At 42.2% G+C, this 72,089-nt stretch overlaps 3 protein-coding genes across 3 annotated transcripts; all 3 read right to left on the reverse strand.

The window, feature by feature from the left end:
• Nucleotides 1–6,759: 6,759 nt before the first annotated feature.
• Nucleotides 6,760–7,545, reverse strand: LOC103113663 (ferritin heavy chain-like). The gene has a single exon (XM_060183399.1). The coding sequence runs from the start codon at nt 7,414–7,416 to the stop codon at nt 6,883–6,885; it is 534 nt and encodes a 177-aa protein (XP_060039382.1). The 5' UTR covers nt 7,417–7,545; the 3' UTR covers nt 6,760–6,882.
• Nucleotides 7,546–27,456: 19,911 nt separating this feature from the next.
• Nucleotides 27,457–27,996, reverse strand: LOC103113662 (ferritin heavy chain-like). Its single transcript, XM_060182675.1, has one exon. The coding sequence runs from the start codon at nt 27,994–27,996 to the stop codon at nt 27,457–27,459; it is 540 nt and encodes a 179-aa protein (XP_060038658.1).
• A 5,688-nt stretch (nt 27,997–33,684) lies between these two features.
• Nucleotides 33,685–34,233, reverse strand: LOC103113661 (ferritin heavy chain-like). Its single transcript, XM_060182677.1, has one exon. The coding sequence runs from the start codon at nt 34,231–34,233 to the stop codon at nt 33,685–33,687; it is 549 nt and encodes a 182-aa protein (XP_060038660.1).
• Between the last annotated feature and the right edge of the window lie 37,856 nt (nt 34,234–72,089).

A 72,089-nucleotide genomic window follows, 5' to 3' on the forward strand; every position in this document is an offset into this window, starting at 1 on the left:
AACCACACAATTTATAGGATTTCAGAATACACTCAGGGAGGGGGGAACACATCACCTTATCAACCTATATCTAATAATATGCTATAGAAAATGCAGAATCCAATCATTTCAAACCAGGCAGAAAGCGGGGTCCATTCAAAGCAAAGCACGGGCTAATTTTAAACATTGCAAAATCACACAACCAATAAAACTTAGCCAGATTATGGTCACCACATCCCCCTGTCACCCCCTGTGAGTAATAGTCTCTAGGCCTGGTCCTGCAACTCTTCTTACAGACTTTGGGTAACTCTTAGCTTCCCCTGTTGCTCCTATAATTCTAACCTTTTCCTTCCCAATAGGTCCAATTGGTTGCTGAAGTACTGAATGAGTGGCCCCGGTATCTACTAGAAAGTCAATTAAATTTCTCCCTACCGAGAGTTTTTTTTTTAATTTATTTTATTTATTCCCTTTTGTTGCCCTTGTTGTTTTATTGTTGTAGTTATTATTGTTGTTGTTGTTGTTGGATAGGACAGAGAGAAATGGAGAGAGGAGGGGAAGACAGAGAGGAGGAGAGAAAGATAGACACCTGCAGACCTGCTTCACCGCCTGTGAAGCAACTCACCTGCAGGTGGGGAGCCGGGGTTTGAACCGGGATCCTTATGCCGGTCCTTGTGCTTTGCGCCACCTGCGCTTAGCTGCGCTACAGCCCGACTCCCCCTACCGAGAGTTTTACCCTAGGCTCCCTGGCGTTGGAGGACCCTTGACGTCTTCAGTCCAGTTTCACTAGCAAGGGAGTTTTTTCTTTTTTCTTTTTTTTTGTCTTGAGTTTTGGGCAATCTTTTTTCTAATGTCTTTTTTTTTTTTTTTTTTTTGCAGAAATGGCATTTACTCCTTCTTGGAGGGCAGCTTCGACCCTTAGCCAGTTCTCTGTTTCTCCTGGGTCCCCTTCTCTCGTCTCTCCAGCCTCTTTCTCGGGCCAGGAGTACTTTGGTCATCTTCTTATTTAGCTCTAAGGTGGCTGTAGTCAGGTCCTCCCTATTCTCAAAAACTTTCTGGGCTACTGCCAACAATTCAGAGAGAGACTTCTCCTGAAAACCCTCTAGCTTCTGTAACTTCTTGATATCTGGGGCTGACTGGGCCACGAACTGGAGGGCAACTGCCGGCCCATTTTCGGGGGCCTTGGGGTCTATTGGCGTCCAGGTTCTATACACCTGGCATAACCTCTCTAAAAAGGCAATTGGACTCTCGTACGCACCCTGCTTACACTCGGTCACCTTAGACAAATTGGTGGGCTTCTGGGCCGCAGCTTGGATACCCCTTAATAGAGTCTGGCGGTAACTGGTGAGGGCATCATGTCCGGCGCTTGTGTTGGGGTCCCACCTCGGCCGGGACTGAGGGAACACCTCTTCAATCAGACCCTGGTCCACAGCCAGCTCCCCTCACTGATCCTGAACCTGCTTCTTTCCCTCTGCCTTAATTCTCTCCCTCTCCTCCAGAGTGAACAATGTATTCAGCAACTGCTGACAATCATCCCAAGTGGGTTGATGAGTATAAAAAAACTGACTCGAGTAGGGTAGCCACCCCCTCTGGGTCAACAGAAAAAGGGGGGGTTCTGATTCTTCCAATTATACTAATCAGACGTGCTAAAGGGGACGTACGTCCTCAAAGGCCGCCCCCCCTGTATCCACTTTCCCCAACTCTTGCAGGGGGAAGGTTCCAGCGGATATGGGCTCTGGTCCGAATGTTGTCCCTGCTCTAGTGTGGGGTGGACTCAAAACCTCTGGGCGGGGCCCAATGGTGGAGGTGGAGTCCAGCACCTGGGGAATTCTCTCTGGGGTTGGGACTCTTGGAACCACTGAGTAAACCTGATAGGTAGGGGGGTATCCACTCCTAGACCTCCTCACCCTCGGGGGAGACTCAGGGGCCTCAGGGAAAACCAGAGTGGTGGGCGTCACAGGAAGCTGACCTCTGGGTTTCCCCTCAGTCACAAACATTCCAGACGCACCCCTGTCCTTCCCCTTCTGCTTCCGGCTTTCCTTGCACTCTTGCAAGTACTTGGGCCAGTCTTGGGCAATATCTAACCAGATCTCGATGTAGGGCATCTGGTCTGGATGCCCAGGGTTCTCAAAGATAACATTGTGCACCGCTGAGCATGTTCCCAGGTCGAGGCTCCCTGCCCTAGGCCAACCCCGAAGGTTGGCCACTCCCTCTCACACAGCTTCTTCAGTGTGAAAACGTCCACCTGGGCTCTGAACCCAGCGGCTCTCTTTGAGAAATCTGAAAAATTCTTGGTTACACATTCAAGAGGGGTGAGTGGATAGTCTTTGGACGGGTTCTGACCCATCTCGTCAAAATGAAACAAAAGAAAAAACAGTATAACAATGATTCCAGAAATCACCCCTAGGGTCCCTTTTACCCGTGTGCTCACACCCTTCTCTTCCTCCTATACCCCTCCTATCAGCCCAAAAGGTGTCCACTTGGGCTTTCCCCCTTGCTGGGGAGGGGGGCACAGAGCCTCATTTAAAGAGAACTCCAGGTTGCTGTGCTTGAGTACACAGACACAGATTAAGACAAAGACAACACTGGAAAAAAGGAACTGCTCCCTGGGGGGGGGGGGGAACAGGCAATCAACTGTACTCACAGGTCTGGGCCCCTCACGGAGCCTTAAGGAGTCTTAGCTTAGGAGTAGCCGTATGAACCCCGGCCTCAGTCTCAATGAATTGAGAATCTCCACTGAGCTGAGACGACTCCATGGACATGCAGGTTAGAGCCCAATCAAGCCCCATAGTCAATTGACCGTGAGGCACACAACACACACATGAGCATTCGCAACAGACCGTTCATTCAGTCAAGAGTGGGTGATTACCTGACCGGCCACCGCTACTAGGACATCACAAGCCAGGCCTTCGGGAATCACCGGAAAGTAGCTCCGGCTGGACTCCGTCAGGAATCCCCGTCTGAGGAGATCTCGCTGGGGCCTCCAAATGTTAGTGAGCAAAAATCAAACCACCATCCACTGCAAGAAAGCAAAGATGTTTATTCACGAATTCGAATCCGGGTCGAGAGGTGACTGACAGCAGTCCACCAGGCTTGACCCTGAACAAGGCTCAAACCACACAATTTATAGGATTTCAGAATACACTCAGGGAGGGGGGAACACATCACCTTATCAACCTATATCTAATAATATGCTATAGAAAATGCGGAATCCAATCATTTCAAACCAGGCAGAAAGCAGGGTCCATTCAAAGCAAAGCGCGGGCTAATTTTAAACATTGCAAAATCACACAACCAATAAAACTTAGCCAGATTATGGTCACCACATCCCCCTGTCACCCCTTGTCATCGGCTGTAACCTTCTGGTAAACAGTTTCCTTGTGCAAAGGTCCTGATAAGCCTCGCCTGCATGCAGGGTCTTGGTAAACAGCTTGTGGTTTACTGATTAAGTCCTGTGGTCAGGGGGAAAGGGCAAGGAATTTTCCATCGCACACTATAAGAAAATAAACTAAAAAAGAGCTTCTAAAACTATTGCATAAAAAGAACTTTAAAAACTACTACCTCTAACAGTATCTAAGTTAGAAGAAGATAAAATCCAGAAACCAATTCATTTTACTATAGCAACAAAAAAACAGTAAAATATCTAGGAATAAACCTAACCAAAGAAGTGAAAGACTTGTATACTGGAAATTATGAGTCACTACTCAAGGAAATTGAAAAAGACACAAAGAAGTGGAAAGATATTCCATGTTCATGGGTTGGAAGAATTAATATCAAAATGAATATACTATCCAGAGCCATCTACAGATTTAATGCTATCCACATCAAGATCCCAACCACATTTTTAGGAGAATAGAACAAATGCTACAAATGTTTATCTGGAACCAGAAAATACCTAGAATTGCCAAAAGAATCTTGAGAAGAAAGAACAGAACTGGAGGCATCACACTCCCGGATCTCAAATTGTATTATAGGGCCATTGTCATCATAACTGCTTGGTACTGGAACATGAATAGACACACTGACCAATGGAATAGAATGGAGAACCCAGAAGTAAGCCCCCACACTTATGGACATCTAATCTTTGACAAAGGTGCCCAGACTATTAAATGGGGAAAGCAGAGCCTCTTCTACAAATGGTGTTGGAAAAAATGGGTTGAAACATGCAGAAGAATGAAACTGAACTATGATACTTCACCAAACACAAAAGTAAATTCCAAGTAGATCAAGGACTTGGATGTTAGACCAGAAACTATCAGATACTTAGAGGAAAATATTGGCAGAACTCTTTTCCACATAAATTTTAAAGGTATTTTCAACGAAAAGAATCCAATTATGAAGAAGACTAAGGAAAATATAAACCTATGGGACTACATCAAATTAAAAAGCACAGCAAAAGAAACCACTACCCAAACCAAGAAACCCCTCACAGAATGGGAGAAGATCTTTACATGCCATACATCAGACAAGAGTTTAATAACCAAAATATATAAAGAGTTTGCCAAACTCAACCACAAGAAAACAAATGACCCCCTCCAAAATGGGGTGAGGACATGGACAGAGCACAGAAGAGATCCAAAAGGCCAAGGAACACATGAAAAAAAATGCTCCAACTCTTTGTTAGAGAAATGCAAAAAAAAAAAAAAAAGACAACAATGAGAGACCACTTCACTCCTGTGAGAATGTCATACATCAGAAAACGTAACAGCAACAAATGCTGGAGAGGTTGTGGGGTCAAAGGAACCCTCCTGCACTGCTGGTGGGAATGTAAATTGGTCCACCCTCTATAGAGAAGAGTCTGGAGAACTCTCAGAAGGCTAGAAATGGATCTACCCTATGATCCTGCAATTCGTCTCCTGGGGATAGATCCTAAGGAACCCAACACACCCATCCAAAAAGATCTGTGTACACATATGTTCTTAGAAGCACAATTTGTAATAGCCCAAACCTGGAAGCAATCCAGGTGTCCAACACAGATGAGTGGCTGAGCAAGTTGTGGTATATATACACAATGGAATACTACTCAGCTATTTAAAATGATGACTTCACTGTTTTCAGCCCATCTTGGATGGAGCTTGAAAAAATCATGTTAAGTGAAATAAGTCAGAAACAGAAGGATGAATATGGGATGATCTCACTCTCAGGCAGAAAGTGAAAAACAAGATCAGAAGAGAAAACACAAGTAGAACCTGGACTGGAGTTGGCATATTGCACCAAAGTAAAAAGACTCTGGGGTGGGTGGAGGGGAGAATACAGGTCCAAAAAGGTTGACACAGGACCTAGTGGGGGTTGTATTGTTATAAGGAAAACTGGGAAATGTTATGCATGTACAAACTATTGTAAAACATTAGTTCCCCAATAAAGAAATTAAAAAATATATATATTTAAAAAGAAAAAAAAAGAATTTGTGGTATCAAACTTTCTCTCTACAACAGGAAAGAAGGATATCTAGTCAATTTAGAGTTATAAACACCCATAAGTAGGTGGTCGTCCTGTGCTTCCTCATGTGTAAAACAGTTAATCGATGTGTCTGTGTCTGTATAATCTGAGTGTTAGAGAGAGCAGATAACCTCGAGCAGATAGGGAAAGAATTAATGAAAAGACCAAGTTTGACTAAGAAAAATAGTAGGGGGGCACTGCATTTTCTGAAAACGAAATTCAAATGGTCATAATCCTCAATTTTAAGAATTATTAACTTAATATTCAGGGAGATTCATCATGCTTTATATTGGATAATACATATTTGACCTTGGTCTGACTGTATATTTTTCAGCCTTTATATTGAAGAGATTTGGGGCAGGGACACCATGCTAGTAACAATGAAAGAAATAACTATATCTGGGTATTTTGTAAGGATAAAATGCATATCCAGTATGGTGACTTAAGAAGTACTTCCCTTGTCTATGAGAAAGTCAGCCTGGGACTCACCATTATCACTGTTGCCAGGGTTAATTTACCAAAGAACTCCATAAAACTGGATTCTGAAGTCTTCATCTTTCCAGCCAGAATCAACAAACAATATCTGCATCTATCTATACTTTTACTATTCACCAGGACCCCAGGCCACCCCTACCCCACCTCGACATTTTTTATAAGGGGAAGATTAACTTGATGTTTTCCAGGGACCCCCTTCCTCCATCCCATAGAGATCCCAAAGTTAATGTGAATGGAGCATAGATTGGTGGAGAGATTTCTGATACTTGTTTAAAATAAAAGGTAAGAGCCAGTAAAATAGCTCACTTGGATAGTGTGCTCTCCTACCATGTGCATAACCCAGGTTTGAGCCTGAGCCCCACCACATTGAAGGGAGCTTTAGTGCTATAGCCCCACCCCCACATGCCTGCCTCTTTTTTTGTTATTAGCAAAGTTGCAGACAAATATATTTATATTTGTATAATATATTATTGTATATAAATATAAATATACAACTCAATTTGTAGAATTGAAAAAAACTACATGGTTGTACAAAAAAGCAGCTTAACTGTTATAAGTTTTTAAAAAATTTTTTTAAAAATTTATTTATAAGATGGAAACACTGACAAAACCATAGGATAATAGGGGTACAATTCCATACAATTCCCACCACCAGATCTCCGTATACCATCCCCTCCCCTGATAGCTTTCCTATTCTTTATCCCTCTGGGAGTATGGACCTAGGGTCATTGTGGGGTGCAGAAGGTGGAAGCTCTGGCTTCTGTAATTGCTTCCTCTGCCTCTTTTATCTGAAAATATAATATATAGTGAAAGTTACAGACACAAACTAGAAACTCTTATTTGCTTAAGGACCCAGTGATTTTATTGATAGAAATACCAATGGATGATAAAAGTTGGAGTAATGTTTTCCAAGGGTGATATAATAATGTGGTAGCCCATAGCGATGGGAAAAGCAGTCCAAGCTCAGTTCTATTAGTCATCCAGGGTAAGGTATTGAAAGAAGTACTCAGACAGGTCCTGTTCTAGAGCCCGGAACCTTCTCTGGCAGGTGGAAGGGTCACCCGACTGTTGGGGGGACTTGACTTCATCATGCAGATAGTGACTTTCCAGGAAGTCGCACAGTTGGATATCATTTGTGTTGGTGGCCAGTTGGTGCAGATTGGATAGGTTCTGGTTCACATGCTTCTCTAGGCCAAGAGCAAAATCCACGGCCTTTGGTCCACTCTCCCAGTCCTCACACACTTGGATCTCAAGGAGATTTGTGTGTGCTCCGCGCTGTTTTTGTAACTGAATTAGATTCTCAGCATTTGCTCTCTCTTCGCTGGACAGGCGCAGGAAGAACCGGGCTAAGTTTTTCATAGCCACATCATCACGTGTGAAATAGTAACTCATAGACAGATAGGTATAGGAGGCATAGAGCTCCAAGTTTATCTGCATGTTAATCGCGGACTCACAGTTCAGATAAAGGCTCTGGCGCACTCGTGGTGATGATAGCTGAGCTGCCATGCTGCCGGGAGAGAGCCAAGGGAAAAGGCCAAGGTGGTGCTGAAGGAAATGAATAACTCAAGAGCTAGGCCCAAGGCAGAAGTGTGTGGAGGCTTGTGGAAGATGGCAGCTTTATGATGAGAGCGGAAGTGTGGGTTGTTAGGTGGAGACGGTTCTGTTTGAGAATGGAATGCGAGAGCGTCATGCTATTTAGTTGGGGGAGGGGGTGCAAGGCGCGTGCACGTTCCATGAGAGCCTGCGTGTGGTAAGTGACTCACTGAGCACCTGCATCTAAGTTTTAATTTGTAATACTTATATTTTCCAAGGGCTTTCCCTTGTTCTTTAACTCCTTTTCGTGGAACTATATCCTCATTTATTTATTTAGATTCAGAAATTTATTTAAAGACCTGTAGTTCATAAATGGTAGAACTGGAATTTATATAAAATCCATTTAGAATAAACAAAAGTTTCTTTTAGGACTTAAAAAAGCTAAATACGGGACCAAGTGGTGGCCCACCTGGTTGAGTGTACCGTCACAATGTGCAAGGAAGGACTCAGGTTCAGACCCCTTCATGAGTGATGAGGAAGTGCAGCAGGTCTCTCTCTCTCTCTCTCTCTCTCTCTGTCTCTCTCTCTCTCTCTGAATTTATTATCTTTATTTAGTTATTGAACCGAGACAAACAGAAATAGAGAGGCAAGGAGAAAGCAGAAAGGGAGAGAAATACAGAGACACCGAGACACCTCCAGCAACTACTTCACCACTTGCAAAGCTTTTCCCGTCTACAGGTGTCCTCTCTCTCTCTTAATACTCATAGTATTTTGATTTTTAAATATGTTTTATTTGTTAATAATTTGTTACAAGACTATAAGATTGCAGTGTATAGTCCCACATCACATTCACCACCAAAGTTCAGTATCCCTGCTCTCGCACTGCCCAAAGATAACCACCATAGTTATCACAAGTTTTATAAACAGTTTGCTTGCTTCTGTTTTGTTTGGATTTTTTTCTTATTTTTAGCAGATTCCATATATGAGTGAAAGCATCTGGTAATTGTCTTTCATCTCTTATTTTGCCAAGCATAATCACCGCCAATTCCATTTTGTCCTAAAGGACACAATACCATCTTTTTTGACTGCAAAGTAGTATTACATGAAGTATATATCCCAAAACTTCTCTAACCAAATATCTGTTGATGGGCATTTAGGCTACTTCCACTTTTTGGCTATCCCTGAGTATAGCCTTTCAGTCCCAGGAATCTCTCCCTTACCCATATTCTGTCCACAAGCTACATGCATCTGTATTCACCAGTGTCTTGGTGAGTTTCTGAAGAGATCCTGGTTGTATTTTGTTGAGTTTTCAGGTGATTTTTGTTGCTTTTTCTAGCAACTGGAGAAAGCCAGTGACTCTTCTGCTACTCCATAGTCACACCTCCAGAAGTCCTTTTATATCATTTTAAACATCCACTATCTTCCTTAAAATTCTAATATGAACTTGTGCATTCACGAGATAATCTAACTTCTCTAAAACTTATTAGTATTTCTAGACTGTAGTTCATCTACACATTTTTTTTCAAATTGTCTGAAATTTGTGTGTGGTTTATGTATGTATGTATGTATTTATTTATTTATTTATCTCCAGGATTATTGCTGGGGCTCAGTGCCTGCACCAATCCACTGCTCCTGGAGGCTATTTTTCCCTTTTGTTTCCCTTGTTGTTTTATCGTTGTTGTGGTTATTATTATTGTTTTTTAATATTTTATTTATTTATGAGAAATATAGGAGAGAAAGAACTGGATGATACTCTGGTACATGTGCTGCCGAGGATTGAACTCAGGACCTCATGCTTGTGAGTCGAATGCTTTATCCACTGTGCCACCTCCCAGACCACATGGTTATTATTATTGTTATTGATGTCATTGTTGTTGGGTAGGACAGAGAGAAATGGAGAGAGGAGAGGAAGACAACGGGGAAGAGAAAGATAGAGACCTGCAGACCTGCTTCATTACTTGTGAAGCTACGCCCCCCTGCAGGTGGGGAGCTGGCGGCTCGAACCAGGATCCTTACACCAGTCCTTGTGCTTTGCACCATGTGCACTTAAGCCGCTGCGCTACCGACCAACCCCCCAAATTGTTTGAAATGTCAAAAATATTTTTCAGTTTATTGTGGAAAAAAAATAATGTCTTCATGGACCCACGCAGTTCAAATCCATTATTGTTCAAGGGGATGCATTGGATCGACCTTCTCGTGGTGCATCCCATGAGTACCCATTCATTGGGGAAACTGAAGATCCTTCCTAGCCGACTGAATCCCCATGGATCCCAGTCACTTTCAAAGCCAGCAACAAGCAGCTCCTGACAGCTTTCAACCTGACCTGTTGACTGGCTACGGAAGAAGGGCAAACGCTAGAAGAATTGTTCAAGGGTCAACTGTATTTTGTTTCTCTTGTACTGTGCAAATCTGCATTTGTCTCAGTTCTGCTCTGATTTGGGTTCCCTTCCAGTAGTTCACTGTCTTTGCAGCAGATTTTGACACTTTGCACTAGGTCAGAACAAGAGAGCAGCTAATAGCAGACGGTTCTTTAATCTCATAGTGGACCCAGGACCATTTATAATGTTTTGGTTTCATTGACTATTCCTGAAGTTTCATTGAGTGTGCTTGTATTTCTTTTGTAGTGTTTAAAATTTTCTGGTTTTATTAATCTGAATGCATCACCTTCAATGCATTTCTTTCTTTCTTTTTTTTTTTTTTTTTTTTGACACCTGGGTTATCACTGGGGTGTGGTGCCTGTACAACTCCACTGCTTAGCAGACTTTTTTTTTCATAGAGAGTGAGAGACAGAGAGCAATAGAGAAAGAGAGAGGGGCCAGTTGGTGGTGAATCTGCTTGAGCGCACCTGCTACAATATGCAGTGAGCCAGGTTCAAGCCCCCATCCCCACCTGCACAGGGAAAGCTTTGTGAGAGGTGAAGCAGTGCCTCGGGTGTCTGTCTCTTTACCTCTCTATCCCCTTTACCTCTCTATCCCCTCCTTCCCTCCTGATTTCTGGCTGTCTCTATCCAATAAATAAAGGTAATTAAAAAAAAATAAAAGAGAAAGAGAGAGAGAGACACCATAATACTGCTCCACTCCTCATGAAGCTTCCCCACGGCAGGCACTCTCATGTGGTGACTAAGGGCTTGAACCTGTGCCCTCAGTGCACTGGTTGTGCACTCTACCCAGTGAGTTACAACTCTACCCCTTCCAAACATTTCTTACAATCATTGTTTTGCTAAGTATATCATTTCTTGTGTGTGTGTGTGGTGTGTGTGTAATTATATTTGTGTCTAGCCCACCCTGATATGATTCAGTTATCATTTGTTCCTTTTTTTAAAAAAAGAAATACAGAGACCTATTAAAATAGTGACTGAATTCACATGGTTCAAATGTGGTAGAGCATACACTTTATAGTCCAGGAGCGCCTAGGCTCAAGCCCCTGGCCCCCACGAAGCAGTGCTGAAGTCTCAGTTTCTCTCTCTCTCTCTCCCTCCTTCTCTCCCTCCCTCCCTCCCACCTTCTTTCTTTCTCCTCTGTTTCCCCTACCCCTCTCAATTTCTCTGTCTCTATCCAAAATAAATAAATATTACTAACAGGGAAATTTTACATTTGCTAATTGAAGTGGCATTGCATTATAAAAGTTTCAAATGTGCATAATTATAAATCAACATCTGTATGTACTGCTTGAAGTTCACCAATAAAATCTAATCCTATCCCTCAATGAACATATGAGCTCTTTTACCTGACTTATGCTCCCCCAAACCACTCTCCTTCTGGTGAGTGCATATTTGGTCTTGTAGTGTAAACTTTTGCTTCATTTAATCATTCTTTTTGTTTTTCTGTGTACCACATATGATTGTGATCATTCAGTTATCTGTTCTCCTCCTGGCTGACTTTACTAAACCTAATACCCTCTAGATCCCTCCATTCTGTTGCAGATGGCAGAACTGCATCTTTTTAATAGGAAGGTGCTAGTCCATCGTGTATATATGCCACATCATTTATATCCGGCCACCTCTCAGTGGGCACTTAGACTGCTTCTGACTTTTGGCTATTATAAATAATGCTACAGTAAACACAGGCACATTTCTGTATTTGCATTAGTCTCTTAACATGATTTGAGTAAATGCACAGAAGTAAAGTATCAAGATCATGTAGAATTTCTATTTGTAGGTTTTTTGAGGAACATTTATACTGTTTTTTATAATTACAGACTTAATATACATTCCCACAAACAGTATGTAAAGCTTCCCTTCTCTCCAGCAGTTGCTTCTTGTCATTTGTAGAATACCCGCCCTTCCTGATGTGAAATATCTCATTGTATCTTAATTTGAATTTCTATAAATATTAGTAGATATAACGAGCATCTTTTCCTGTGCTTGCAGAACATCTGTAAATCTTTCAAGAAATGTCTACTCAGATGTTCTGCCCATTTTTTAAAAATGCATTTATTTATTTATTTTTAATTTTTTATTTATAAAAAGGAAACAGTGTGTGATCCAGGAGGTGGCACAATGGATAAAGCACTGAACTCTCAAGCATGAGGTCCCAAGTTCAACCCCTGGCAGCACATGTACCAGTGTGATGTCTGGTTATTTCTCTCTCTTCTCCTATCATTCTCATTAATAAATAAAATATTGAATAAAAAAGGAAACAGTAGCCCGGGAGGTGGTGCAGTGGATAAAGTATTGGATTCTCAACCATGAGGTTCTGAGGTCTCGAGTTCAATCCCCGGCAGCACATGTACCAGAGTGATATCAAGTTCTTTCTCTCTCCTCCTATCTTTCTCATAAATAAATAAATTCTTAAAACGGAAACACTGACAAAAACCATAAAATAAGGGGGGTACAACTCCACACAATTACCACCACTAGAACTCCGTATCCCATCTCCTTCCCTGATAGCTTTCCTATTCTTTATCCCTCTGGGAGTATGGAAGCAGAGTCATTATTGGGATGCAGAAGGTGGAAGGTCTGGCTTCTGTAATTGCTTCCCTGCTGAACATGGGTATTGATAGATCAATCCATATTCCCTGCCCATTTTTTAATGGGGTTGTGGTTTATAAGTTGAGCCTTATGAGTTCTTTGTATATTTTTAATTTATTTGCCCCTTGCCAGATACATGATGTGCCAATATCCCCCATCTTGCAGGATTTAATTATTTTTGTTCTTTAAAATTAATTTATCATTTTTATTGGGGGATTCTTGGTTTACAGGAAACAATAAATTCACTTGTTGATACTTGTGTAAAATTTTTCAGTTTGTTACAACACACTCTAAACCCTGCCTAGGTCCTCTTCCACCATCATACACCAGGACAGTTTCCCTCGATGACGTACAAACCTTTTCAGTTTAATATAGTCCCTTTTGTCGGTTTTTGCCTTTGTTTTCCTTGCTCTTAAAGTCAAGTCCCCAAAGATATCTTTAATGATAGTAGCACGGAATATACCACCTGTGTTTTCTTCTAGGTGCTTTTTCCATTTTTATTTTAATTTGACAGAACAGAGAGCAATTGAGAGTGGAGAGGGAGTCAGAGAAGGAAAAAGCACTGCTTCACTGCTCCTGAAGCTTCCCCCGCCACTTCATGTAGAGAGAAGGTGTTTTTGCAAGTGAGCATATCTATAAACAAACAAAATACCAGCAAACCAAATTCAGCAACATGTGTAAATGGTTGTATATGATGATGAAGTGCGATTTTATCCTAGGAATACAAGATTGGTTCAACATATGAAAAGCAATTAGTGATACACAATGTTAATGAAGGACAAATACAACATTTCAATAGATGCAGCAAAAGAATTTGATAGTATCTACCACCTCTTATGATACTAGTCAAACAAATAGAAGGAAACATTCTAATCCTGATAAAGACATATACAAAAAAAATACAACTCATATTGTACTTAAAAGTAAAAACCTAACTCTGTCTTTTAAGAGCAGGAATGAGTAGTTGGGGGTCAGGCAGTAGCGCACCTGGTTAAGTGCACATTTTACAGTGTACAAGGACCCAGGTTCAGGCCCTTGGTTCCCACCTTCAGGAAAACTAAAGTCAGCCATTAATTAAAAAATAGGAGAAAAAATGAGTCAAGAATAGCTGGTCTCATCACATCTTTTTCAGCATTGTACTGTAAAGTGTCCAAGTAAACTAAGCAAGAAAAAGAAATACATTCTAGAAGAGAAGGAAAAAGTAAAACTTTATCTGCAAATGACATAATCTTTTATTAGAAATCCCCAATGATTTCTTCCCCCAAAAGAAATTAATAGATCATTCCAGAAAAAGCAATACACAGGAAGTAGTTGTGTAAACACCATAACAAACTATCTGAAAATGAAATTTAAAAAAGCTGTTCCAGGGGCCAGGCAGTGGTGCACCTGGTTAAGTGCACATATTACAGTGCACAGGGATCTGGGTTCAAGCTCTTGGTCTCCACCTGCAGGGGAAAGCTTCATGAGTGGTGAAGCAGGACTGCATGTGTCTCTCTGTCTCTTTCTTTATATCTTCCCACTCCCCTCTCAATTTCTTTCTGTCTCTATTCAATGATAATGATAAATAAAGTATTTTAAAGTTAAAAAATGAAAAAGCTATTCTATTGATAAGAGCATAAAAAATAATACTTAGAAATAGGGGTTGGGCACTGATACACCTGGTTGAGTTCACAAGTTACCATGCACGAGGACCTAGGTTTAAGCCCTGGTTTCCCATCTGCAGGGGGAAACTTCACTAGCAGTGGAGCAGTGTGACAGATATCTCTCTTTTCCTCTCCCTTCCCTCTCAATTTCTTTATGTCCTATCAAATAAACAAAAAGAGAAAGAGACGGAAAGAAAGAATGAGAAGATGGAAGAAAGGAAGGAATGAAGAAAGGGAGAAAGAGAAATAGCTATTCGGAATTCTTTGCGCAGCCATTGTGTCCCAGAGATAGCCCTGGTGGCAATAAAAAATAAGGAAACAAAAATCTTAGACATAAACCTGACAATGGAAGCGCAAGATTGTACACAGAGAACTGTAAAACATTGTTAAAAAGTTTAATGAAGACCTACAGAAATAGAAGGAAACACCCTTCAATTTATTGTTCCTGGGTCAGAAGGCTTACTATTAGCATGATACAGCCCCCAAGCAATCTGCAGCTTCAGTTCATTGCTGGAAGCTTCTTCACAGACTGGGTGCCGGTAGCCAACCCCCTCCCGTCTCCCATCCTCCCGTATCTCCAAACTCAGTGGCCAGTCACCTAACTCAAGTTGGACGTGCTAAGATCGACCCAGTCTGGAAAAGAGAAATTTCCCACGAGTGGTCATCCCACTTCCGGTTATCTTGTCCATCTCCAAAACTCTCTCCCTTTACACTGTCTGAACTGGAAGACGCTTTGAAGAGGGTTAAACCGGGAACAGCTGCTGGCTATGATAACATCACCCCAGAAGTCATTCTTAACCTGGGTCCCGCGGCAAAGAAGTGGCTCGCTTCATTCCTGTCCCACATCTTGGAATCTGAGTCTATGCCCAAAGTTTGGCGTCGTGCGAAGATTATAGCAGTTTTGAAACCAAAGAAAGACCCAACACTGGCCGCCAGCTATAGACCAATTTCTCTCCTCTCCGTGTGTTACAAACTCCTTGAGAGGCTGCTTCTGTCACGTATTTCTCATCTTACAGAGAAATTCCTATCACCCGCCCAGGCTGGTTTCCGCCCAGGAAGATCTACCTGCGAACAAGCCCTGGTCCTCTCAACTTACATTGAAAATGGATTCCAGAAGAATTTAAAGACGGGTGCTGTCTTTGTTGATCTCACAGCAGCCTATGACACGGTCTGGCACCGCGGTCTCCTGGTCAAGATCTCAAGATGCCTGCCTCCATGTGTGGCCAACACTATATCGTTTCTTCTCCAAAACAGAAGATTCCGGGTACATCTGGGTGACAAGTCTAGCAGATGGAGACCTGTCTCAAGTGGCCTCCCCCAGGGCTCTGTTCTGGCTCCTACACTATTTAATATTTACATCAATGACCTCTCAGAAACTTCTTCAAGGAAGTTCATCTACGCCGATGACATCTGCTGTGCAACTCAGGCATCCAAGTTCGACATCCTCAAGGAAACACTCACGAAAGACATGTCTCTGATATCTGATTACTGTAAAAAATGGCGACTAATTCCTAGCACTGCTAAAATGGTATCATCTGTTTTCCATCTTCACCATGCCTCGGCCTTGCGTGAGCTTAATGTGCAGCTTGGCGATACGAGAATCCGGCATGAAGCCCAGCCAGTCTATCTTGGCGTTACTCTCGATCGCACTCTGTCATTTCACAAACATCTCATAAAAACTGCAGCAAAGGTGGGCACGAGGAATCACATCATTGCAAGACTGGCCAGCTCCTCATGGGGCGCGAGCGCTTCCACACTACGATCATCCTCTCTGGCATTATGCTATTCCACTGCAGAATACTGTGCCCCAGTATGGTTCCGTAGCCCCCATGTCCACTTGGTCGATTCCAAATTATATTCCTCCATGAGGATAATTTCTGGAACCATCCGTTCCACCCCAGTTCCATGGCTGCCAGTTCTTAGCAACATCGCCCTGCCAGATATTCGTCGGGATGCGGCATCATCTAAGTTCATTTCCCACATCTACGCTCGACCGGACCTGCCAATATACGCGGATATCTTCGTCCACCCTGTCCAACGCTTGACGTCTCGTCACCCAATCTGGTCCCCTATGCCTACACTGAACTTCTCTGTTCCAGTCTCTTGGAAACAGAGCTGGCAGTCAGCTGAGGTAAAGAACAGACACCTCATCACAGACCCCTGCGAGCGTCAACCCGGCTTTGACCTAGCACGTTATGATTGGGCCCTCCTCAATCGCTATCGAACAGGCCATGGCCGGTGCGCCGCTATGTTCCATCGCTGGGGAGCCAGAGACGACCCAAACTGCCCCTGCGGCTACAGACAGACTATGACCCACATAGTCAACGACTGCCACCTCTCCAGATTCAAAGGAGGTCTCGAAACTTTACATCTGGCTCAACCTGATGCTGTTGACTGGCTACGGAAGAAGGGCAAACGCTAGAAGAAGAAGAAGTTCATCGCTATAAAAGCCCTGATTGTTGTTCTTACATATTTTTCAGTAATCGATAAACCAAGCATAACATTCATATGGATAAGAAAGACAAAGTCATGGGATTCACATTTCCTATTTTCAAAGCTTACTGCAAAGCCACATTAATAAAGACTGGTACTGCCCAAGGACAGAGATAAAAACCAATGCAGTAAGACTGAGCATCCATAACTAGTCCCATAGACTTATGGTACATTGATTTTTTTCAAGAATTCCAAGGCTATTTGATTATTATCTTTATTTAATAGAGACAACCAGATATTGAGAGGGAAGGGGGAGATAGAGAGAAAGATAGAAAGACACCTGCAGATTTGCTTTACTACTTGTGAAGCTTCCCCTCTGCAGGTGGGGACTGGGGGCTTGAACCTGGGTCCCTGCACATTGTAACATGTGCACTAAACCAGGTGCACCATTGCCCAGCCCCTCAATTTTTTTTAAGCGTGTTAGGATAAATGGGTAGCTACGTTCTAAAGAGTGAATTTGCTTTCTTACACCTTACCATATACAAGAAATCAACTTATAGAAGGATCATAGACCTAAATGTAAGAGATTTCTTACATGGGATAACAAAATAACTAATATATATATATATGTATATATGTATATATATATGCATATCAAAATGAAAGCAACATAGTTTGTACAAAATTGAAAACTTTTTTCTTCAAAGAAGGATGCACAGATTTGGAGAAAATTTTTACAGATGATATATCTCATAAGAGACATATAAATCACCTCAGAATATGGAAATGAATATATACTACAACCCACAATCCCTCTCCTATGAATCTATCCAAAGAAAACAACCACATCTATCCAAAGATATCATACACTTTGTAATAGCCTAAGCACAGAAGCAACCAAGGGGCCAATGATGGATAAATGGTTAAGAAAGTGGTGGTGCATATACACAATGAAATACAACTAAACTACTAAAAATGAAGAAATCATCTCTTTTGCCTCATTTTGGGTGGAACTTGAAGGAATCGTGTTAAAGGAGAACACCCCAGGGAAAGCATGAATGCCAGATGGCCTCACATACAGGTGGAACTTAAGAAACAAAGAGGGAAAGGCAAAACACAGGGTGAAACTTGGCCCAGGTGTGGTCTGTTGCAGAAGGACCAAGGATGTTGGGGAAGGGGATATGTGGAGAGGGTTGAGTGGGTGTTGGGAACATTAATGCCTGATGGTGGAGGAGGACCTAAGGTGGTGGTGGGAGTAGTATGCAGACACCTACACAGAAGGATGAGAAATTATACTCATGACAACAACTGTCTTGTAAATCATTACTTCCCTAATAAAACAATCAAAGAGGTTGGCTGGGAAGTGGTGCACTTGATTGGGCAAACATGCTATAATGTGCAAGGACCTAGGTCCAAGCCCCAAGTCCCCACCTGCATTGGGCAGCTTCACGCATGGTAAAGCAGGTCTCAGTTTCTCCCTGGACTATCAAAGAAAAATAAAATAAAGCAAGAAAAAAAACAATAGAAGAGATTTTTAAGAAAGATTTTATTTATTTACTAGCAAGAAAAATAGGAGAAAGAACCAGACATCATGTACATGTGCTGTCTGGGACTGAACTCAGGACCTCATGTTTGAGAGCCTAATGCTTTACCCACTGCAACACCTCCTGGACCACAAGAAAGGAGACCTTTGTCACATATATAAAGAACACTTAAAACTAAAGAATAAAAATTAAATAATCCAGGACTGTGTGTTTGCGAACCTGGTAGAGTACACAAGTTGCCCCAAATTGTCCCTGGCTCCCACCTCCGGGAGGATGCTTCACAAGTAGTGGAGCAGTGCTACAGGTGTACTTCTTCCTGTCTTCCTCTAACTCTCTCTGTCTCAGTCTCCCACCCTTTATAAAAGGAAGAGGAAGAGGAAGAAGAAGAGGAAGAGGAGAAGGAGGTAAAAGGAAAGAAAAAATGGCTTTCATGAGCTGGAGCAGTGGGGTCATCTTGCAGGCACAGGATTCCCATAACCCTGGTGGAAAAAAAAATAAAATAAAAGTCAAAAGGTATTGCTCTCAGGATTGGGTAATAGTGAAGGAGACATATTTGCATATTCATGATGGCTTCTTGTCTCCCACCCGGGAGTGTAAATAAGATGAAGAAAGCATTAACAAAAGAGGGACTTTACTACCCTTAAGAGAAAAGGGAATTAGTGGAGTTGATTTTATCAACAAACACTCATTAATTTCTGTATGTGAAGTTCTATTCTAAGTAAAACACAAAGGAAAGAGACCTTGAGAAATAAAGTCCTGGCCTATAAAACTCTGTCTTTAAGATAGGCTATATATGAGGAAAGCTATCAAGGGAGGGGATGGGATACAGAGTTCTGGTGGTGGGATTGTGTGGAGTTATACCCCTCTTATCCTACGGTTTTGTCAGTGTTTCCTTTTTATAAATAAAATAAAATGAAATATTGAAGTTTAAAAAATGCATTATGTTCCTATACAAGTACAAATATGTAGCAAGTATTTGGAAGGATGGATATTTTAGAAGTGTTTAATCTGTGTTGAAAAAAAAGCTAGAATAAAAATATTGCACATTAAATGTCAGGTGCAGGCAAAAAACTAGTTGGGTCATGGGCCCCTTGGAATATACCTAAAATAGACCTACTAGCTTTTTCCAAAATGGAGACCCCAAATCTCCATCCGCAGTATTCTTGCCTTTAGGTTCATGATTAGTCAACAATTTGCTTTGCTTTTTATCTTAACTCTTTTTCAGTTACCAGGTTCCAGATGATACCATGATGCCAACCAGACTTCCTTGGGCAGGCACCCCCACCATGTGTCCTGGAGCCCCACCTTCCCAGATCCCTGCTGCACTAGGGAAAGAGAGAGACAGGCTGGGAGTATGGACCGACCTGCCAGTGCCCATGTTCAGCGGGGAAGCAATTATAGAAGCCAGATCTTCCACCTTCTGCACCCCATAATGACCCTGGGTCAGTGCTCCCAGAGGGTTAAAGAATAAGAAAGCTATCAGGGGAGGGGAGGGGAGTGGATATGGAGTTCCAGTGGTGGGAATTGTGTGGAATTGTACCCCTCTTATTCTATGGTCTTGTTAGTGTTTCCATTTTATAAATAAAAACTTGTGTGGGTAGATAGCATAATGGTTATGCAAACAAACTCCTGTAACTGAGGCACCAAAGTCCTAAGTTTAATCCTCTGCACCACCATAAGCCAGAGCTGAGCAGTGCTCTGGTTAAAAAAATAATAAAAAATAAAATAAAATAAAAACTTTATAAAACGATAGGCTATATATGACTTTCAGGACACAACTGTTAAAGTTACATCTGTGTTGTTTTTTGCCTTTATCCTGCTGTACTCTTCATCTTTGAACAATAGCTCTTGGTTGCCACTAGATGGAAGTCTAACAACACTCACCATCCAAATGAAAATCACATGATTTGTTCAAAGTAGATTGGTCACAAGAACAACAGTTGTCACTGATTTATAAGGTCTGAATTGCCACTTCTCTTTGTTGGATGATGACTCAATGTGATTAATATATTGATATTTCTGTCAGTAATTTCAATCATCTAAGCCACAGGTCGGTTTAAGCTTCACACCAGTTTGGAAGCCCAACCTCGAGTGAGATTGTGCTCTTATTCATCTTCTCTCCACCATTCTATGAGCTCTGTGGTTCCTTCTGTTTCCATCTGGTAGAATGTGTTGTTTGTATAATTTCCCCCACCTGCCCTCTCCCTATCATGACTTCACCATAGAGGTAAATACTTCTTGTCCCCTAATATTGAATGTCCTATGTTATTACTTTGGTTAGTGGAGTGTGAGAAGGCATAAGGCTTGCCAGCTTTGACCAAAAAGCTGTAATTGTGCTTATGTGGTTGGACTTGGCCTTTTAAATTTGCTGCATCCACCTTCTGAAAAACATGTCTTGAGCTTGTAGCCAAATGAGGAGGTATGTAGAGATGACATGAAGCCAATCATCTAAACTCAACTGACAGCTGAGCCTAACAAATCCCAGCTGATTCCTATAAGCCATTCTATTGACATGTGAACGAGAGTTCAAAGTTGTTGGTTAGGGGACAAGTGTATACCTGGTTGAAGCACATGTTACAATGCACAAGAACTCGAGGTTTAAGCCCCTAGTCCCCATCTGCAGGGGGAAAGCTCTGCTAGTGTTGAAGTAGTGTTGTAGGTGTCTTTCTGTTTCTCTCCCTCTCTCTTTTAAATCTCTCCTTTTAAAATTTTTTATTATCTTTATTTATTTACTGGATAGAGACCATCAGAAATCAAGTGGAAGGGAGAGACAGAGAGGGAAAGAGACAGAAAGACACCTGCAATCCTGCTACACCACTCACAAAGCTTTCCCCTTGCAGGTGGGGACCGGGGACTTGAACCTGGGTCCTTGCACATTGCAACACAAGCACTCAACCAGATGCGCCACCACCTGGCCCCCTTAAATCCTTTTAAAATATTTTATTTAGTTATTTTTAATGAAAGAGACACATAGATAAAAATACATACAGAGAGCTACCAGAGTAGCTGCTCAGCTCTGGCTTATGGTGGGGCTGGGGATTGAACCTGGGACTTTGGAGCTCCAGGCATGAAAGTCTTTTGCATATCCATTATGCTGTCTCCTTAATCCTGTCTCTTGTCCTCTCTATCACCCTATTTCTTCTCAATTTTTGGCTGTCTCTATACAATAAATAAAGATTAAAAAAAGAAAGAGAAGGAGGAGAGGGAGAAAGAAGAAGAAAAGAAAGAAGAGGGAGGAGGAGGAGGAAGAGAAGGAGAAGAAGTTGTTGTTGCTGGTTAGACAGCTTTACTGAAAGTTTACCTAAGACAACTTCCAATGTACAAGAACTTGATACCTAATGCTTTTTACTAAGGTGGTTCCTCTGAGGGGAATAATAGAAAACAGAATTTAGTTACTCTCATCTGTAAATAGATAATAACTATTAACTGTTTTAAATCTGTGTCTGGTAAAGCCCATTTTCATGATCTAATTCAACTAAGTAAATGATTTTTATCAAAGTGGAACAGTTTACCTTTATGTATCTTCCAAGACTTAGCCACTCTGAAACTCAGTCATCTGCAAGGAGTTACATGACCCTGTACCAAACATGCAAGAAAAAAGACCCTCCTCACAGGAAAACATGCTCAAGAAAAAAAAAATTTAAAAATTTAAAAAAAAGACCCTCCTAAGTACAAGTTATTTGGCTTTAATTTTTTACAGACTTTTAAAATTTTTTAAAAATATTTATGTATTTATTGGCCAGATACAGAAAGAAATCAAGAGGGAGATATACAAAGGGTGAGAAAGAGAAGATAGCAACCTTGATTTACCACTCTTGAAGCCTCCCCTCTGCAGGTGGTTATCAGGGGCTTGAACCTGGGTCCTTGTGCATCTCAACCAGGCATGCCACCATAGAGCCCTCAGGGTATGTTAAATTAATTTATTTTATAAAGCGAGTGTTAAGAAGTCTTATGGCCCTGCAGATAAATCTGTGATTGCTGCTGGGAAATCAACATTTCACCCACCTCACCCACCCCCTTTGAAACAGAGATAAGAAGGAAGGAAAGTATTATGAAAGGAAACTTCTGAATATGTGGACAGACATTTTCAAGACACACCTGCTCATCTTACTCAATTGGCTTAAGACTGATTTTCAGGGAGGTTTTGGACAGCCTTAAGAGCCAGAGGCAGACCAGTGAAATAACTCACTTGGATTGTGTGCTGTCCAATCATATGTGTTGGTATGCATGAGACCCCTTCTGTTTCATTTGGTTTAAATCCCCCCTGCTTAACACTATTTTATTTACATAACCACTGTTAACAAGTTCCACCCTCCCTCCAGGGCATATGTGGTTCAGTGATAGGATTCTTGCCTAATCTGCCCCCTCTTTGTCACACTCTGATTTTCACCAGTCACTTTTCTCTCCACCCTCTCTATGTCACATCCTGTTTCCACCCTACTTGACAAGTATATATAAAGACAGCATTGTGAGTTTTAGAGTACTTTACCTTGAGTTTAGCTTAGCTCATCTTAGATTGTGCTGCGTCCTGCATGAATAAAGAGATACTGCCTACAGCTCAACTATGAGTCCCTGGTCTTCTGTTACCTGCCTGTGAAGCCAGCCCGGCGAAAACAACATAACCCATCGAAAACGACATGCGCAACTCCCAGATAAGTGAAGACTTTGCCTACCTATGCACTATGGTCTTCTCTTCTACTTACGAAGAGGTTTGCCAAAGCCTCTACTGTTTCATTATGAGACAGTTTCTCTGTCTCTGGAACATTTTACTCTGGGCCACATTTCGGTTCCCTGACCGGGAACTTTGGTTTCTTATGACCGGGATCATAGAGCTTGGGAGATGCACGGAGATTTCTCCTTGGACTTTCTGGATTCCCTCTCCCATGTTTTCTGAGGAAAAGGACTACATTTTGCTCCGGGCCACAATTTGGTTCTTTATGACTGTAATCATAGACCTTGGGATATGCATGGGGATTTCCACTGGGACTTTCTGGACTTCTTCTCGAATGTTCCCCATGGAGAAGGACTACTCTAATTTGAAGAACATTCTCGAGTACCCTGGCAGTTCCCAAGTATGGAGACATGTGGTTAGTTCTACTCTCCTGATTGGATTCTTTCTTCAATGGGAAGACGCTTTTAAAAATGGGTGCCTGAAGCAATCCAGCAGGAACAGTCAGAAACACCCTAAATGGAATTTCGAGGACCTTTTTGGACTAGGTCGCCCTCCGGGGATTCTTAATCCTACATGGTGAGATCTTGATAATCTGGTTCAAGTTGCGTTTCATAAGAGAATGATTTGAATGACTGAATTTTTGTTTGACATTGACTTAAAAAAAAAAATGCTGGACGCAGCCATGATTTCTAGAGACATCCAGAAACAATCCAAAAATTGTTTTTTCCCTCCTATGATTTCTCTTTTATGTCTTGACATGAATCTGAAACGTTTAATCCTGAAAACTGTATGAGTTATGGGTGGGGCAGATAGTGCAATGATTATGTTAATTATTCTCATGCCTAAGGCTTTTAACCGTGGTTCTTCTGTTTACCTTTCCACATTTTATTGAGTTTAAACTGTTTAAACAACCTTAAAATCATACTAGAAAGGACTTCCAATTATAATAGAGTTATCAATTATAGTAAACTTCTAATCTGCTACAAGTTTTGTTCAACAAGTAAGTGAATTTCTGCTGTCAAAGTCTTCACATGAAAAAGCATCTACTCAAATGGAATTCCTGGAAATCCATTTGGATCCGGTTCTCTGACATCGCCCCCGGAAACCAATGATGAGACCTGGCACGACCTGAAGAAACAGATTCACAGACTCCAAAGATCACTCTCTACAGAAAAGCAGAATTCAGGTGGCCGACATTCCCCATCGAGACAGACGTACAGCATTTCATCCTCTGACATTTTCTTCTGTGGTCAGCTACTTTGGACTGACACCTCCATCGGACTTACTGGTACACGCTGCTGTGTTTCTCAAAGACTAACTTCAGCCAATTGCCTTGAGACTTTATAGACCATGTTCCCTCGCCTGCAGGCTCTGTCCCAGAGGCAGAAAACTCCCCCTCCTTATTAGGTTATGCCCACAGAGGCATGAAGCGCCCCAAGAGGCAAGAGATGCCCACAGAGGCAGGAAACGCCCTTTGAGGCAAGAGATGCCCCCAGAGGCATGAAGCGTTTCCAGAGGCAAGAAATGCCCTTTTGCCTGCTAGGCCTTGCCCTTTGAGGCAAGAAAAGCTCCCCTTGGCATCACACTGGTTATTGCTGTTCGCCTATTTTGTTTTCCATGTCTTATGCCAGTTCTTTTGAAAATGCCTGTACGATATACGTTTCTGTTCACCCCACAATGGCCATTAGTTAAAAAGAAAGGGGGAATTGTTGGTATGCATGAGACCCCTTCTGTTTCATTTGGTTTAAATCCCCCCTGCTTAACACTATTTTATTTACATAACCACTGTTAACAAGTTCCACCCTCCCTCCAGGGCATATGTGGTTCAGTGATAGGATTCTTGCCTAATCTGCCCCCTCTTTGTCACACTCTGATTTTCACCAGTCACTTTTCTCTCCACCCTCTCTATGTCACATCCTGTTTCCACCCTACTTGACAAGTATATATAAAGACAGCATTGTGAGTTTTAGAGTACTTTACCTTGAGTTTAGCTTAGCTCGTCTTAGATTGTGCTGCGTCCTGCATGAATAAAGAGATACTGCCTACAGCTCAACTATGAGTCCCTGGTCTTCTGTTACCTGCCTGTGAAGCCAGCCCGGCGAAAACAACCTAACCCGTCGAAAACGACAATATGCATGGCCCTGGTTTGAGCCTGACCCCCACCAGACTGAAGGAAGCTTTGGTGGTATAGTCTCTCTCTCTGCCTCTCTCTCTCTTTAAAAAATTATTAGTTATTTAATATTGCTTTACAAAATTATAAGATTCTAGGGGTATAAATTTATATCTTTCCCACCACCAGAGTTCTGTGTCCCCATTCCCTCCTTTGGAAACTGAAATATTTCTCCCAAGATCACATGTATGGGTCGACTATTATTTCTATAACTATTTCTATAACTGGTATATTTATATATATTTGCTCATTTTTCTATGGTTTTGCCTTCTCTTCCTTTCTAAGTCATACCTACTACTTCTGAGTGTCCCTTCCCCCCCCCCTTTCTTCTCTTTCAGCGTCCTGATAGAATTGGAGGTCAGAGCCCCGGTCATCTTCCTGTAACATATACCCCTCTGGGAGTATGGACCAAGTTCTTTATGGTTCAGTATGGTTCCGTAGCCCCCATGTCCACTTGGTCGATTCCAAATTATATTCCTCCATGAGGATAATTTCTGGAACCATCCGTTCCACCCCGGTTCCATGGCTGCCAGTTCTTAGCAACATCGCCCTGCCAGATATTCGTCAGGATGCGGCATCATCTAAGTTCATTTCCCACGTCTACGCTCGACCGGACCTGCCAATATACGCGGATATCTTCGCCCACCCTGTCCAACGCTTGACGTCTCGTCACCCAATCTGGTCCCCTACGCCTACACTGAACTTCTCTGTTCCAGACTCTTGGAAACAGAGTTGGCAGTCAGCTGAGGTAAAGAACAAACACCTCATCACAGACCCCTGCAAGCGTCAACCCGGCTTTGACCTGGCACGTTATGACTGGGCCCTCCTCAATCGCTATCGAACAGGCCATGGCCGGTGCGCCGCTATGTTCCATCGCTGGGGAGCCAGAGACGACCCGAACTGCCCCTGCGGCTACAGACAGACTATGACCCACATAGTCAACGACTGCCACCTCTCCAGATTCAAAGGAGGTCTCGAAACTTTACATCAGGCTCAACCTGATGCTGTTGACTGGCTACAGAAGAAGGGCAAATGCTACAAGAAGAAGAAGTGGGGTAGGGCTCTGGAGAGGTGAGGTTTCAGTACACATAGGTAAGGTCATCTGACCAGGGATTTCAGGATGAAATCATAGTAGTATCTGCAACTTGGTAGCTGAAATGCAGTAAAATATGAAGCAGAACAAAATATTTAATGAACAGGAACCATAAAGTAGGGTTGGAGCAGATGTGAATAGGGACTTTAGGGTGGATAGAAGCTAGAAAGTCTATTTTTAGGTATGTTCGTAGGGGCCCACAACTGTGGTAATTTTTGATGGACCTTGATAGATAACCTGCAGATGGATTAAAAAATAGTATTAGGTTTAAGGGGTCTGGTCTCAAGTTAGGGAGGAAATACACCTAGGATTTTAGTTGGGTCTAAGCTAACTTTGAGTTTTACTGCCTTTACTTGTTTGGTGATCTAATCAAGGCTTTCATAGAGACAAAAATTGTCCTTTAGTTGATAAATATTTTTTTCAGTTGGCAAAAATGTATGCAGTTTCTTCTAAATATTATCAGAGGTTGATAATAATGTTGATTGTCTCAAAAGAGCTTAAAAGATGTCTCTTACTTTCTTTTGTGTAATTAATTTAATAATAAAGTGATGGAGGGAAGTGATGCAGGGGTTAGAAGAGGAGGGTGTATAAGCACATTTTAAAATTATAATATTTATTTATGTTCCCTTTTGTTGCCCTTGTTGTTTTATTGTTGTTGTAGTTATCGTTGTTATTGATGTCGCTGTTGGATAGAGCAGAGAGAAATGGAGAGAAGAGGGGAAGACACAGGGGGAGAGAAAGATAGACACCTGCAGACGTGCTTCACCGCCTGTGAAGTGACTCCCCTGAAGGTGGGGAGCCAGAGCTCAAACTGGGATCCTTGATGCTGGTTCTTGTGCTTCAATCCACGTGCGCTTAACCCACCGAGCTACCACGTGACTCCCTCTAAGCATAGTTTTTTTACTATTTTATTACTAATTTATATACTTTATTTTATTACTATTACTTTATTAATATTTGATTAGAAAATCTATGGTACCTTCTTTAGACCTTTCTACTAGATTGCTGAGCTAGTTTTAAATCTAACCACAAGGACTATTAAGCACTTTTATTTTTGCATTACAAGTTGCCCCTAATTTATAGAATATATGTATACATATACCCAATCCTCCTCGGTGCTAGCCTATATCTAGGATCTGTAACTTTGCTAGAGAAAGCTCCATCTGAAATGGAACAAGGTAATCCCATGTGTTAGGAAAGGTCTCACCAGATTATTGGGGTTGGAATGTTGACATCTCAGGCTTGGGCTCTCTAGATACAATCCAAAGCAAAAAGGCACTGGTGGCATAACTGCCTCTTTTATCTGAAAATGTAATAAATAAACAGTGAAAGTTATAAACACAAACTAGAGGCCTTTATTTGCTTAAGAACACAGTAATTTTATTGATAGAAATGCCATGGATGAAAAAGGCTGGAATAATGTTGTCCAAGGTGATATAATAATGTGGTAGCCCATAACTATAAGGAAAGCAGTCCAGGCTCTGTTCTGTTAGTCATCCAGGTTAAGATTGTGAAAGAAGTATTCTGCCAGGTCGTCTTCTGGGGCCCTCAAATTTCTCTGGTTAATGAGAGAGTCACCCAACTGTTGGGTGGACTTGACTTGATCATGCAGATAGTGGCTTTCCAGGAAGTCACACAGTAAGGCATCATTCATGTTGGTGGCCAGTTGATGCAGATTGGATAGGTTCTGGTTAACATGCTTCTCTAGGCTAAGAGCGAAATTTATGGCTTTTGGTGCACTCTCCCAGTCTTCACACACTTGGATGTCAGGGCAGTTGATGTGCACTCCGTGCTGGTTCTTCAACTGAATCAACTTCTCAGCATGTGATCTCTGCTCTCTGGACAGGCGCAGGAAGAACTGGGCAAAGTCTCTCATGGCCACATCATCGCGATTGAAATAGTAACTCATGGACAGATAGACACAGGAGGCGTAACACTCTAAGTTGATCTGCATGTTAATGGCAGACTCGCTGTGGGGCGCTCGTGGTGGTGGCAGTGGTGGTGGCGGCGGTGGCGGCTGGGCTGCCATGGCTGCCTGAAGCAATCCAAGGGTAAGGCTGAGGTGGTGCTGAAGGAAGGGAGCAAATAGAAAGAGGTTAAGTGCAAGGCAGAGAAGTGTGTACTCAAGGAGACCTGTGGAAGATGGCAGCTGGATGATGAGAGCAGAAGTGTGGGTTGTTAGGTGGAGAGGGTTCTGTTTGAGAGTGGAATGCAGTTGGGGGAGCAATATTTTCTATGGTGGAGGTGCAGGGCACGTGCTCAGTGCTCCATGTTCCATCAGAGCCTGCGCTAAGTAGGCGACTCACTGAGCACGTGGCCATCTACAAAGTTTTTAAGTTAAAAAATATTTTTACTATCTTTATTTATTGGATAGAGACAGCCAGAAATTGAGAGGGTAGGAAGAGAGAGAAATAGACTTCCAACACAGTCTTACCACTCACATGCAAAGCTTTCCCTCTGCAGGACGGACGGACCTGGGACTTTGATCCGGGTCCTTGCGCATAATAACATATGTGCTCAACCAAGTGCGCCACCAGCTGGCCCCGAGTTTAAAACTTTTACTATTTCTGTTCTCTAAGGTCTTTATCTTGTTCTTTGATTAACTCCTTTTGTGGCACTATATCCTCATTTTAAATATCCACTGTCTTCCTTAAAGTTATGATATTTTCTTGAATTCTTTGGTAAAATCTCCTTCCAATTGTACTATTACAAAACACTTTTCAAAGATCAAAGAAGGCATATTCCTAAATAAATACTTTCTATAAGGCCAATATTTATTTACAAATGTGTCCTCTTTGATCTCTTGAAAGCTTTTTGTAGTAGGACACATGTTCTTCATTTATAGTTTTGGAGAACTCCTCGAATTCAATGGTTTCCACTGCTTGCAATGCTAGGTCCTGCCCAAAAGGACTCTGATAGACCTGTATGGAAAAGCTTTAGAAGCTCTTTAGAAGATCTGTACTAAACTTTATGGTGTTTAATACATTTTATTTTCTGTATTTTCAGTATTTTGAAAGGGAGTCTTTTGCCAATTTATTTCCCCCTTCCATACTTTTTCATGTCAGAGTATCCATATGCAGGGTGGGAATCAGAGTGAGTCCTTTATACCTTTGCCTTCCTTTATCAGAAGACTGTGAGAAGTAGCTCAAGGTGGAATCAGGACTAGGTTTCCTGAATTATAAACAAAAAGTCTTCCAGGGGTATTTATTTATTTATTTATTTTCCAAAGCTCACCGGTACCAAATGGAAGCATCACCACAGAAAATTGTCTCACTACAACTCACTGCCAGGCTTAAGCTTAGGGTAGCATATTCAAAAAGTTTCTTTCTGGATTCTAGCTGTACTTGACAAGTAAAAAAGCTACTTGTTTTCTAAGGTGACATGTTAGGCGTTTTGCAAAAGGGATTCCCAATGGCACAGTATAGAGGAGCAGTCTCCCTTCAAGCATAAGTCACAGGAAGGATCTCATATGTAACTGGAGAGTATTAACAAAAGTGCTAGTGATGATGGCGAGTAGTATGGCTAACACATAAAGCAGTCAGCCAGGTCTGCTCTAAGAGATTCAGATACAATAACTCCTTCCATCTTAACAGGAGCCTAGTGGCTTGGTGCTTTTATTATTACCTTTTTGTTTTGCTTTTTGTTTCTTGGAGCCAGGGAGTAAACCCAGAGCCTCTTTCACACAGAGCATGCACTCTGCCACTGAGCTACATTCTTGTCCCGGTAGCCTTATTTTAAACCTGAAGAAACTGGAGGACAGAGAAATTAAAGAACTAACTAAGTTCACTTGAGTGAGTAGCTAAGCTGTAGTGTGAACCAAACAATCTATAGGAAAACATGACAGCAAACTGCATCTCTAAGCAGGTTAGTAGGAAGGCCCATCATTGAGCTGGCAATTTCAAGTACTCATTCACAGATTTTTGTTTTGTACTTTTTCTTATGCTCATATGTAGGGGATGGACACATACACACACACATACATACACACACACACACACACACACACAAGAGGTTTTCAAAGCTAGTAGAGAAATAAACATGTGTAAGGTCAGGGAGATAGTACAGTGGTTATGCAAAAGACATTCATGCCTGAGGCTCTGAGTTCCCAGGTTCAATATTCAGCATCACCAAAAGCCAGAGCTGAGTAGTGCTCTGGTAAATTAAAACAAATAATAAAATTAGCAAAGATGTACAGTTTTCAACTATTTACTTATATAAACAAAACAAAAATAAAAACAACAGAGAAGAGATATCTGGGGGAGATATAATTTGACAAAGAAGAATAAAAATGAATTCAAATTTGTTGGAAACTAAACTTAAAATCCATAATTCTCATTCTAAAGAAAATATTGAAATACAGGCATAGAAAATACAAGAAAGATCCCCAGGGCTCCTTCTTAAGGAATCTTCTTTTAACTGGGAAATGGTTCCTTCCTACCAAAAGGCAGTAAAACAAGGTGAAAGACTAACTCCTCTTTACATCTTGAAAGGAGAAACTAGAGGCCACACAAACTAGGAACAGGCTGATTTGAGGTTACTAGATACGTACCAGGTGGCCAGTCTGAAATGTGGTAATTAGATAAAGGTGGAGTCCTCTGGAGGGTCCACACCCCACCCAGTTCTCTAAATGGTTCTTCAGGGTTGGAGGCCAGAGAAATACTATACAAGGTCGGGCACAGGGCTTAGATTCAAATCCCAGCATCACATGGGTGATGCTATTGCAGTGGGGCATCTTCTAGTGCTTGTGGTGTCTTCCCTTCTCTCTGTCTCTCTGAAATGAGAAAGCAGTCCAGAGACTTGAGCTGACTATGCTCATTGAAGTAAGCAGTGAAAGACAACTGCCATATGGTTTGGATGATTTCACTCATATGTGGAATATAAAGAATGTAAACACAAACTTGCAAAAAAAAATGCTGCTAAGCTGCCTCAAAGACTTTGTGAACACTATAGTAGTTATGGGGATGAAGGAAGGAGTGTGTGCACAGGGGTGGTAGGTGCAGTGTGGAACTATACTCCTGCAATTTTATGTTATTGTAAGCCATCATTAATAATAATAAAAAAAACAAATCAGGGCTGGTGAAATAGTTCAGTTGGGTAGTGTACTGGTTTGCCATTTATGTGACTCAGGTTCGAATCCAGCCTCCACTGCACTGAAGGAAGATTTAGTGCTGTGATCTTTCTTTCCTATCATTCTTTCTTATCCTCTCCCTCTCCCTCCCTCTCTCTCCTCCAGTGAAACCATACAAGAGTCCCTGGCATCATCATCCTCACAAGTTATTTACTCTAGACTTAGACCTGACTATACCATACTCTCTCCATACTCTTTGTGGTGAGGTTACTCAGTGTCATCACCTCAATATCATCTGCAGGCTTATGTCTTCCCGATGAATACATAGCAAAACTGCAACTGAGATGCTCAGGTTCAAACACCAGAACTTATTTTAGATGATTTCCCTTGTTTCTCAGACCCATCAATAAGTCATGATACCTTGTTCCAGATCCACAGTGGAATAGGTCCATGTCTCTTACTTTCTAAGTCACCACCACAGGTCAAACTCCCTTTGTCTCTCACCTGGACCAGCTACAGTAGCCCCTCAACTGGTCTCCCAGTTTCGACTCCTCTCACCCATCTATTTTTTTTCCCTCTAGGGTTATCACTGGGGCTCAGTGCCTGCACTACAAATCCACTGCTCCTGGCAGCCAAGTTTCCTCCCTGCAGATGGGGAGCGGGGGCTGGAACCCAGATCCTTGTGCATTGTCTTCCTTTTCAGACTATGTATACTTAACCTGGTGTGCCACCACCTACCACTCCTTCCCCCCCCCCCCCCGTCTATTCTTCACAACGCTCTGTCAGTCACACTAACTGAACATTCAGGAGGACTTTTACTTTATGTTCAATATTACACATTTGATGGGTGGGGGTAGATAGCATAATGGTTATGTAAAGAGACTTTCATGCCTGAGGCTCCAAAGTCCCAGGTTCAATCCCTCATACCACCATAAGCCAGAGCTGAACAGTGCGCTGGTTAAAAAAAAAAAAAAATCACACATTTGACCTTCGCTTTGACCTCTCAACCTTCCTGTGTTTTTGGGTTCCATGTTACTGTAATGGAGGAGTTGGTACAATTGAAAGAAAAACCTGTATTTGGATATTTTTTAAGGACTATGCAGCAGGGTGACCTGGGAAATCTCTCCCTTATCTATGGGAAAGCCAGTCAAAGGCTCAATGATTATTACCGTCTCCTTGAGTGAAGTTGTCAAAGAGGTACTCACTCTCTCATACCCACTTGTAAGATCCCTGTGTTGCTAACCAAATATTAACATTTGCTTATTTTAGTAAACTAAAAGATTTTAGGCAAGGCTGAAGACTTCCTTTATATTAATCTCTCTCCAGTCCCCATTTTACATTTTTCTTTGAGGAAACCATTGTCATATAATTGCATACTGTATTAAAAACATACTTTTTCTATTTATTTTCTCTGTGAATCATTTTATTAGGAAGATAATGGTTTACAGAGCAGATGGTGACAAAGAGGTACAGCTTCTTATTTCCTAGTGATAAGTCCCTGAGAAACACTATCACCCCCAACTTTCCATCATGTTGTGACAGGAAAATTACTAATTATTTAACTGGAAATTAGGCAGGAGTTTCCCAGCCTATCTTACAAAGACCAGAATACTGCCAGCTATAAGTAGGCCAGCTATATATGAAGCCACCCAAAATCACCCAGGAAGGACCTAAGAACAAAATGTAAGATAGAACTCATAATCTGGTATATTCTGCCAAGACCAACCAATTTATCACACACCTGTCATACCCAGGAAATAACTAAGCTTTAAGTAAATGTCAGCTGGCTTATTGATAAGGAACAAAGCCTACTGGTCAATTATTGCAGGTGGAGCAGGGACAGAGAGGAGAAACATGTGTCCATAGATGACTCTGCTTCATTATAATGAATTGCCACTGTGATTTTTGTCTCCCCATCTGCTGTGAGTTTTTCCATGAATTATGGGTAAGCAGATGCACACAGTACTGTTGATCATTTGAGCACAAACCTATCAATGAGGTAATCTCAAAACTCCTCCCAAACTTTAAAACATAGTCTTGTATTTTGGGGCTCATTTCCTTTCTGTTGTCATTCCATGAGTATCTTTGCTTACTAACACTGCAATTCAACTTTGCTTCAAACTTCTGTGTGTCAATTTTCAATTCTTTGTGGACAGTCTGAAGGACTCAAGTAGCTGCAGTTCCTAAGCCTGTAACAATGTACCATGACCCCAACACACTCTCCACCCCTTACTTACCCCTCCCTCCCCCAGAGCCCTTAGCTTTGGTACATAAAATATACTTTAACCTTAAGTACACATCCAATACAACAGGATCTCAGCAGCTATCCCACCACCTGTTCTACTGGTATTCACAGTTTATAAGGGAAATATTAACTTTGCCTTTTCTGGGATTCAATAGGATACCTTCTGCCACCAACTCTGGAGATCCTAAGCCAAATGTGGATGGGGTTTGGGTGTGTGGACACTCATCTGTTTATAACTTAGAAAGTGAAGAATTTCGCACACACATATCAAAGAGAAACTTACTGATGCTTGAACCAAATGAGTTTATTGGAAGAAATGGCAAAACTGGAAAATTAAACTGAAGTGAACGTTTTGCCAGGGCAAATTGATAATGCCTCATGCCCATGAGGAAGGCAATGCAGGCTTAGTTCTTGGTGCTGTCATTCAGGGTGAGGTTATCCAATAAGTATACTGCTATGCCCATATCCCGGCTCCCCAACTTGTGCTGCATGGTGATAAGGTCGCCCAACTCTTTGAGGGACTGTACTTGCTGGTTCACCAAGTGACGCCTCAGGAAGTCACACAGGTAGACATCAGGGGCTTCACTGGCTATCCGGTAGAGGGTGCATAGGCTCTCGTTCATGCCCTTCTCCAGGCTCATCGTTAAATTCAAGACCTTTCTGCTGCTGTCCCATTCGTTACGGTCGGGCTTCTGGATATCGCCTTGTCTGACTACGCCTCCGCGCGTGGTCTGCAGCTCCATAAGCTTCTCAGCTTGCTCCCTGGCCTTGCTGGAGAGACACAGTATGGATTTGGAGTAGCGCTTCAGAGCCACGTCCTCGCGGTCCAAGAAGTAGGCCATGGACAGGTAGATATAGTAGTTGTGCAGCGCCAAGTTGATGTGCTGGTTGATTGCGTTCTCGCATTTTGGGTTGCATTTATGGTGCACCTGTGCGTGCTGTGGGCTCTCCATGGCTTCTGGGTGGCGGGCACAGGAGACCAGGAGGCTCTGCAGGCAAAGATGCCCAGAGGCGCGTCTTGGGCCTTCCCAGGCTGGGGACCAGGGACGCTAGAGGAGCGGACTCCTGACCACTGGCAGCTCTGTGGTGAGGCAGGAAACAGCAGCCTGAAATGGAGTGCCTTTGCAGGGGGGTGAAAAACCCTTTGGAGGAGGAGGGGCAGCGGGAGGAGCGTCCCTTTTGGACGGGCCCTAGCTCCAGGGAGCACCTGTTGGAGGCTCCTTCTGTTCTTGCGCGAGGCCCAGCTGTGCTGAGCACCTGGCACCTATTGAAGCCTTGATTTATCCAATCATGTTTCTAATAGTTTGCAAGATCTTTCTCTTGTCCTTCCTTCACTGCTTTTGCATCCTCTTACTTGATAAACTCATTTTCTTCCTTGTAACTGTTCAAGTTGTCGTTTCCTGTATTGTATCTGATCACCCCCAGTTCCATTTGTTTCCCAGGATCTTACAGTTTCCTCAAATATCTGGCAAGCATTTGTTCAATTTCACTTAGGTATGAAAGACTCATTGGGTCAGTATCATGCATCTGATCTGCAGTGTGACCAACACCCCCCATTCCACTACAGGCTTCTAGTAATTGGAGGGCAGAGTGTGTCTTACTCATTGTTTTTTCCTTCGGGACTTCATGGTATGAAACTGGCAGCTTGAATAGGAACCTTCCCTATTGACCAAATAAACGTGGTATCCCTGGTTTCTGAAGCATGTTTTCCCTTTCTCTGTCTGTGTGTCCAGTTGGTTCCATTTTGTGCAGATCTGCAGCTGTATTAAACTCTGATATGCAGTTTGGGGAAGGTAAAAGAGGTAAAATACCACAGGCACTGGGAATAGTGTATTCCTTGTGCAGGCACAAAGCTCCAACAATAACCCTGGTTAGAATAAACACTAAATTAAATTAAACATGTATATGAAACTAAACAAATACATTTATGAGAATTACCACAAACCAGACTGAAGCACAACTGGAAATGTTCCTACACATTGGTGGTTATAATATTCAAACTTAATGAATTTATAGCGTTCTTTAGGAAGCACTGTGTAATCCTGATACTTTCTGGCAAATTAGCTATGAGGATAGTCATTCATTTTTCTATTTGTAGAAAACCAATTTTACTTCTGTGCAAGTTGAGTGTCAAAGTGAAACTTTTTGCTGTGAGTTGCTATCGTTGATCTGATGGCCAAACAGTGAAAGATGTTCTGATTTTATGGAACAAGAAGTTTGACTCCCCAGTGCACACAGAAGACCACACTAATCCAGGACTTGTGCTTGACTGTGCTGTTGTCTAATGCTACTTAGGTTAGTGATTGCAGAGCCATTTCTTGAGCTTCTATGGCCAGTGCTGGTTTAAGGAGTGACTTCCAAGGTGAGGCACAGGTTCCTGATCCTGTGCTCAAGGAGATGACTCCACTCCAGGAAGTAGACTTCAGCCAGTAGTATAGCAGTGCTGCCTCCTGGAGAGTCTGGAAAGTTCTGACCAGGTTTACCAGGTTTTCCAAAACCAAAGTCAACATCAATTTCAGACCTGGTAGGCCTAGAAAAGAGCTGTAGTAAGCTAGTCCAGAGATGAGTACATTAAAATGGTGGATGATGAAGGAACTATGAAGTGTGCCAGGGGAGAGGTAAGTTCATTTGCCAGCTGTTGAGGTGTCTTTAGGTCTATCTTTGCATTTTGTTCCACTGATGAAGATGGACCTTAAGAGGGCACACAAAATACTAGTCATATTGTTAGAGTGTAGGTTTCTTTTTCTTTGTTTGTTTGAACTTTAAATAGGACTCAATCAAGGCAGAGGTTGATGCAAGTTAGTGTCTATGGTGAGTGACCTGATCTGCAGCTTGGTAGGGAGGGGCTAACTGGGAGACACACCTCATTTTTTTTACACTAAAGGCCTTACACAGCTGCGTGGCCTCATAGACTGACAGGATGGTATGACACTTTTCTCATAAAAGCAGATACAAAACAGGAGGAAGAAATAAGATGCCACTAAATAAGCAAGAGATTTAGTTTATCTGTTAGCAAGTGTCAGATTTTATGGTCATATGCCTCTCCTTCTTTATACATATTTTGTAAAGGGGTTGCAGGTGGCAGAGTATTAAACAGGAGTGGGTATGGCATCCCTTATTGATTAATCTGAATTGATAGACAAATGTCAAGGGCTTTTCACCATATGCCATAAAAATTTGGTTCCTTTTGAGAAGTTGGTTACTGGTTTGACCATAGACTTTCCATGGTCCAGTACAGAATTCAGTTGTAGATGATATATCCAACATTCAGTCAGGTTTGAAGTAGCCAGACAAGTTCTTATTGAAGTATTGTGTTTCCAGACCTGACAATGACTCAGAGCTGTAAGGGTTTAAAGAATTTAAAATTACATGGGCCATTGAGATAGCTCACCTGGGAGGGCACCTGCTATACTATGTGAGAAACTCATGTTCAAACCCCTAGTAGACCACATGGGAGTATTGTGACCCTGGGTGCTATAGTGTTTCTCCCTCTTAAAAAACAGAATCAGAATTACAAAGGAATACAGAGCTGAAGTCATTAAATGAATGTTTCAAAATATAACAAGTAGGGGGTCAGGTGTTAGGGGTCAACATATAACAAGTAGGGGGTCATGTGGTGTGAAGCGCAAGGACTGGTGTAAGGATCCTGGTTCGAGGCCCCGGCTCCCCACCTGCGGGGTCGGGGGCGCTTCACAGGCAGTGAAGTAGGTCTGCAGGTGTCTATCTTTCTCTCGCCCTCTCTGTCTTCCCCTCCTCTCTCCATTACTCTCTGTCCTATCCAACAATGACATCAATAACAACAACAATAGTAACTACAACAACAATAAAAAGGGCAGCAAAGTGAACAAATAAATAAATATTAAAAATATATAACAAGTATATGGCTGGGGTGATAGAATAATGGTTCTGCAAAAGGCTTCCATGCCTGAGATTCCAAGGTCCCAAATTCAACTCCTTTTTTTCCCCCAGAGTACTGCTCAGCTCTGGCTTATGGTGATGCGGGGGATTGAACCTGGGACCTTGGAGCCTCAGGCATGAGAGTCTCTTTGTATAACTATTATGCTGTCTATCCCTGCCCTAATGTTTAGTTCCTATAACTATCCTAAGCCAGAGCTGAGTAGTACTTTGCTCAGTCTGTCTGCCTATCTATCTATCTATCAATAATCTTTACTTCTCTACTTTACTCTCTAATTAAAATATTTTGAAAAGAGAATAAATAAAGCAATATGTTCTTGCCCTAGTTTTAACTCTAATGATTAACAGTGAGAGCAGAAATTAGGTTACTAAAAATTATGATAGTATTGGATAATTTTGCCTTGGCAGAAACACTGAATATGGATTCTCTCATGTAGAACAAAAATAATAACACATACTTGATCAATTACTAGCAAGAGTCTGAAAATATTGCGCTAGCACGATATTGGGAGGAGAGCCTAACTATTCTACAGTAACATGGGGATACTTGTACCTATGGATTATTAAAGGGATTTCACTCTTTGGGATGATGATAACATCACCCCAGAACTCATTCTTAACCTGGGTCCCGCGGCAAAGAAGTGGCTCGCTTCATTCCTGTCCCACATCTTGGAATCTGAGTCTATGCCCAAAGTTTGGCATCGTGCGAAGGTTATAGCGGTTTTGAAACCAAAGAAAGACCCAACACTGGCCACCAGCTATAGACCAATTTCTCTCCTCTCCGTGTGTTACAAACTCCGTGAGAGGCTGCTTCTGTCACGTATTTCTCATCTTACAGAGAAATTCCTATCACCCGCACAAGCTGGTTTCCGCCCAGGAAGATCTACCTGCGAACAAGCCCTGGCCCTCTCAACTTACATTGAAAATGGATTCCAGAAGAATTTAAAGACGGGTGCTGTCTTTGTTGATCTCACAGCAGCCTATGACACGGTCTGGCACCGTGGTCTCCTAGTCAAGATCTCAAGATGCCTGCCTCCATGGGTGGCCAACACTATATCGTTTCTTCTCCAAAACAGAAGATTCCGGGTGCATCTGGGTGACAAGTCTAGCAGATGGAGACCTGTCTCAAGTGGCCTCCCCCAGGGCTCTGTTCTGGCTCCTACGCTATTTAATATTTACATCAATGACCTCTCAGAAACTTCTTCAAGGAAGTTCATCTACGCCGATGACATCTGCTGTGCAACTCAGGCATCCAAGTTCGACATCCTCGAGGAAACACTCACGAAAGACATGTCTCTGATATCTGATTACTGTAAAAAATGGCGACTAATCCCTAGCACTGCAAAAATGGTATCATCTGTTTTCCATCTACACCATGCCTCGGCCTCGCGTGAGCTTAATGTGCAGCTTGGCGATACGAGAATCCGGAATGAAGCCCAGCCAGTCTATCTTGGCGTTACTCTCGATCGCACTCTGTCATTTCACGAACATCTCATAAAATCTGCAGCAAAGGTGGGCACGAGGAATCACATCATTGCAAGACTGGCCAGCTCCTCATGGGGCGCGAGCGCTTCCACACTACGATCATCATCTCTGGCATTATGCTGTCCCACTGCAGAATACTGTGCCCCAGTATGGTTCCGTAGCCCCCATGTCCACTTGGTCGACTCCAAATTATATTCCTCCATGAGGATAATTTCTGGAACCATCTGTTCCACCCCGTTCCATGGCTGCCAGTTCTTAGCAACATCGCCCCGCCAGATATTCGTCGGGATGTGGCATCATCTAAGTTCATTTCTCACATCTACGCTCGACCGGACCTGCCAATATACGCGGATATCTTCGCCCACCCTGTCCAACGCTTGACGTCTTGTCACCCAATCTGGTCCCCTATGCCTACACTGAACTTCTCTGTTCCAGTCTCTTGGAAACAGAGTTGGCAGTCAGCTGAGGTAAAAAACAGACACCTCATCACAGACCCCTGCAAGCGTCAACCCGGCTTTGACCTAGCACGTTATGATTGGGCCTTCCTCAATCGCTATCGAACAGGCCATGGCCGGTGCGCCGCTATGTTCCATCGCTGGGGAGCCAGAGACGACCCGAACTGCCCCTGCGGCTACAGACAGACTATGACCCACATAGTCAACGACTGCCACCTCTCCAGATTCAAAGGAGGTCTCGAAACTTTACATCAGGCTCAACCTGACGCTGTTGACTGGCTACGGAAGAAGGGCAAACGCTAGAAGAAGAACTCTTTGGGAAATCAGTGTTACAGGTGACATGATTTAGGCCTTGAGGTAGGACACAAAGAAGCATAAGGAAGCAGAGAACTATCATAAAATAAACAAAAAGCCAAGTGTTAAAAGTAAAGGCAAGGGGGTCAGGCAGTAGCGCAAAAGGTTAAGTGCACATGGCACGAAATGCAAGGACCAGCATAAGGACCCAGTTGGAGCCCCTGGCTCCCCACCTGCAGGGTGGGGTCACATCACAAGTGGTGAAGCAGGTCTGCAGGTGTCTATTTTTCTCTCCCCCTCTGTCTTCCCCTCCTCTCTCGATTTCTTTCTGTCCTGCCCAACAACAACAACAGCAATAACAACAACAATAATAACAACAACGATAAACAACAAGGGCAACAAAAGGGAAAAAATAGCCTCCAGGAGCAGTGGATTCGTAGTCCAGGCACTGAGCCCCAGCAATATCACTGGAGGCAAAAAAATAAAAGTAAAGGCAACGAACCCTTCATCATTTCACTGACTCGTCCTTCTGTAGTAGTGGTCCTGCTTAGCACATTTTCCACTGAATCTTTGATTTTATTCACTGTGTTTTTAAATATTCATCATCTACATTTGAATATGTTTTGTAGCTTCAGCCTCTTAGGTAAAGAACCCCTTGTTTTCTTTCTCATTTTTATTCTGGGTGCCTTTCAAGTAGATCATGTATTTTCTTTTTTTTTAATTTTTTTAAATCTTTATTAGATAAGAGACAGCCAGAAATGGAGAGGGAAGGGGGTGACAGAGGGAGAGAGAGAGACAGAGAGAGACACCTGCATCCCTGCTTCACCACTTGTGAAGCATTCCCCCTGCAGGTGGGGACCAGGGGCTTGAACCTGGGTCCTTGCACATTGTAGCATGTGCGCTCAACCAGGTGCGCCACCACCCGGCCCCGGATCATGTATTTTCTTCATAATAATTTTTTAAATATTTATTTCCTTTTGTTGCCCTTGTTATTTTATTGTTGTAGTTATTATTGTTGTTATTGATGTCATTTTTGTTGGATAGGACAGAGTAATGGAAAGAGGAGGAAAAGACAGAGGGGGAGAGAGAGATAGATAACTGCATACCTGCTTCACCACCTGTGAAGCTGGGGGCTCGAACTGGGATCCTTATGCTGGTCCTTGCACTTCGCACCACCTGTGCTTAACCCGCTGCGCTACTGCCCAACTCCCCATAATAATGATTTTAAGTTAACTGTTAGACTCCCCATTTCTGTGTTGTTAAGACTGACTTTTGCTATTTTATTTTGTTGCAGCATGGGTAGTGCTTCACCACTCTGGGATGACTTTTTCAGTTAGAGACAGGAACAGAGAGGAGATTCCATAGTACTGAAGCTTCTTCCTGTATGATGGTGGCCTGACTCAAACCAGCATAGTGCACTTAAAAGGGCAGCACTATGTTAGTGAGCTATTTTGCTGCTCCTTGAATATTCTTTATCATTCATTCTGTACCAGCATTAACCATTTTAGAATTTGTTTTGTTTATCTAGTAGGGAACATTGTGCTGCTGCCTTTGGGGTTTATTTTATTTTCAGGACCTCAAGCTTGAGTGGTGATGAGTCACCATCCTGTGGGGAGGGTGTCAGCCTTGGTATAAAATCCTTTCCTGTCCCCTCTATCTTTGTGACCAGACCCTTTCACTATCCAAGTGTTGAATTTTTCGTCTTAGGTCTCCACTCCAAGCCCAGCCATTGGTGCCTGAAGCTAGGAGTTTTGCAGTGGGAAAGAAAGAAAGAAAGAAAGAAAGAAGAAAAATGAAAGAAGGGAGGGAGAGAGAGGAAGGAAGGAAGGATAGAAGGAAGGAAGGAAAAAGGAGGGAAGTGTAGGGAATGGAGGAGGGAGGGAGAGAAAGAAAGAAAGCAGTGTGTATGTCCTATATGATGACCTAGGACATCTCCGTATCACACTTCCTGCTACCACAGGGCGAACTTGACAAGGAAGTACTCTGTCAAGCTGGTTTCCAAGGTTTCTTGCTAACTAGAATCAACACATTTTCGTCATTATAATAAACTAAGTTTTCAGGTAAAATTTAAGAACCTGCTATTATTATTTCTTGGATCCTCCTAACTCATTCTTGAAAGGCAAATGCATATATGGTTTTTTTTCCGGCCATGTTTTCGACTTTTACTATTTACCCGGTCCCAAACCAGCACCCCACCCCACTTTTTTTTTTTTAATTATGTCTAAGGGAAAGATCGACTTTGGGTTTTCCAGGGTTCCTTCCATGTTATGCCATCTCCCCATCCCAGAGACCTCAAGCTGCATGTAGATGGGGGCATAGGTGGGAAGAGAGACCCTGATACCTGTTTAAAACAGAAGGTTTGGAGTTCACATACATAGTCAAGGGCCTTTATGTTTTTAGAAACCAATAATTTTCTTAGGAAAAATTGCAAACCTGGAAGAACAAAGGGAAATGAATGTTATGAAAAAAGGAAATGTTGAAATAGGCATCCTGTGCATAGGACAGGCATTGCGATCTCAGTTCTTGTCGCTGTCACCCAGGGTAAGGCTGTCAAAGAGGAACCCCTCCAGGCTGGATTTCAGGGCCTCCGAATCCTGCAGGGTGTTGAGATGGTTGTCCAACTCTGATGGGCTAGATGTGCAGGTGCAGGTGCAGGTGCAGGCAGTAGCGCCCCGGGAAGTTATGCATGTGGGCATCTTTCCACTCAGTGGCAGTAGACTATGACCCACATAGTCAGCGACTGCCACCTCTCCAGATTCAAAGGAGGTCTCGAAACTTTGCATCAGGCTCAACCTGACGCTGTTGACTGGCTACGGAAGAAGGGCAAACGCTAGAAGAAGAAGTGCCTGCGGCTCAGGCTCCTCTGCAGGTCGCCGACCTATAGGCTGTTGTCCCCGTTGTTTCCAGGTGGGCTTCCTGACGAGGCCACGGATGGACTCGCCCTGCATGGATTCTGCAGCTGCATTGTCCTGTCCGTGTGCTTCGTCCCTTCTGCGCTGCCACTGGAAGTCTCGCGAGAAGTGTGTCAAGGCCAGTGTCCCGCGGGAAGAGGACGCGGTGGTCAGTTGCTGCGGGCTGAGCTGGCTGTTGCGGAGCCCTCGCCCTCGCCCTCGCCCTCACGTGGCGCCCTGGCCACCGCTTCCAGGGAACCATGGCGGCGGAGGCAGCAGTGGAGCATGGGGAAAGTGGAAGGAGACCAAGTAAAGCAGAGTGGCCGCTGCGATGGAGGCCGGGCCTCCAGGACGCGCAGAGGCTGAACAAGGCCTAGAAACCCGTGGGGGCGGGTGGGGACATGGCAGGGGCTGAGGGGGACATGGCGAGAGGCTGAACAAGGCCTAGAAACCCGTGGGGGCGGGCGGGGACATGGCGGGGGCTGAGGGGACATGGCGAGCGGTTGGAGTGGACATGGTGGGAGGCTGCAGGGGACATGGCGAGGGCTGGGGAGGACATGGCGAAGGGTTGGAGGGGACATGGGGCTGCAGGAGATATGGCGGGGGTCGCAGGGGACATGGCGAGGGGTTGGAAGGACTAGAGGGCTCCCAGGAGGGCTGGCTGTGCCCACATGCAGCTTCCGGCCTTGTTTCCGGGTTGCCAGACTTGTTTACTAGCACATCGCACAGACAGCGGGCAGAAGCGGCCGGTGGCGTGTGTGCAACTGGGGGTTGAGCGAGCGGCGCCGGCCGGCCGCGAGTGCGCATGTCTGCAGGTGGCGCTTGCGTCTGCGCAGCCCACTTGCTTGCCCTCCGGCCCGCTGGTCGCTGGTCCCTGCGCCCAGCCTGATCTCACTTGGCCACTCCCCTAATCAACACAATTGCGGCCATTTTCAATGACTTGCCTGCCTGGATCCTGTGAGCAACTTGACTGATTGGCATCCTAGTGCACTTGCCTGCTTAGAAATTGACAGTTCCAGGGGCTGGGCAGTGGCGCACCAGGTTAAGCCCTCATAGTACTAAGCGCAATGATCCCGGGAAGGATGATGGTTCGAGCCCCCGCTCCCCACCTACAGCGGGGACGCCTCACGAGCAGCGAACCAGGTCTGCAGGTGTCTTTCTCCCCCTCCCCTCTCAATTTCTGTCTTATCGAATTAAAAGAAAAAAGAAAAGGAAAAAAGCAAAGAAAAAAAGGGGGGCTGTCGGGAGTGGTAGATGCGTAGTGCTAACACCGAGCCCCAACAGTAACCCTGGAGGCAAATAATAAATGAAAAATTATAAAATCAATAAAATTGAGGCAATTGACAATACTTCCGTGACCACCCTGGTTAATGTTTACTCCCCAAACGCTCAGCTGGAGGGCAGCTGACCTCGGCGACTTCTACATCCACTCCAGCTGCCACCTGGCTTAGGTCCTCCACCTCACTCTCTCCAGGGCCCTTGACTTTCTCCTGATCCCTGCCTCCATGGTCCCGGTGACTCCTTCTCCCTTTCTGTCACTCTAGTGGAGCCTGTTCTTCACTCCCTTTACTCTCTCTTTCAGCAAAGGCCTGGAGGCACTTTCCTTCTGCCCTGGTGGACAAGTTCAGCCATCTCCTCTCTGCAGCTCCAGATTTGCTGACCTCTGCACCTGGCTTTTCTCACGCTCAGGTAAGTACAGACTTCTCTCTATCCAGGCAGAAAAGGCTTAGGTGTGTGTATGTCACTCTGTCCCAACTATGAATCCACTGCTCCTGGTGGCCATTGTTTGTTTTTTTCTATTTTATTGGAGAGGACAGAGAAATTAAGAGGCATGGGGAGAGATAGGAAGAGAGAGAGAGAGACCTGCAAACCTGCTTTGCCACCTATGAAGCATCCCCTGTGCAGGTAGGAAGCCCGAGGCCTGAACTCGGATCCTTGAATGAGTCCTTGCGCTTAGTACTACTATGTGTCCACCAACCCCCAAGGTGTTTTTTTTCTTTTTAAAAAATTATTTCATTATCTTTATTTATTGCGTTGAGATAGTCAGAAATCGAGAGGGAAGGGGGATATAGAGAGGGAGAGATAGAGAAACACCTGCAGCACTGCTTCACCACTGGCAAAGCTTGAACCTGAGTCCTTGTGCATTGTAACATGTGCGCTCAATCAGGTGCACCACCACCCGGCCCCCAAAGGTGATTTTTCAGTGCGATTATGTTTTGTGGAACTGAGCTTCAGTGTCAAGGAATGCCACTGAAAATGCCTCTCTCATTGGTTGATTCAGGTATTTATTAATGACATGATATAGCCCTTGCACCAGTCCAATGTGAGTGTTTTCTATATTTTGGATATTAATCCCTTATCTATATATGATTTGCATTTTTTCCTCTCATTCAGGAGGTTATCTTTTGGTCCTTTGCTATACAGAAGCTTTTTAGGATGATGATGTCCCACTTGCTTACTTTTATTTTATATTTAAGAGTATAAAGATATTTCAAAATGCCTTTGTTTTTAAGGTCAAATCCCAAATGTTATCAGACTGATGTCAAGAAACTTACAACCTGTGGTTTTCTTTAAGCAGTTCATGGTTGCAGGTCATATGATCAAGTTTTTTTTTTTTTTTTTTTTTTTACCAGAGCACTGTTCAGCTCTGGTTTATGGTGGTGCAGGGGATTGAACCTGGGACTTTGGAGCCTCAGGCAAGAGAGTCTATTTGCATAACCATTATGCTATCTGCCCTCTGCCATGTTCAAGATTTTTATCTAGGGACTTGGTGGTGGCACAATTCTTAGAGTACAGATAAGATGTCCCAGTTGCAGGGACTTGGGTTCAAACCCACAGTCCCTACCTGAAGGGGGAAAGCTTCATGAGCAGTGAACTAGTGCTGCAAGTGTCTCTCCTTCTCTTACCCTCTTGATCTCCCTTTTCCTCTCAATTTCTCTTGGTCACTATCCAATAAATAAATAAGTAAATATAAAAAAGCTTTTATCAAATTTAAAGTGATTTTAGTGTATGGTCAAAAATAGTCATGTTCTTTTGTATGTGACTGTCCAGTATTCCCAATATCATTTATTTACATATTTTTCTCTGCTGTATGCTCTTTCTTCATTGTCATAAAATAATTAGCCATACATAGAAGGGGTTGTCTCTTGAGAGCTTGTTTGGATGTTGTAGCAGGGGAACGCAGCTATCCGTATATCTTTGACTGAAGACGGGCCCATCTCTGTTTGGGGAAGCTCATCCTCTTGGACAGAGTGCACAGTGTGGGAAGGACGCACATGGAGCAGTGAGGGGGGAAGGGGACACTGCTAGCCAGCCAGATCAGCAGAATCACCCTGGCTATCAATGGGGTGACAGATGTTGCGGCCAGATCGCCCCCACATCCGGGGTTATCTCTTGAATCTCTGTTATTTCTCATGATCAATGTGTCAGTTATTATGCCAGTAGCGTAGTTTTGTTTACATTAGCCTTGTAGTATAGCTTGAAATAGAGAAGATGGGGGGCGGTGGAACACTTGGTTAAGTGCACACATTACAGTGCGCCAGGACCCAGGTTCAAGCACCTGGTTCCCACCAGTATGAGGAAAGCTTCACCAGTGTTGAAGCAGAACTGCAGCATGCGCTCGCGCTCGCGCTCTCTCTCTCTCTCTCTCCCCTCCCCTCCCTCCCCTCCCCTCCCCCTCCTCCATTCTCAGTTTCTTTCTATATCTATCCAGTAATAAATAAATAAATACAAATATAAAAAATGATCAAGAAGTTGGTACTTCCAGCATTTCTTCTTTTGCAGTATGTCCTATCCAACAACAAAGCAACGTCAACAATGGCAATAATAACCACAACGAGGCTGCAACAACTAGGGCAACAAAAAAGGGGGAAAAATGGCCTCCAGGAGCGGTGGATTCATGGTGCAGGCACCGAGCCCAGCAATAACCCTGGAGGGAAAAAAAAAAACAAAAAAACTTATAGTTGTATACATCACTATTTAATCAATATGAAAAGGGGGAAACGGATTGAATGTCTTAAACTTTTTAATGCATAGACTTCAGTTTTGAGTATATATTCCTTTAATCTAAGCACTTAAGTTCTCATTAGTAAACTGATTAAATTTTAACACTGGGCTTAAATTGTTAATGCATTTCTAGCAATAACTTTTAAATATATTAAATCACTTATAATCTTAGATGAGGGAGACCAGAAGCAACCAGTCTTGTCAGTATATAAGATGGAGTTATTTGTAAATAGCTTTAAATTATATAAATCATGGTAAGGTCTTACATGGTACAGTAAATCTTAACTATAGGATTTTCAAAATAAACCGAGTTCCCAAATAACTTGATAATAATAATAATTATCTATTGCCTTCTTAAACTGAAGAATTCTCTGTAAAATCCATATTTCTCCCAATCCTGAAACCTCTGGTGCTTTGCTCATTTTCCTTATGTTTCCTTTGATATATGCCATTTGATACTACATCTGCTGATCTCAACCAGTGAAAGCAGGTACTTTTTAAAGAGAATGATAGAGAGAGAGAGAGAAGAGAAGAGAAGAGAAGAGAAGAGAAGAGAAGAGAGACCATAGCACCATAGCTTCACCACTTGTGAAACCTCTCCTTTTCATGATTCTCCGGTGTGATGGTTGAGGAACTCAAACTAGAGTCCTCACACATAGTAAAGTGTGTACTCTGTTGGGCGAGTTATCTCCCGACCCCCCAAAAGTTTCTCTTTATGAAAAATAGAATTTATTTGACTTCTGTAGACTTCAACATAAACTACTTTTATGAATTCTTAACTTTTTATTATCTTTATTTATTGGATAGAGACAACCAAATATTGATAGAGAAGGGGGTGATAGGGAGAGAGACAGAGACACCTGCAGCCCTGCTCCACCACTTGGGAAGCTTTCTCCCTGTAGGTGGGGACCAGGGGCTTGAAGCTGGATCCTTGTACACTATAAAATGTGCACTCAATCAGATGCACTACCACCTGGTCCCTTTTGAATTCTTTATTTGTGTATTTTTATGAGAGAGAGAGAGGGGGGCGGAGAGAGATAGAGGCAGACACACCATTCAGCTCTGGCATGTCTGGTGCCAGGGTTGTACCCGGGACTTTATACGTGAACCTCCTGGGTGTACATAAAGTTCTCTATACAGTCACCCAATAAGTTATTAGAATAAATTCATATTTAATATGATTATTCTTGTGGTTCGGGAGGTGGTGCAATTGATGGAGCATTGGATTCTCAAACATGAGGTCATGAGTTCAATCCCCGTAGAATGATGTCTGGTTCTTTTTCTCTCTCCTCCTATCTTTCTCATTAATAAATAAATTTTAAAAATATGAATATTCTTATGACAACAATGATAACTACAACAATAAAACAACAAGGGCAACAAAAGGGAATAAATAAATAAAAATAAATATAAAAAATATTTAAAAATATATGATTATTCTTTTTGAAAATATGACAAAATAATGTGCTCTCAGTATTTAATTTTCTGAACTTTTCCCCCTTACTCCCTATGACTTATTTGCTGATTTCCTTTTTTCTGAAAATAAGATAATAACTTCAACTATCCAGTGTAAAGTTCAATGAAAGTTTCAATTTCCAAAGTAGAATTTTGTAAAGTGCTCCTGGCATATCATTTGCATTTATTATCTTCTCTCTGAGTTCTTCATTCCTTAACTCTTTTTTTTTTCCTCCAGGGTTATTGCTGGGCTCGGTGCCTGCACCATAAATCCACTGCTCCTGGAGGCCGTTTTTTTCCTCTTGTTGCCCTTGTTGTTGTAGCCTTGTTGTGGCTATTATTATTGCCATTGTTGATGTTTGTTTTTGGATAGGACAGAGAGAAATGGAGAGAGGAAGGGAAGACAGAGAGGAGGAGAGAAAGATAGACACCTGCAGACCTGCTTCACCACGAGTGAAGTGACTCCCCTGCAGGTGGGGAGCCGGGGGCTGGAACCGGGATCCTTATGCTGGTCCTTGTGCCTTGCGCCACATGCACCCAACCCACTGAGCCACTGCCCAACCCCCGATTCCTTAACTCTTAACTTATACATGAAAATTAAACTGTCCTTATAACTTATTTTCTTGAAGTTTTTGAAGTAAATCTCTTACTATCTAATATTTAATAGCTTTCTGCCAAAATTATTTATCTCATTTATTGTATAATGAATAAATGGATTGGGATATATTCTTTAGGTTATGCTCATGTACATGTTTCTCTTAATTTACAGTCCATTCATGGTAACCCCTGATGAAATCCTCATTGAAAGAGGGAATGTTCTTGAAACTGGAAATTAAGGATAAATGAACTGCTGAAATTGATTATTGATGAATCACACTTTCTGACATTACCCTTTGTTTGTGAAGGACTGTTATGTCTTACTTTGTATCAGACTTTTTACTATCTCTGTGGTAAAGACCCTGGCCTTTAGTGGAAGGGAAAGATTGTGCTGAGAGCAGCTTCTAGAATGTTTTTCTTTCTTTTTTTTTACTTGCAAATGCAGCTATTGAAACATGACTTAACATTCCTTAGACCTTCACTGGCTATCCAAGACATATACCAGATGCTTTCACTTTTATATGGGATTTAAAGATACAAATTTGAACATAACCTTTTAGTCTATGACAACAGATCTGAGATTACCAAAAGGGAAGTGTTGGGGACCCCAAAGTCACATGGTGGAAAGAGATTGGCACTTTGGTGATAGGTGAAGTGTGGTAACACATTTTGAAGCATTATGTAGTGTACCCCCAAAATACAAATAGGCCTGTAAAACAAATCACCTCAATTAATAGAAAATAAAATGAACAACAACAATAACAAAAAAAAAAGTTCCAGGAGATAGCTCACCCGGTGGAGTGAGAACTTACCATATGCAAAGACACGAGTTCAAGACCCTGACTACCATATGGTAGCACTTTGCAAAGCTCCATTAGTAGTGAAGTGGTACGGTGGTTTCTGTTATTCTTTGTGTCTCCCTTTCTCTCTCTGTGTTTTACCTTCTCTATAGATCAAATAAAAAAGATGGAAAAAGAAAAGGGAGGGGAATAATCCACTGGGAGTGGTGGGATCATAGAGGTGAGGAAAAAAAAGAACTAAAAACAATAAAGTTAACTGGAAATGTCAGTTCCACATCTAGAACAATCTGTGCGTGACTGCTTCAGGTGCCATATTTAAACATTTTTTGTTTGTTTTTTGTTTTTTATTTTTTAAATATTTATTTTATTTATTCCCTTTTGTTGCCCTTGTTGTTTTATTGTTGTAGTTATTATTGTTGTTGTCGTTGTTGGATAGGACAGAGAGAAATGGAGAGAGGAGGGGAAGACAGAGAAGAGAGAAAGACAGACACCTGCAGACCTGCTTCACCGCCTGTGAAGCGACTCCCCTGCAGGTGGGGAGCCGGGGTTCGAACCGGGATCCTTATGCCGGTCCTTGTGCTTTGCGCCACCTGCGCTTAACCCGCTGCGCTACAGCCTGACTCCCTTTAAACATTTTTTTTAATGAAACACTGCTAAACTCTGGCTAATGGTGGTGCTGGAGATTGAGCCTGGGACCTTTGGTGCCTCAAGCACAAAAAGTCTTTTTGCATAATGATTATGCTATCTCCTGAGCTCTTGATGTCATATGTTTTCTATCAGTCACTGATGTTTTTATTCCCCTCACACTATCACTATGTTCCTTAATTCAAGGTATTATTTTATTATGCAGCAGAGAAATGCAATTTTACCAGTGTGACCCTTCCCATTTTGCTTTTATCTTTTCCATATTAAAAATCCCTGCTTTATAAATCAATAATTTTGTATAGTTCCCTAAATTATGAAAATAAATCATGTAAAAAATATATGTGTACTACATACACTCACAACACACACACACACACACACACACACACATATATATATATGGAGAGGGGAACACAATGGGTCACAGGATCTCAGTTAATCAGTTTGTCTACAGAGTTTGCAGCAACAAAATGGAAAATTGTATTCAATTTATTCAGTTGTTATAAGTGCGGAGATGGTGCTGGCAAGGTAGCTCACCTGGATAGTGGGTCTGCTTTGTCATAGTCATGCCTTAGGCCCCCACCTATAGAGGGACACATCAGTGCTGTGGTGCCTTTCCATCTCCCTCTACCTCTTTGTTTCTGTTTTTCTCTATCTGAAAAAAAAATTGACTCAGATTGGTGAATCCCATGACAACAGTGCATAATTAATGTAGGTGATGACAGTGAAAATACAAATTTTACGATTTTTAAAAGATTTATTTTATTTATTACATCTGAGAAAAAGCCAGTTCATGAAACTGCCTTTTTTTTCCCTCCATAGCAACATAAATAGATGGCCATGTCAGCAAACTCATGAGGGAGAAGTGGGTTGATGTGAGCCAGAGGTAACCTGTGCCTTGAGCTGAGAGGGTTTGAGAAGCAGATAGAGCTTTCTTGGTGTTCTGCTTTGTTATTCTATGAACATGTCAACCTTTCTTTACCCATGAAGCCTTGCAATTCATTAGGCGACAGTAGTGAAGAAGGACATGTAATACAATCCCAGAAATGGAGGCAATTTGAGGAGTGATGAACCTGCTTATCTCAATGTTTGGGGGTATCCTCTTGTACCTAAAACAGACAAACAAAAAAACACAGAATTCAGTTAAAGATTTGGTTTACTTAGATATCAGAGTTTCGAAGTCAAAGAGTTTAAAGACCCAAAAGAATTCCTAGATTAAGTTGTATAGTCTGGTGTGAAATGTCTGTTGTCATCCTTTTTTTCAAGCCTCTTTGTTTTTAAAATTCCTTAGCCACTTTAGATCTTTTTTAGTGTAATGACATTAAAACAGATTGGCTTTGTGTACAAAATAACCTAAGATTAATTTTTTTGTTAATATCTTAAAAGTCTGCATAGACAGGTGTATATTATATTACCTTACTGATATTTAATCTGAAATAAAGAGCTTTGTCCTTTCATTATGAGCAGAGTAAAGTTCTTATACTTTGCAAGTAAGTAGACTATTTAAGAACTTAGAGCATCATATTGAAAAATAATAAAGTTCTGTGTTTTTTAAATTAATTTATTTATAAAATAGAAATGCTAACAAGACCATAGGATAAGAGGGGTATAATTCGCACTATCAGAGCTCCATAACCCATCTCCTCCCCAGATAGCTTTCCTATTATTTAGCCCCATGGAAGTATGGACCCAGGGTCATTATGGGGTACAGAAGTTGGAAGGTCTGGCTTCTGTAATTGCTTCCCCACTGAACATGGGTGTTGACAGGTCAATCCATACTCCCAGCCTATCTCTCTTTACCTGGAGGGGCAGGGCTCTGAGGAAGCGGATTTCCAGGACACATTGGTGGGATCATCTGTCCAGGGAAGTCCAGTTGGCATCATGTTAGCATCAGGAACCTGGTGGCTGAAAAAGCATTAAAATATAAAGCCATACAAATTGTTGATTAATCATGAACCTAAAGGCTAGAATATTGCAAACAAAGATTTGGGGTCTCCGTTTTGGAAGTAGCTATTAGGTCTATTCTAGGTATATTCCAAAGTGCCCACGACTATTAATTTTTGCCTGAGCCTGACATCTGATATGCAGGTGGACCCAAGTTGTTTGGGGAGATGATGTCATGGCTGGAAAAAGGGTTAGAAAGCTGGATCAGGGAAGAGAGTAGCTCCCAAATGTGGGAAAAATATATAAATATTGTTGGCTGTAGACATCCTTGGATTTGACATGGGGCCCATATTCAGCATAAGAGCCTATGTAACCTCTACATCCCTGTAGGTCCGAACTTGGATTCTGTGGTCGTCAGTAGGAACATTCTGAGTTGCACCAATTTCAGGACCCATCTTCTTCAGGTGGTGGATAGAGTATGTTATCCAACCCCCCTTTGAGGATGGGACATTTTCTACCATTGTTGATCCACATTGAGGGCAAGGTCCTATGGGGCCCCCCAAAGGGTTCCATTATGTTGTTCCTGATGGAGATGACCAGTGATACCTTAAAGCACTACCAGGTTCCAGATTCTAACATGATGCTGGCCAGACTTTCCTGGACAAACAATTCCACCAATGTGTCCTGGAGCTCCGCTTCCCCAGAGCCCTTCCCCACTAGGGAAAGAGAGAGAGAGAGTGTCTGGGAGTATGGATCGACCTGTCAATGCCCATATTCAACAGGGAAGCAATTACAGAAGCCAGACCTTCCACCTTCTGCATCCCACAATGACCTTGGGTCCATATTCCCAGAGGGTTAAAGAATAGGAAATAAAAAATTAAATAAATTAATTTTAAACATTAAATAAATTAAAATTAAATAAAAAGGGCAACAAAAGGGAAAAATAAATATAAAAATCTGTTCTCACTCTTAATATAATAAATATAAATGTCTATTGGGGAAATCCTGTTGAAAACTGACTAGCTTTGTTGCTTATTTTGCTAAATGTGCTTGATCATAAAACACTAGGTTAAAAAAGCACCCTATCAGATCCTGTATAGCTTGATCTGACCTGAAATACTTTATTATTGAGCCAGACAATTGTGAGTCAGTCAATCAATCCATTATTCCATCAGTCCATCATCATGAGTCTATTTTGCAATTAAAAAAAAGAATAGGAAAGCTATCAGGGAAGGTGATGAGATACAGAGTTCTGGTGGTGGGAGTTGTGTGGAGTTGTACCACTCTTATCCTATGGCTTAGTCAATGTTTCCTTTTTGTAAATACATTTTTTTTAAAGCAAGAGTGCACAGTAGTTTGCAGTGAGTCAATAAATGAAGCAAGCAAGTTGAAAGACCTAAAAGTACCTGGTCAAATAGTTTCTACTTAGACCTAGATACCCTCTACACCTACTTCCTATTGCACTTCCCTCAATCACTCCAAAGCTAACCTTATCAAAGTAAGGACTACAAAAGCTGAATAAGGGCAAGAGACTGGCATACTTTAACAATGACTGTTTAGTCAATATCAGGCCATTCCATCAGCTGGCGCCCTAGTGGGGGAGTCCTGGGATTCCCACACAAACATGATGAGCATAGACCTCTAATAGATCCCTCTCTCAATTATTGTATTCTTAATGTGTATTTAGTACTTATCAATCATTATTAATGTTGTATCCCAGCATCTCTGTGATTGTTTCATTTACTCTTGTAAATGGATACAGTAGATGTAATGGGAAACTTGAATGAGAAGGAGAAGCACTCTTAATTGTCACCAATAGCATGGTAGATTAAATTTTAACTGTATGTGCCCATAAAAGCAAGAGAAAAGGTGCAATTGATTGTCCAAAGTGAATCATTACTTCTGTCACTAAAATAAGCTCTCAAGTCCTAATCCCAAGAGAAAAATAACTTTGATTTTGTTTTCCAGAGGTGATGAATATTTGTTAACCCAGCTATGTTGCTCGTGTTTGAACCAGGAACTTACACCCACCCCACCACACACTTCCAGTTCATGATTTGCTTAGAAAGTGAGGAAATCTTGGAGTCTGGGGGCAGCACACTCAGAGAATCCTATAGCTCCTAAAGAAGAAGCTGGGTGAGTATACTTTCTGCCTTTGTTTTTTTTTTTTTTTTTGGTATGCACAGTACATGCAATAACATACACAGAGCAGTGCCTGGAATCTGTGCTTAGTCATTCTGCACCCATTTTTTAAATTTTTAATTTTTATTATTTATTTATTGGATAGACAGAAATCAAAAGGGAAGGGGGAGATAGGGAGAGAGAAAGAGAGACACCTGCAGCACTGCTTCACCATTTTCTAAGCTATCACCCTGCAGGTGGGGACCAGTGGCTCGAACCTGGGTCCTTGCACATTGTATCATATGTATTCAACCAAGTGCGCCACCACCTCGCCCCTCCCAGTTGTTTTCTAAAGTAAACTGTTGAGGTATATGTCCAGGTGTGGTTTTTTTTTGTCATCTGAAAGAATGAATGCAACTGTAAAGGTGAGAGCTCAGACTTCAGGTGTGAAAGGAATTAATGATGGCAGTAGATACTGACTTGTTGCATTTGTTTCAGCATTTTTGATTTTATGTCTAAGGATAGAATTTAATTTTGTGACTGTATGATTTTTACATAAGTGTACATCTTTATTATGTAGCTCAAAGTATTTTTAAAAAGGAGACTTTCTGGGTTAATCATATTTGGGGACAGCCTATAGTGACAAACCTAGTTGCCAAGTATCATCTGCAAAATCATGTTCACATAAAATTAGAAGTGTTGCAGAGGGAAAAGGTTAAAGATTTTATTAGAATGTCTGCAGAGAAGACAAAGGTATAAAACCCTGAATTACTCTGTAGTGCCCAGCTAATGCAAATCACTGGACATTTCCTTGTGTAAAGCATCGGCCATATCACATATCCCTTGGTGAAAATAACCTTTGGGTGTGGTCACTCCTAATTCACAGTGTGCTCTTTTTAGATAGTTGCCACCAGGCAAGTCTTTAAAGAAGCAGTTGCATACAACTGTTATACTTAAGTCCTTTCATGCCTTTTATCTAGTCCAAGGCTCTTTTATAAAATTGTTTTAATAATGATCAACAAGACCTTAGGATACGAGGGTTACCATTCCACACAATTCCCACCACCAGAACTCCATATTCCATCCCCTTCCCCAATAGCTTTCCTATTCTTCAACCCTCTGGGCATATGGACCCAGGATCATTATGGAGTGCAGAAGGTGGAAGGTCTGGCTTCTATAATTGCTTCCCCACTGAACATGAGTGTTGACAGGTCGATCCATATTCCCAGCCTGTCTCTTTCTTTCCCTAGTGGGGCAGGGCTCTGAGGAGTCGGGGCTCCAGGACACATTAGTGGGGTCATCTGCTCAGGGAAATCAGGTTGGCATCATGGTAGCATCTACAACTTGGTGGCTGAAAAAGCATTAAGATATAAAACAGAATGAATTGTTTAATAATCAGGATTCTAAAGGCAGGGATATAGGAGATGAGATTTGGGGTCTCCATTTTGGAAAAATCTAGTAGTTCTACTTTAGGTATATTCCAAGGGGCCCATGTCTTTACTAATTTTTGCCTGAGCCCAACTAGCTGTACATCCTTTAAGATCACATCATTATATTTTTCCTTCACTGGAATACTGCATCTGGAATACAGTCAGCTTTGTAGCTGTGCCTTCAAAATCTTCCACAGGGAGTCAGGCGATAGCACAGCAGCTTAAGTGCACATGGTGTGAAGTGAGGACAGGTGTAAGGATCCTGGTTCAAGCCTCTGGCTCCCCACCTGCAGGGGAGTCGCTTCACAGGTGGTGAAGCAGGTCTGCAAGTGTCTATCTTTCTGTCCCCCTCTCTGTCTTCCCCTCCTCCATTTCTCTCAGTCCTATCCAACAACGATGACATCAGTAACAACAATAAAACAATAAGGGCAACAGAAAGGAATAAATAAATATTTTTTTAAAAATCTTCCACACTCTTCCCTTAACCTGCATTTTCTTTTCTTTTTTCCCCCCCCAAGTTTATTTCTGGGCTTGGTGCCTACACCATGAATCCACTGCTCCTGGAGGCCATTTTTCCCCCCTTTTGTTGGCCTTGTTGTTGTAGCCTCGTTGTCGTTATTATTACCATTGTTGATGTCGTTCATTGTTGGATAGGACAGAGAGAAATGGAGAGAGGAAGGGAAGACAGAGAGGGGGAGAGAAAGACTGACACCTGCAGACCTGCTTCAACGCCTATGAAGCGACTCCCCTGCAGGTGGGGAGCCGGGGGCTGAACCGGGATCCTTACGCCAGTCCTTGGGCTTTGCGCCACGTGCGCTTAACCCACTGCGCTACGACAACCAACCTGCATTTTCAACCTCATTTTCTTTATTGCTTGTGTTCTGGCCATGTTATTCTAGCTACTGTTTCTGAATATACTGCTATCCTCTCATCTACTCTCTGGGCCAAGTTCTAGCCTGCTTCTTAGTCTATTGCTAATCTCTCTCTCTCTCCCTCTCTCTCTCTGACTTTATCTGACAGTGGAATCCTACTCAGCTTACTCAAAGCGACATTACTTAAAGTAATTTTCTTCACAGAACCCTATTTAGAGCCCTGCAATCGGGAGCAATCTATCATTTGTCTGTGTTCCCAGAAACTTTGCCCTGCTGTCAAAGAACTCCTTAATAGCTGGTTTGTTTTGTCACCAATTACTTCCTGTGCCTCCTTCTCACATGACTAGACAGTAGAACATGAACACCTTTGAGGCAGAGACTTTTCTTTGTTTTTTCTTCTGTAGTAACTACACTGTCAATATTTACACAAAATTCATGGAACATTTGGAGAAAACAGATAAAATTATGGCAAAAATATAGTACAGATAACATCCGGGAGGTAATATTGAACATTTTGTTAGTTTGGATGTGGATTTCATCTCTGGCTTGAATTGTAAGAGTATTAGATAAATTATTTCTATCCACTTTCTTGAAGATAGTCGTTATATATGTTTATGCAAACTTGACTAGAGGGCTCAAGGTCAAATAGGAAAAAAGGTTGAGATTGGCATTGTGAATAATATTTGAAATAACCCAGGTGGAAAAATTGTAGCATATGCTTATTGAAATCCAGTTCATCTAACATGTATTGTTTATACCTTAGTTGATTGTTGAAGAGTTTTGTCTTGTTTGTTTTTAGAATGGTCTCACTCCTTACCATGGTGAACAGTGCAGAGAAAGTTAGTAAGGAGTATTGATGACTATTATCTACATATTTATTATTTTATCATTTGGGGTCAATTTAATTTACTTGTTATAATTTGATATTCCAAAAAATTTCTGCAATGAGAAATTGTCTCCTTTCTTAGAAAGAGAACTTTCAGACTCAGAGAACTAAAAATTCTGTTTCAAGGGGCCAGGGGGTGAGGCAGCTGGTTAAGCACTCATATTGTAGTGCGCAAGAAACCAGGTTCAAACCCCTGGTCCCCACCTGCAAGAAGAAAGCTTCACAAGTGCTGAAGCAGGGCTATAGGTGTCTGTCTCTTTCCCTCTCTACCTCCTCCTCCCTTCACAATTTCTCTCTGTCTTTATCCAATAGTAAAAATAAATAAAAATATTTTTAAAAAGTGCTATTTCAGATCTAGTGTTTAGAAAGCTTCAGAAGCAAGTTGAAACACAGTTTTTCTGATTTTCTTTTTTTTTTTTAGAGAAAGAAGTTGAGAGAGGAGGGGAAGACAGAGAGGGGGAGAGAAAGATACCTGCAGACCTAATTCACCGCCTGTGAAGCAACTCCCCTGCAGGTGGGGAGCTGGGGGCTCGAGCCGGGATCCTTACACGGGTCCTTGTGCTTTGCACCACGTGTGCTTAACCTGCTGTACTACAGCCAGACTCCCTTTTCTGCTTTTCTAATTATACTTTGGACAAGAGAATGAAGAAAAGTCCTTCTGTAATTATAAGAATATAATTTGTGATCCATATTTAGACCCAGCTCAAATCTTGGTCTAGTCTCTGAACATTCTAACCTCAAGAAAGGTGTTATAATGACTAGATTCCCCTATAAACCATTAGATTAATAATGTGTTTCAACAATACCTACATTTAAAGTTTTCATTTGTTAATTTCCATTTGGTAGATGATTTGGGGGTCTGTAAATGCTCAAAATGTTTTCATATGGGAGTCAGGCAGTGGTGCACCCTGTTGATTGCACACATTACCATGCACAAAGACCTGGGTTCAAACCCCTGCTCCACACCTGCATGGGGAACACTTCATGAGCAGTGAAGCAGGTCTGCAAGTGTCATTTTCTCTCCTTCTCTACCTCCCCTCCCTTCTCAGTTTTTGTTCTGTCTGATCAAAACACAAAATAGAAAGAAAAAAAAAATGTTTCTCTCTGAATTAATAGTGATAGAGCATTTGCTGCCCCCCCCCCCGCCAAATAGCTTAGCAATTTATACCAAATAGGCATTTTCTACTCTCAGATTGTGGGTGGAACCTGTACCCTGAGAAATAGCAATAACCAGTTCCCAAGGTTAGAGCAGTTTGTGCTCAGAAAAAAAAAAATAAATAAACAGAGCTTCAAAGAGGCTCCAAATGATAGCTATGTAGTTGATGCAAGCCTTTTTGTAAGTTATTTTTTTAAGATAGTGCTGGGGAATGATCTTGGTGCCTGGCATATGTATGGTACCACTCAGAGAATTCCCTGTCCCAATATTCTGTTCAGTTTCCATTTTGTAGAGAGTGGGAAGGACAGACAGGGAGAGAGGAAAGACATTACAGCACTGCCCCACCCTCCATGAAGCTCCCCAGGTGCTGTTCTTGGTGCTTCCATATAGTACTAGTGCTCAAATCAGGGACCTTCAAGGAATAGCAAAGGAGAAAGACCTGAGTTCCTCCATTTATGAATAGAGATGCTATTTCATTCTATTGTGTATTCTTATTTATAACATCTCTCCACAAATCTATTTGGAAAATACTGACTGGCATATTTCTTTCTTTCTTCATTTATTTCTTTATTTTGCCACCAGGGTTATTGCTGTGGCTCAGTGCCTACATGAAGAATCCATCACTCTTGGAGGCTGTGTTTTTTTAAAAATTTATTTGATAGGACAGGTGGAAATTGAGAGGGAGGGGGAGGTACAGATGGAGAGAGAGAAAGAGAGACATGTACAGACCTGTTTCACCACTTGTGAAGCTTCCCCCCTGCAGGTGAGAGCCAAGGGCTTTAACCCAGGTCCTCGCACATGGTAATGTGTACTCTCAACTGGGTGTGTGCACCCCCCCATTTAGAAGTGTCTCAGGGATGTCTTATCACTCTTTTAGAATTATCTTTGTCTCAACTGTTATACATCACATTCAAAAATACTTGTTGAATGAGTAGATGAATAAATGAACTAAAATGAATTGAAGCTGAGTATATCTTACCTGTAGTATACACATACTCTTTGTGGCACGCACCAAAGATCAAAGAACATTCACAGGTCATCCTATGATCATTAATAGTATGCCTTAAAGGTGAGGCAAAAGTAGAATCTGGCTTTAATTTTCCTAATAGTGAGCCTGATAAGATTGAATAACTAGTGACTTCAGTGAGCTATAAATGCACTTACCATTTCAGTTCATCAGAACTCTCTTCTTTGTTGCCACAGATAATTTGACCCTACTCTTATTTGGTTGGATACTGGAAATTCTCCTACTGTGTTTTTTTCCATTATAAACTTAAACAAAAATGTTTTTCTGTTATGATTTCAATCTATACTGTCCAGATTTCAAAGTATTGTTCTCCACAGTAACTAGACTATGACTTATTCGGAAATTCAAGATATTAACCTAGCAATAAGAAATTAACTTTATCAGGGGTCGGGCAGTAGCACAGCGAGTTAAGCACAGGTGGCGCAAAGCGTAGGGACTGGAGTAAGGATCCCGGTTTGAGCCCCTGACTCCCCACCTGCAGGGGTGTCGTTTCACAAGCAGTGAAGCAGGTCTGCAGGTGTCTTATCTTTCTCTCCCCCTCTCTGTCTTCCCCTGCTCTCTCCATTTCTCTTTGTCCTATCCAACTACAATGGCATAAATAATAACAACAATAATAATAAAAACTACAACGATAAAAAAACAAGGGCAAAAAAAAATTAACTTTATCAGAGACACACAATTTCATTTTGTTACCAGCATTGCAAGTTGATAAGTTTGTTCGCAGTATAAAAGAAAAGTGAGTGCTCTCCTGATCTATTGGGAAATCTAAAATTAAATCTATTATATGCCAACAGGGAATTCAGTGGCTTTTTAGTCCCTGCTCATTGCCTGCCCACACCCCTTCTCCTTTCTACCAGAGCACTCCTCAGCTCTGGTTTATGGTGATGCATGGGATTGAACCTGGGACCTTGAAGCCTCAGGTACGAGAGTCTCTTTGTATAACTACTGTGCTATCTCCCCTACCCTCATTGCTTTTCATATGTCTTGGTAGATTAACAGACATTATGAAGCTCAAACTTGTGGGTTTTTATGCTCTTTTCATTCCTTCAATGGTTCTACAAGAGCATTCCTGGTATAGTGATGAGCATAGCTGCCTCCCTGCTTATGCAAGATTATTATTATATTCAAAGGAATTCTAGGTGACTACTTATAACTTAGAATTGAACTACTTGGAAATCATAGGCCTGTTGCATTCCCTTATAAGCAATATACTGACTTTGGACTTATGGCTAGTGGTTTTCAATCTCTTATAGTCTCCGGATGTCTTCATTCCTTCCTCAGGTCTTTGTGTGAGTCTCGAGGGATGGGGAGAACATAGCTGAGGTGAGGGGGTGTGGAGGGCTCAGGAACAGGCATTCTGAGCAGCGGGAGGAACTTCAGCAAAGCTGTGTGGTGAGGGACCGCAGGGACTGTTTGGCAGTGTGCACACAGTGGTGTTGCTTTTATAACAAGGCAACACATCAGAGATGAGACTGGGCAGGTCACAGGTCAGCATGGCCAGGACAAGAGTGTGGTGTCAACTGCAGAGTCAATGGCCCCTAACCTTCACCAGGGAACCTTTATAAGTGGTGGGACAGTTCTATGGTTTCTCTCCTCTCTCTGTCTCTCACCCTTGATCTGCAGGATCACAAGAAATGCATTCTAGTTCTGTAAGTACCTAGAGGAATGAAGATTGGGGCTTATTAGCCAGGATTAGAATTTTTGCCAGAAATGGACTTTCTTTTTTTTAATTTTTATTTATTGAATGGAAATATTGAGAAGGCCATAAGATAAAGGGGGTACAGTTCCACACAATTCCCACCACCAGAATTCTGTACCTAATGTTCTCCCTTGAAAGCTTTCCTATTCTTTATCCCTCTGGGAGTATGGACCCAGGATTGTTATGGAATGCGGAAGGTGGAAGGTCTGGCTTCTGTAATTGCCTCCCTGCTGAACATGGGTATTGGTAGGTCAATCCATACTCCCAGCCTGTCTCTCTCTTTCCCTAGTGGTGCAGGGGTCTAGGGAGAAATGGCATTTCTAACAGATAACCTTTGTGTCGGGGCAAGTAGCTAATTATAGAACATCTGATCTTTGGCACTTGAGTCATAATCTCCTCATCATGTGAGTCTTCCTCCTCCCTCTGAAGCCCCAGACTGCCATCCTGTTTCCTTAGCCCATATTTTAGATGCCCACATTTTGCATCACTGACAGAATCCACATGCATGTGATGGACATATTTGACCTAGTGGAGAATGAAAGTAGATATTAAAAAGTTACTATCAAAACATCAAGGGCAACAAAAGGGAGAATAAATAATATATATTTTTAATCTTTGTCAGTCTATTTTTATTTGATGTCATCTTGCACTTTCTTATTCTTTCTTTTTAAAATTTTATGTATAAAAAGGAAATATTGACAAAACCAAAGGATAAGAGGGATACAACTCCGCACAATTCCTACCACCAGACCTCTGCATCCCCTCCCCTCCCCTGATAGCCTTCCCATTACCTAACCCTCTGGGAGTATGGACCCAAGAACATTGTGGGATGCAGAAGGTGGAAGGTCTGGCTTCTGTAATTGCTTCCCCGCTGAACATGGGCGTTGACATGTGGATCCATACTCCCAGCCTGTCTCTCTCCCTCCCTAGTCGGGAAGGGCTCTGGTGGGGCTGTCCATCCAGGGAAGTCTTCTCTCATCCTGCTAACATCTGGAACCTGGTGGCTGAAAAGAGAGTTAACATACAAAGCCAAACAAATTGTTGAACAATCATGGACCTAAAGGCTGGAATAGTGCAGATGAAGTGTTGGGGGGTTCTCCATTTCATAGATAGCTAGTAGGCATATTTTAGTTATATTTAAAAGGGCCTGTAGCTATTAGTGGATTTTTTTTTGCCTGAGCCTGAAATCTGATATGCAGGTGGATCCAAATAATTGTCTGGGGAGATGATGTTATGGCTGGGAAAAGGACCAGAAAGTTGGATCAGGGAAGAGAGTAGCTCCATAATATGGGTATAAATATTGTTGACTGTAAACTCCATCGATTTGATGTGATCTGGGGCCCATAATTAGCTTAGGAGCCTGTGTGACCTCTGCATCCCTCTACATCTGAGCTCACATTCTGTGGTCATGAGTAGGAACATTCCATGCTGCCCCAGTATCGACCCATCTTCCTCAGGTGTAGCATAGAGTATGTTGTCCATCCTCCTTTTGGAGGATGGAATATTCTCTACCATTTTTGATCCAAGTTGAGGGCAAGGTCCTATGGGGGCCCACAAAGGGGTCTATTTTGTTGTTCCTGATAGAAAAGACCAGTAACAATGGGGAGGGATTTATTCGAGTTCTAGGCCCATCAAGTCTGTTTGGGAATCTCAGGATTCCCCGATTAGGGCCCCAGCTGGTGGAATGGCCTGATAGTGACTAAAGAGTCATCATTAATGTATGCCAGTTTCTTGCCCTTAGTCAGCTTTTGCTGTCCTTGCTTTGATAAGGTTAGCTTTGGAGTGAGTGAGAGAACTATAATAGGAAGTAGGTGAGGAGGGTATCTAAGTCTAAGTGGACACTATTTCATTATGAACTTGATACTGACTCACTACAGAACATTCTATATTTTTGCTTTCAGGTATATATTTTGCCCTAATTTATGGATACATGCGAACTTATGCCCTGTCTAACAGGACCTGGCCTATATCTAGGCCTTGGGACCCTGTTAGGAAGTGAACCTCCTGGAATGGAATTAGAGAATACCATGAAAGGAAAGGTCTCACTCAAGTGATGAGGGTGAGGGTTGGCATTTCATGCCTGATGTCTCTGTACACATTCTGAGGTGAAGCATGCTGAGATGGTAATTTTTTAAATTACTATCAACCTAGTTAATGTGTTCTTTTTCCATTATTAATCTGGTTGATGCTAATTTGATTACTAGTCAGAAAAGAACCCAGAAGGACAGAATAATTTTCTCTTCTCCCTATTGAATGGAATATTTGCTAGTTTTATTTTTATTTTTTTATTTTGCTAGCTGTGTTTTTCTAGGGCCTTCTGTCTGTGTTACCCCACCACTCCGAGGACTTTACTTTTTCTCAGGAGGGGGAGGGGCAGAGGCAGAGAGAAGAGACAAGCCAGCCCCACTCTACCTCTCAGGAATGTCCCCTGGGCACTGCTTCCATTGGGTGGCTGGGGGCTCAAGAGCCTGGCAGAAGGTGTATTCTCCTGGGTGAGCCATCTCCCAATCCCAACAAACACTTCTTCTTTTCTTTTTTTTATTTAAGAAAAGATAAATTAACAAATCCATAGGGTAGGAGGGGTACAACTCCACACAATTCCCACCACCCAATCTCCATATCCCATCCCCTCCCCTGATAGCTTTACCATTCTCTATCCCTCTGGGAGCATAGACCCAGAGTCGTTGTGGGTTGCAGAAGGTGGAAGGTCTGGCTTCTGTAATTGCTACCCCGCCGAACATGGGCATTGACTGGTCGATCCATACTCCCAGTCTGCCTCTCTCTTTCCCTAGTAGGGTGGGTCTCTGGGGAAGTGGAGATCCAGGACATATTGGTGGGGTCTTCAGTCCAGGGAAGCCTGGCCGGCATCCTGATGGCATCTGGCACCTAGTGACTGAAAAGAAAGTTAACATACAAAGCCAAACAAATTGTTGAGCAATCATGGACCCAAAGCTTGGAATAGTGGAGAGGAAGTGTTAGGGGGGTACTCACTGCAAACTCTAGTGTACTTCTGCTTTCAGGTATATATTTTGCACTAGTTTATGGATAACGTGTGAACATATGCTCTCTCTCACAGAAACTGGTGTATATCTAGGTTTTGGGACTTTGTTAGAAAGTGAACCACCTGGGATGGAATTAGAGAATACTATGAAAGGAAAGGTCTCACCCGAGTAATGAAGCTGAAGGGTTGTCATTCCACACGTTAAGTCTCTGGACACAGTCTGAGCTGAAGCATGTTGAGGTGGCAGTTGTTGTGTTGATTAGGTTGCGATTAGCAGATGGCAGTATTATTTGATATGAATTGGGAGAGGCATGCGGGAAAGTGGGCCCTACCCTAAGGTTCCAGGACTGGGGGAAGTAGAGGCTCTATAGTGGAGATGTGAGGTTCCTGCTGTCTTAGGGTTCAAAAAGACAATGGATAGTTAATGTTATCATCACATTATTTGGTAATTGGGTTAACTTTGAAAAGTCCTTTTCTTAGGGTTTGTTGTACAGTACTCAGTATCTTGTATATATATAGCTGTGCTATTGGTTGCTTCTGATCTACTTGGTCTTGGCTTTTGAGAGAGTCTGCATATCAAATACACAGCCTATATATTAAAAAGACTCAGTCTGTGTTTTAAAAACTTCGAGACATACAATTAATTTCCCCCCTCATATTAATTAACTAGTGATTTATATGACTACACTTTACTAGGAGTGTGCATAAACACCATTCCCACCACCAAAAGACTGTGACCCATCCCTCCCACCCACTCCCACCCCCCACTGGCCCAGGAAGCTGCATGTATGTCTACCCCTCACCACAGGGCTTTTACTTTGGTGCCCTTTTCTTTCCTTTCCTTTCCTTTCCTTTCCTTTCCTTTCCTTTCCTTTCCTTTCCTTTCCTTTCCTTTCCTTTCCTTTTCTTTTCTTTTCTCTTCTTTTTCAAATATTTATTTATTTATTCCCTTTTGTTGCCTTGTTGTTTTATTGTTGCAGTTATTGTTGTTGTTATTGATGTCATTGTTGGATAGGACAGAGAGAAATGGAGAGAGGAGGGGAAGACGGAGAGGGGGAGAGAAAGATAGACACCTGCAGTCCTGCTTCACCTCCTGTGAAGCGACCACTCTACATGTGAGGAGCCAGGGGCTTGAACCAGGATCCTTCGCCGATCCTTGTGCTTTGCGCCACATGTACTTAACCCACTGCACTACCTCCCAACTCCCGTTAGTTTTATTTTTAAAAAATCTTTAAGATTCACTTGCATTTTGAATTTCAGTACTATTATTTTAAGTGATGCACTAATGTCCTTGCTGTCTTGGTAATTATTAGATTTGGTAGTGTTATTTAAAATTTATTCTCATTGTCTCCCTAGACCATAAAGAAAAAAGAAAAGAATTGTTAGATTGGCAAGATAGCACACCTGGGTAATATACTTCTTTTTTTCAAGTAGGTTATCCAGGTTTCAGCCCAGCCCCCACTGCACTGGAGCAAGTTTCAATGCTGTTATCTTTCTCTCCCTCTGTTTTTCTGTCTCTGTGTCTATCTGTAAAGGTCAGCCCTGGAGCAGTGAAGTCCCATTGATAACACAAAGAAGAAAATAATTGTTTAAAAATTCATTTTGTAATGACTAAATTTTTTTTCAAATGATTTTTTAAATTTTTATTTATTTTCTCTTTTGTTGCCCTTGTTTTATTGTTGTTGTTATTGATGTCATTGTTGTTGGATAGGACAGAGGGAAATGGAGAGAAGAGGAGAAGACAGAGGGGGAGAGAAAGATAAACACATGCAGACCTGCTTCACTGCCTGTGAAGTGACTCCCCTGCAGGTGGGGAGCCGTGGGCTCGAACCGGGATCCTTATGCTGGTCCTTGAGCTTTGCACCCCATGTGCTTAACCTGCTGCGCTACCGCTGGACTTCCTAGATTTTCATGCAATCTTAAATTTGTATTAGATTTTAATGGAAAAACATTTGCAACCCAAGATGTGGTTCGGTGAGTAGAGCCTATTCCTTGCATACATTACTCTGCAGGTTCATCTCAGCACAGTTACAGTGCTTTGTCCTCTATCTTGTAAAATAAATAATTAAAACTTAAAAGAAATAAAGGAAATGATTTTATCTAACTTAGGTTGAAACCATATATATCATCATTTTTGGTCTTAAAAGTGAAAGATAATTACTTATTAATAAAAGAGTGTTCCATATACAAGTAGAGTGTAAGCTTTGTGGAAACATTTTGTTTAAAGTACCTAATCAAATAATTTCTTTTTTCTCTTTTCTCTTTCTTTCTTCCTTCCTTCCTTTCTTTCTTTCTTTCTTTCTTTCTTCCTCTCTTTCTTTCTCTCTCTCTCTCTCTCTCTTTTAAACATTTTTTCCTTTATTGGGGATTAATGTTTTACAGTTGACAGTAAATACATAGTTTGTACATACATGACACATATCTCAGTTTTCCACATAACAGTACAACTCCTACTAGGTCCTCTGTCATCCTTTTCCAAGACCTGTACTCCCCCCCCCCCACCCCAGAGTCTTTTACTTTGGTGCAATATACCAACTCCAGTCCAGGTTCTGCTTAGTGTTTTCTCTTCTGATCTTGCTTTTCAAATCTGCCTGTGAATGAGATAATCCCATATTCATCATTCTTGTGGAAGCCTTTTAATTTAGTTCTTTCTTTAATTTTTGTTTTTGTTTTCCTTTCTATTGGAGTTTAAGTGCTTGAGGCCATTTTTTTTTTTGCCTCCAGGGTTATTGCTGGGGCTCTGTGCCAGCACCATGAATTCACTGCTCCTGGAGGCTATTTTTTTTCCTTTTTGTTTTATCATTGTTATGGTTATTATTGTTGTTACTGTTGTTGTATAGGACAGAGAAAAATGGAGAAAGGAGGGGAAGACAGAGGGGGAGAGAAAGATAGATACCTGCAGTCCTGCTTCACCACTTGTGAAGTGACCCCCCTGCAGGTGGGGAGCCAGGGAGCTCAAACCAGGATCCTTATGCCGGTCCTTGCCCTTCGCGCCATATGCACTTAACCCGCTGTGCTACCGCCCGACCCCCAAGGACATCTTTAAGATTATTTCAAGGAATTTATCCACTTTAGTTTTTTTCTATATACTCTACAGTTTCAAGCCTTTAATCCATTTTTAATTAATATCTCTGCGTTGTATAATTATGATATAGTTTCATTCTTTTGCATGACTGTTCATTTTCTCACCACCATTTTTTGAAGCAAAATTCTGTTTCATTGTAAGCTCCTGAATGTTTTATTGTAAATTAGAAGTTAATTATTTACTTATTTAACTTTTTAATTTATAAAATGGAAATATTGAGGGCCAGGGATAGATAGCATAATGGTTATGCAAAGAGACTCTCATGCCTGAGGCTCCAAAGTCCCAGGTTCAATCCCCTGCACCACCATAAGCAAGAGCTGAGCAGTGCTCTGACAAAAAATATATATATATTGACAAGACCATAGGATAAGAGAGGTACAATTCCCACCACCAGAACTCCGTATCCCATCCTCTCCTATTCTTTTTTTTAATTTTTAATTTATTTATAAAAAGAAAACACTGACAAAGCTATAGGATAAGAGGGGTACAACTCCACACAGTTCCCACCACCAGAACTCCGTATCCCACCCCCTCCCTTGATAGCTTTCCTATTCTTTAACCCTCTGGGAGTATGGGCCCAAGGTCATTGTGGGATGCAGAAGGTGGAAGGTCTGGCTTCTGTATTTACTTTTCCGCTGAACATGGGTGTTAACAGGTCGATTCATACTACCAGCCTGCCCCTCTCTTTCTCTAGTGGGGCGGGGCTTTGGGGAATCAGAGCTCCAGGACACATTGGTTGGGTTGTCTGTCCAGGGAAGTCTGGGTGGCATCATGCTAGCATCTGGAACCTGGTGGCTGAAAAGAGAGTTAACATATAGAGCCAAACAGGTTGTTGACTAATTATGAACTTAAAGACTGGAGTAGTGCAGATGAAGAGTTGGGGGGGGTTCCTCTGTTTTGTAGATAGCTAGTGGGCATATTTTAGTTATATTCCAAAGGGCCTGTGGCTATACTGGTTTTTTTTTTCTTCCCTGAGCCTGAAATCTGATATGCAGGTGGATCCAATTTATTGTCTGGGGAGATGATTTCATGGCTGGAAAGAGGACCAGAAAGCTGGATCAGGGAAGAGAGTATCTCCCCAGTATGGGAAAGGTGTATAAATATTGTTGACTGTAATCTCCATCAATTTGATGTGATCTGGGGCCCATATTCAGCTTAGGTGCCTATGTGACTTCTGCATCCCTGTAGATCCAAGCTCACACTCTGTGGTCATGGGTAGGAATGTTCCAAGCTGCCCTAATATCGAAAGCTATCCTGTTCTTTATCCCTCTGGGAGCATGGACCCAGCATCATTATGGGGTGCAGAAGGTGAAAGGTCTGGCTTCTGTAATTGCTTCTTTGCTGAACATGGGTGTTGGCAGGTCAGTCCATATTCCCAGCCTGTCTCTTTCTTTCCCTAGGGTAGGGCTCTGGAGATGCAGGGCTCCAGGTGGGGTCAATGATGGGGTCATCTGTCTAGGGAAGCCAGATTGGCATCATGGTAGCATCTGGAACCTGGTGGCTAAAAAAGCATTAAGATATAAAGCAGAACAAAATTTTGACTAATTATGAACCTAAAGGCAAGAATATTGCAGATGAAATTTGGGGTCTCCATTTTGGAAAAAGCTAGTAAGTCTATTTTCAGTATATTCCAAGGGGCCCATGACTTTACTAGTTTTTCCCTGAGCCTTACAGCTAACATGCAGGTGGACCCAAGGTATTGTCTAGGGAGATGGTGTCATAGTTGGTAAAAGGACTAGAAAGTGGATCAGGGAAGAGAGTAGCTCCCAAATATGGAGAAAGTATATAAATATTGTTAACTGTAAACTCCATGGATTTGATCTGGGGCCCATATTCAGCATAGGAGCCTGCATAACCTCTGCATCCCTGTAGGTCTGAGCTCACATTCTGTGGTCATGGCTAGGAACATTCCAGGCTGCACTAATTTCAGGACCCATTTTCTTTGAGTGGTAGAGGATGTTGCCCAACCTCCTCCCTTCAGAGAATGGGACTGTCCCTGCCACTGCTGATCCACATTGAGGGCAAAGTCCTGTAGAGCACCACAAAGGGGTGCAGTATGTTGTTCCTGATGGAGATGACCAGTGGTGAGAGAGGTCTGTTGGAGATCTAGGCCTATCATGTCTGTGTGGGAATCCCAGGACTCCCTGACTAGGGCACCAGGTGATGGAGTGGCCTGTTCATGACCAAAGAGCCATCATTAAAGTATGCCAGTCTCTTGCCCTTATCCAGCTTTTGTAGTCCTTACTTTGTCTGACAAAGTTAGCTTTGGAGTGCTTAAGGGAAGTGAAATAGGTAGTAAGTAGGTGAGGAGGGTATCTAGGTCTAAGTAGAAACTGTTTCATTAGGTACTTTAAGGTGTCTTTTTTAGGTCTTTCTACTTGCTTGCTGCATTTGTTGACTCACTGCAAACTATTGTGTAGTTTAGCATTAAGGTATATATTTTCCCCTAACTTATGGATACATGTGTGCATATACCCTATATCATGGATCCTGTCTATATCTAGGCTTTGAGGCTTTGTTAGGGGGTGCACCACCTGGAATGTAATTAAGGAGTCCTGTGAGCTAGGAAAGGTCTCACCAGAGTAATGAAGCTGGAGGGTTGACATTCCACGCCTGAAGTCTCTGGACAGTCCAAAGTGAAACATGCTGAGGTGGTACTAGTTGCATTGATCTAGTTGAGATCAGCAGATGCAGTATCAATTGGTATAAATTGAGAGAACCATGTAGGAAAGCGTGTCCCACCCCAGGGGTTCCAGAACTAGGAGAAATATGGGTTTTATAGAGAAAGGGGAAGGTTCCTGCCATCTTAGGGTTTAAGAAGGCAATAGATAGTTATTGCTATAACCAAATTATTTGGCAATTGGGTTAACTTTGAACATCCCATTGTTAGGATTTGCTGTACCCCACTATAATTTATGTCCTTTAATGCTATTTACATATAGCTGTATCTTATAAAGTAATGCCACCTGTTGCTTCTGTTCTTCCTGGTCTAAGCCTATAGGTGATTTAATATTTCAAAGAAAAAGTCATTATTAGAGATATATTAACAATTTAACCCTACTGTTAAAATTCAATCTGATTACCAATTTGAAGTCTTAAGTGCTTTGACTGAAGAACAATATCGTCAGAACTGTGGTCTATGCATCAAAAAGTTTGAGACATTCGATGCATTTTTCTCCTCTCATATTAATTTAATATTGCTTTGTGAGACTGTAAGTTAATAGGAGTGAATATTAACACCATTCCCACCACCGAAGGTCTGTGTGTCCCCCCCCCCCCCGCTAGTGAAGCTGAACATCTCCCCTCCCCCTCCCCCTAGAGATTTTTATTTTGGTGCAATACTCCAAACTCAGATTCTGCTTTGATTTTCTCTTTCTGTTATTTCTCAACTTCTGTTTATGAGTAGGATCATCCCGTACTCATCTTTGTCTTTCTGACTTATGTCACTTAACATAATTCCTTCTAGCTCCATCTAAGATGGATGAGAGAAGGTGGGTTCATTATTCTTAATAGCTGCATAGTATTCCATTGTGTATATATACCACAGTTTTCTCAGCCATTCATCTGTTGTTGGAAGCATCTGGGTTGCTTTTAGGTTTTTTTTTTTCTCCAGGATTATTGCTGGGGCTCCGTGTCTGCATCATGAATACACTACTCCTAAAGGTTACTTTTTCCTCTTTTGTTGCCTTGTTTTCTTATCATTGTTGTGGTTATTATTATTGTTGTTATTGATGTCATAGTTTTTGGATAGGACAGACAGTAATGGAGAGAAGAGGGAAAGACAGAGAGGGGGAGAGAAAGATAGACACCTCAGACCTGCTTCACCGCCTGTGAAGCCTGCAGAGGCTTGAACCAGGATCCTTATGCGGGTCTTTGGGCTTCGTGCCATGTGCGCTTAACCTGCTGCGCTAATGCCCGACCTCCCACTTCTGGGTTTTAGGTTTATGAATTGTCTCTCTCACTGTATATCTCCCTTTCATTAAAAATAAATAAAGTATTTTAGTCAATGTTTCCTTCTTATAAATAAAAATTAAATATATATATATATATTTTATTATTTATTTTCTCTTTTGTTGCCCTTGTTCTGTTGTTTTTGTAGTTATTATTGTTGTTGATGTCGTTGGATAGGACAGAGAGAAGTGGAGAGAGATGGGGAAGACAGAGAAGGGGAGAGAAAGAGAGACACCTGCAGACCTGCTTCATCGCCTGTGAAGCGACTCCCCTGCAGGTGAGGAGCCGGGGACTCGAACTGGGATCCTTACACTGGTCCTTGTGCTTCGCGCCACGTGCACTTAACTTGCTGTGCTACCACCCGACCCCCAATAAAATTCTTTTTAATGCTGCCTTATAACACTGTTATCAAAGGAGCAAATATCTTGCAACTTTTCTTTTACTTTAAGATTTAATTCATTTATTTCATGAAAGATCAAGAGAGGGTAGCACCACTCCAACATGCATAGTCTTAGGATTCAAACCTGGGCCCTCCACAGACCCCCAGTTCTGTGTTCTACCCTCTGGAGCACTTTCCTGACCTCAATGAGGGATTTTTAGTGACTAGATTAATAAAATTTATAGACAAATTTAAAGTCCTAGGGTTCCAAGAGATCTAAATAAGTGGTGATTTTTTACTTTAAGACTTATTTTGTGTATGGACATGTGTAATTTTTCTTTCTGCCTACAAATAGCATCACTAATTCCATATGTATTTTCATGCTACGTAATCCATCACCCAATACTTTTTTTTTCCCTCCAGGGTTATTGCTGGGGTTTGGTGCCTGCCCTGTGAATACACTGCTCCTGGAGGTCACTTTTTTCCATTTTGTTGCCCTTGTTGTTGTCGTTATTGTTATCGTTGCCATTGATGTTGTTGGATAGGACAGAGAGAAATCAAGAGAGGAGGATAGACAGAGTAGAGGAGAGAAAGATAAACACCTGCAGACCTGCTTCACCACTTGTGAAGAGACTCCCCCCTGCTGGTGGGGAGCTGGGCTCAAACCAGGATCCTTACACTGGTCCTTGTGCTTTGCGCCATCTGCGCTTAACCTGATGTGCTACCAAATACTTTTCTGTTAAGATTAGAATAATAACTATTTTTGGCTTTTCACA

The sequence above is a fragment of the Erinaceus europaeus genome, chromosome X, assembly GCF_950295315.1.
Source record: "Erinaceus europaeus chromosome X, mEriEur2.1, whole genome shotgun sequence".
In the NCBI taxonomy this organism is placed as follows: domain Eukaryota; kingdom Metazoa; phylum Chordata; class Mammalia; order Eulipotyphla; family Erinaceidae; genus Erinaceus; species Erinaceus europaeus.

Excerpts from the sequence above, each read along its gene's own strand:
- LOC103113663 (XM_060183399.1), bottom strand. The coding sequence starts at position 7,416 with ATGGCAGCTCAGCTATCATCACCACGAGTGCGCCAGAGCCTTTATCTG.
- LOC103113662 (XM_060182675.1), bottom strand. The coding sequence starts at position 27,996 with ATGGCAGCCCAGCCGCCACCGCCGCCACCACCACTGCCACCACCACGA.
- LOC103113661 (XM_060182677.1), bottom strand. The coding sequence starts at position 34,233 with ATGGAGAGCCCACAGCACGCACAGGTGCACCATAAATGCAACCCAAAA.